Raw genomic sequence first — 71522 nt, 5'->3', positions numbered from 1 at the left:
GTTTTTCACTCTCTCCAAATCTGTGCAACTCTCTGCACCTTTTTTTTTATTGTATTCTGTATTCTGTAGTTTTATATATTGTTAGGCCTACTGAAAATGCCCAATATTTTACAGTTATTGTTTCTATCGTGGGTTAACCTACTGTGACATTTTTGCACTCTGCAGCTGACTATTGTATTCTGTTTGTTCGAATTTTATCTACTGTTATTTATCTACTGATATTTTACACTGTTAATGTTTATTGTGTGATACTGTGACATTTTTGCACTCACTGCAGCTGACTTAGTTATTGTATTCTGATTTTTTTTCCAAATTTTATATACTGTTACTGAAAATGCCCAATATTTTACACGGTTTATGTTTCTATTGTGTGACACTGACATTTTTGCACTCACTGCAGCTGACGTAGTTATTGTATTCTGTATTTATTTTTTTCTCAAATTGTATCTACTGTTACTGAAAAGGTCCAATATTTAAAACTATTCTGAAGAAACAGTCATTGCAGCTGGCTTTGTTTTAAATGTTTATTTATGAGAGTTTAACTATTCCATGAAAAACAAGTTGGGGTAGCATTACACACTTAAACATCTGTGTACAAGGTAAATCCACAGCATTGATGTCTAGACAGAGGGATGTTGTACCACCTAGTGGAATATTTAGCCTACAATGAATTCAGACCAAAATTCTTTTCAACATAGGCCTACACATGGGGTTATAATCAGTATTTCCAAATAGTTCAGACTCAGATAGGGCCTAATGGTTGATAATGGCTGTGATATCAGATTTAAAGTGAATAGAAAAAAAACCATGCAACACACAAAAAAATTTGTTGGTCCTAATGATGTTCATTCATTTTTGTGTTCCTCAGTATGGGTTTCCCTGGTTATTTACAATGCGTGCATCGCCATTTACTGGCTACTGGCGCCTCCCAGTGGAAGTCAAGGGAAACTTGGCTTTCTCAGAATTCTATAAAATGGCAATAACAAACGAACCATATTCATTGATCAAATACTGCAACTTAACATCCAAGATTTCTACATACTGTGTTTTCAAGCATGCTACATTTGATTTCAAATGGAGATGGCGTGTTAAAATTACAGTTCTTCTAATATGTATGATTTCTGTCGCATTCCCAAATGTGTGCACTTTGCGTTTGTGGAGTAACCAGAGACGGTCAAATAGGACTAAGAAAATCTTTGGAGTAACCATGGGTACGAGCGGACATGGCAGAAATTGATTATAAGCCTAAAATACTTAAAAAAAAAAAAAAAAGAGCCAAACGAGCCAGTTTTTTGAACAGCTCTTTGAAAGGAACAAGCCATAAAGAGCCGGATCCCCCAAAAGAGCCATAAATCCCATCTCTAGCGCAGTTCTCCGCACACCGGGGTATTGGGAAACAGGTGGATTCATTCATACGACAATCAGACTGGAGCACGAGAGGAAAGGCAAGTGACCTGAAACGAGAGGGAAGTTAATCTTTCAAAATAAAACAGGAAAAGACGAAACAATACATGAAACGAGACAAAAACCCAACTTAACCTCACCGCGGTGTGACATTACTTAGAAGATATCCTTTACTCTCTGGGAGTTCTAGGTTTACACTGCAGCAGGTGTTGAAAAGCACTGGAATAGTGTGTAAACGTACCAGTGGAGTACAATTGCACACTGTAAAGGTTCAAATAGAACTCTTTATTTGGAGTATATATTTTCCACTTTTGACGGTGTTCAGTGAACACCAAACTCTTGGACCTATATAGACACTGAAACTGGTGTTAAATGTACACTTAAAAAGTACAAAATACACTGGGATTTTTGCTGCGTAGATATTTACAAAAGGTTGAGTGATTGTTTTAAATTGCAGACATGTTTGTTCTTTATTGCGAAGACCAATTCCTACTGGTAATCTGATACTAACTCCACCTGTTTAACATGAATGTGAAAATACCCAAAGTTTGAAAACCAAGACTGGCTAACTGAGTTCATAGCCAGCTTTGTTGTACAGTTTGGGAAGATCCTCATAATTAGGGTGTAGTAAAGACGGACAATTCCCTGGCTATTCAATGAACCTAAATTCAATACAGTTCAATGATACTTAATTAATCACTGAAGGAAAACGATATTGCTGCAATATAAATATTGTTATAGACATGTTAATTTTATAGAAATAAAATTATAATAAAAATCGGTTAACAAACTTATGGAAAGTTGTGTGGCACACTGAGAGATACGATTGAAATTGCCATGAATGGATTGAGGTTTTGTTTTTGTAGCTTGGTAACAACTTACCTGTTGATATCACACATAGCATTAACATATGTTACGACCGGCTCAAAAGCCGCAACAAAAAGGGAGATGCCCACGCACTGATTAAAAATTTTATTAAATCAAATAGACCAGAATCTCGAAGAGATTTGAAAGTCGATGTTAATCAGGCTTACACTTCTCAATAGCTGAATACTATTCTAGCATACTGTGTTAGATATACAGTATATAAATATCACTGCAAATATTGAATATCATTTTTTTGGATGAATGTTATTTTAAATCATTCAACAAAACTTGGATTTAAATTCTTCTTTTTGTTTGACAGTCTACAGGTCTGGCCAGTCACTACTGATGTCTACAGAAAAACAACTAAAATGATGCATTCGTATCTCTCACACTCACACTATTGTGATCACAATATTCACCAGCAGGACATACGCATCCCCCTCTTTACATGAACAATCTGGGCAAAGTGAGGCTACACTTCTATAAACTGGAGATGCATTTAGCTGCCTTTGAATACTCTGACCTGGTGGTGGTAGCCTGGCTCCTTGTGTCTGCCCACACAGGTTGGGAGCTGCCAGGGCTGCTGGTTTTATGGCTGGGCTCTGTCTGGGCCTGATCTGGGTCTGACTTGTGCTTCTTTACAAAGAGGTCTTTTCATTGTTATCTGTCCCAACACAAAATAAGACAGCCTGGTTAAACCTCAATATTGTGTTATTCTTAAACCATTTGTCTCCTTTATTGTGCTTTAACTTACTTTAAAACCAACTCCAAGCCTAGCTGTTATAAAATTAAACCAGATCATGTAGGTTAGTCAGGTGAAGTAGCTTGGCTAAAGTTATACTTTTAGACCTTTATAATAACAAACAAGCTTCATGGACATTGTAACAAATGCCCAAAGATTATATTAGTTTCATCTAACATTACAGTTATGAAATTCTTATGAACTGTGTTGATTACACACTTACTGAAAACCAACAAGTGCACAAATGCAAGCCCAAAACACGAGATGCGGGATGCTGGCCGGATTCACTCACCAAGCCAACTCGCTGCGGTGTTTCTGAAGCTTCATAACAAGTAACTTAAATATACGGAGCCCCTAAAGGGACATGGAGGGATTTTTTTTTTTGCGAGATCTTGCAAAAGTATTAAAGCCCCCTCGCCCTGAGTATTCTTTTCAGATGTCTCTCACTTATGTCAAAGCCATGTCTACGTGCAAGAACGGATTTGATGTCTTTATATGTTAGGCCAATACTTAAATAAAAATCAATAAACTTCTCCCACGGATGATGGGTAGGCTCCTCCATCGCTGTGTCTGTTTTGCTTCCGGTTCACTGACGTGGGAAAAAAACTTTTGCGAGATCTCGCAAAAAAAAAAATCCCTCCATGTCCCTTTAGGGGCTCAGTAAATTTCTGCTCGTAAACCAAAGCAAAAATTAAAAAAAATAATAATTAAAAGAAAATAGACAGAATAACGGCTCTTAAAAATACTCGTATGTCGGGACAATATTAACTCAAGGTGATGAGTGCGAAAGTGCGAAAGTGCTACATAGCTTCATGCTAACGTGACATTAGCCTTTCATAACTTTAGCCTACTCGTTTAGCCTAACAATTGGCAACAAAATCTCTTCTCTAAATTTGCAGTCTTTAAAAACAATGACTCATTTGGAAATCACATTAAAACTTAACTCAAAATGATGTATTCCACGAAAGTAGATTCACTCTGACAGTACAACAGGACACTCTCTATGCCAACAAATATGGAGTGAAAGTCACAGCCAAGAGTTAATCTCTCTATCTGCAGTCTTTGTCTGCTTGTGGACTGTACAGTGTAAAGTCTTAGGTGCCATTTATACTAATCTGTTTCTATATCGTTTCTATCGCGGATGCACTGTCCATTTACATTAAAATACTGGAATACGACTTCATAGGTGGAAGGATTCAAAGACGCCGGAGCCCACGTAAGCATTCGCATACGATGCTGATTTTAGCAGTTGTAAACGGTGAGAAACGAGGATCCGCAGTGCTGAGCTCTAGCTACTCGTCCTGGTTGGACAACATCACTATGACGTACTCCTCCCTGATTCGCTAGGCTGGTATCGTTGGTCATGTGACTTGAGTGCTGGGAAACTAAAAACAAACAGGCGTGCTTCACTTCAGTTACACACTTCCTTTCTATTCGTGTCATCGAGAAGTTTGTACCAACTCCCAGTCTATGCACTGTGCCGCAACCGAAGTTTTATAGTCCATGGTTGTGTTTAAAAGAAGTTGCACCTCGTCATCTGTCCACGAGAACACACATTTTACAATGGAAGAACTAATGTTTGCCATTCCTCTTGACGCTCGTGACGTGCTACAGGTAGCAACACAATGCAGGTAGTGGGATTCTTCCTGTAGGTCGTGTTTTCTAAGCAGTTGCGCATGCTCCAGATGCAAGGGCGATCATGTGATGTGATGGCTGATTAGTCATGTGACTAGCGAATCAGCCGATCCCCGTTTCAGAGTAAACAGTTAGGCTTTTATTGAGAGGACAGCAACTTTGTGTGTAAATGTAAATAGTTTGCAAGACGCCGACACGAAGAAATGGTGAAATGAATTAATGTAAACAGAGCCTTAGTGCCAGGTCGAGCGCTCTGACCTTCCCACAACTATGACTTCCCATCCCAAAGAGGCTGTAGTTTCTTTATGCAGCTGGCCTGGGTTTGATTCCTGACCTGGGTCCCTATGATGCAGTTGTCTATCCCCACTCTATCTCCCCACTGTTTTCAGTCAGTTTGCTAAAAGATATAAATGAATGTAAATAAACCAACAGCAGCGTAATAACCAAGAGTAGGAGAAGGGTGGTGGCCTTGATGCTTGTCAAATTGGTAGACAGGAAAGAGAGTGCCCCAAAAAAAACTTTAAGAATGCCAGAGTATGTTGAACTTGCATCGAACCTGCATCACAGTTCCAATCAGATACTTTTCTATCAGTCATGTTACTTAAAACCTCAAAATTTAAAGAGGATGTATCTTTAATTTATCTTTAATTTGACTGTATGTACCAACGTCAACACACTAATGTGTGTTTTGGTCATAATAGAGAACGTCTAGCTGTTTCTGTTATCTGCCAGCCCAAGTTTTGGTCTAAAAGCTCCTCAATGGTAAACTTTTTCACCAGCTGGTCTCTTTTAAAGTGGTCTTATTAGGAGCTTTTTTTCTCTAAAAACAACTGTAAATTAATTCCCATTAGTGACACCTAAACATGGTGGTGTAGTGGTTAGCATCATCACCTCACAGCAAGAGGGTTCCAGGTTCAACTCCCAGCTGGGGTGGTTCTATGGGGTTCTCTCTGGGTAGTCCAAAACATGGTGTCTCTAAAAAATTGTCCTTAGGAGTGTGTGTGGTTGTGTGGCCCTCTGATGGACTGGCAACCTGTCCAGAGTGTACCTCACCTCTCACCCAATGACTGCTGGGATAAGCTCTAGCTCCCCCTTGACCCAACCGGTCATAAGCAGGTATAGAAAATGGATGGATGCAAGTTTACAGGTTCTTTAAGGTTTAATTTTTTGTTTAGTGCATCATATTCATTCACAGCTTGGAGGTGGGTCTTGCTTAAGAATATGAATTTATGTAAATAAACTAACATTGCAGCATAATTTACAGAAACCAAGAGAAGGAGAAAGGTTGTGGCTTCAAATCATGGTATGCCCTAACATAATTCACTTTATAAGTCTATTTATTAACCCTAAGCCCAGCAATCAAGCCTAAGCTGGTCCAAAGCCTAGCCTTTTTTCCACCTGTCACAAGAACATGGTAATGTAATATCTCCACAATACTGCCACCTTGAAATTCAGTATTATCCCGAGAATTTTCATAGTCTTGGCAAGCGCCATTTTGCCGTTGTCAGCTTTGAATGTAAAAAACAGCTTGTTTCTGCAATTTATATTTGAATGTTTGCTCTGTGATATTTACATTTTAAACATATTATAAACATTAGTACAGCTTTGGTAGTAGTTTTTTTTTTGTGTAGTTTTTATTTTTCTTGTTTATTATTCTTATCTGCTCAGGTTGTAATTCAACCAACATCAACAATGTTTCTCATTTCTCAACGTGCTTTCAACTGTGATCCTGCTTAGAATTAGTTTTGGAGAAAATCTATAATATTACAGCATGATTATTGATTTTGGAGTGATATTTGGCATTTACAAAAGACTATTTTTGTCCTTGGGCAAGACACTGAACCCACGCTGCCTACCGATCCATCCAATCCATCGGTGTATGTGTGAATGATTAGAAAGCACGTAGTGTGTATAGACGTAGACATGCTGTATGAGTGTGTGTGAATGTGGCATGTAGTGTTAGAAGCGCTTTGACTGGTCAGCTAGACTAGAAAAGCGCTATACAAGTACAGCCCATTTACCATTTACCCAGTGAAACTCAATATGCAAACCGGCAGTATTTTCAATCAGTACCCTGTTATTTTGTCCACCTTCCATATGTCTAATTCCGCTGGGCTTAAGAAGTGGTTTGGTGTTTTTTTCAATGTTGTGGTGCAGTAACTGGAAGCACAATTGTTTTTAAACACAGGTTTTGTTCTAATAATGACCATAAATAAACAGTTTTGTGTTTTGTGATGACATGGTTGATTGAAAAAAAAGTGAAAACATGAATGTTTTTCAGTTTTAACATGAGAGTTTTAGCATGCAAATTCCAACATTATTAATTATCATCAATCACGATCATAACAGTAGGCTGTATCTTTAATGACTGACATTCTTCCTTCACGATGAAGCTATGATGAACATTGTATTCTTGCGAAGATGAGGTCAATATGATGGCCAACAAATGTTTATATGCCCATCTTGCGGCAAACTACCTCCCTGATGCATACATACATGTGAAAATTAGGCACAACATTGAAATTATAGATGCCTCTCGGTTGCAGCACAGCTCAAGCCACAGCTGAGGTATGTGGATAATCTAATCTGTTAACAAAGGTGTGTAAATGACCTCACTCCCAGAGTGTGGCCAGCTTTATCTGTCTTGCGCATTTTCCTCTCTCAGCAGCTGCTGCAGCCCCAGCTCCTGGCCGTGTTTTCTCCATCACATCTTCCCCCAATCAGGGCAATGGTGCCCCCTGATCCCTTTGGAGGCTGACTGAGCACCAGGGGCTTCTGAGACTTAAGCTTGTGTGCCACTGTCATAAAAATTGCCTCAACGTGGTCACTGTTCCGGTAGTTTCCTTGGCTGTTTGGATTCTTTGCAGATGTCTCAAACAGTGGCATGGAGTGGGTATCTGCAAACTGCTGTGCCACGTCTGTGCCCACTTGAATGGAGTTTTGCAGGTCACACTTGTTTCCAACTAAGATCCTGGGTACCTCTGTGCCCAGAGCATTCTGCTTACACTCCTCTATCCAGGCAGGAAGGCTTCTGAAGCTTGCAGCATTGGTCATGTCATAGACGAACACAACAGCGTGCACATTGCGGTAGTAATGCTGTACCATTGACTTCCTAAAGCGCTCCTGGCCTGCAGTATCCCACAGCTGGATCTGTAGGAGACAGTGTAAAAGTGGTTCAGTCAAGGAACAAAAAGATCAAAAAATTGAAAAGATACAAACGAATATTGTGTGCGAGTTCTACAAAACGTTTCACATGTTACTCCCCAATGCCACTGAGCTTTACTGTTACAGGAAAAGTATTGTAACAAAACAATGACCTACTATTTCACTGGGTGACAAACACTTTGGATTTATTTACAATGACAAAAATGTAGAAACTTTAAATGAAACTCAATCATAGCTATGCACCACCTGATTTCTCACCACCAGCCTGTTTGTTACCACTGTCTTGTGGTAATGAAAGACCACCCGCTAATTAGTATAATGAAGGAGAAATGCATAGAGGAATGTAAAATTGGAGACAGGGAAATGTAAAACGAAAGCATGGCAATAAATTAACTTTGGGAAATAAATTGGGGGAGAAAATGTAGAGAGGAAATAAAGTAAATACACCTTGAAATTCAATAAATTTAAAAAAAAATTTACAAACAATTGTATGGTGAAATCAAAATAAAATAAATATTTTTTAGGGAATAAATAGATCAATACGACATAAAGGAAAATAATACAGAAATAAATACAGGGATAACCACTTAAGAAAGAAAGAAATTAAATAGATTCAAATTAAGATAAATAAAATTGAAAATGAGTGACAAAGTAAATAAATAACAATAAAACAATATTAAATTAATGTTATTTAAAATCAAAGTAGGAAAATTGATTTATTTCACATTCAATTACATTTTTGAATTAATTATTTTGTTAGATAGTTATAGTTCGCCTCTTTTGACATGAAGCTGTATGACATCCAATACTAGCAATATCATTCATTAAATTTGACTTACCCCCTGCTGCGTCCTGTGAGCCGAGTTCCAGCCGAGTTTTGGCGTTGACAAAAGTAGTCCGGCTAGTTGACTGGGGCCACAAAAATAAAGAGTTTTGCTTCTTAAAATAATATGCGTTCAAAAGAGTAATATATTTGCATCACAAAACTGTTCATCCAGAAAAAGTCAGACCTAACAATCGCTTGGCGCTATTTACTCTCTACCTTCGTATCACGGGCTGTGTAGACCGTGCAGACCAAGCAGTCCCCTGCTTCCGAGCAGTAAACACCGTAATAGGTGCAGCTATCGTCAGGTGGCTGCACGCATTGATATGAAGGTAGAGAGCAAATAGCACCAAGCGATTGTGAGGTCTGACTTTTTCTGGATGAACGATTTTGTAATGCAAATGTATTACTCTTTTGAACGCATATTATTTTAAGAAGCAAAACTCTTTATTTTTGTGGCCCCAGCCAACTAGCCGGACTACGAGGCTGGAACTCGGCTCACAGGATGCAGCAGGGGGTAAGTCAAATTTAATACATGATATTGCTAATATGGGATGTCATACAGCTTCATGTCAAAAGAGGCGAACTATCCCTTTAAGTCTAATTGCATGTATCACATTAACCTATATATTTAGCCATTTATATATTTTTGTATTAATTTTGAATTATGACAGTTTCAGTCGTCCATACACCCAACCTAAACCTATTTCTGTCATTATTTGGTGACATATGCCTATAGCGCACACCTTAATGCCCTCGCCGTCGATCTCAACCAGCCTCTCCCTAAAGTCCACCCCGATTGTGGCCTCAGTCTTTTCGGGGAACTTTCCGGCGCAAAAGCGGTAAGTAAGACAGGTTTTCCCAACACCCGAGTCCCCGATCACAATGATTTTGAAGATGCGGGACCTCGGCGGCGGAAAAGTCGAACGCGTCAGAGAGTGGGGGATTTGATCCGACGTGCTATTCTCCGCCATGTCAAAATGACAGGCAGGGCGATCCGCAGGGAGAGAAATGTTTTCTGTAGCAGCTCCTTGACCAGGCTTTACAAGTACTGTAGCTGATGACAATGAAGAGTCAATAAAAGAGGCGCATCAAAGTCGGCTGCCTCTCTAATTCGCACTCATACATACATAGTATGTAAAGAACAGTTGATACTTAATAAACGTACTAATATTGTCAATATATACAACATCTTCTTCCTATCCAAAGAAGTAATTCACCGTTTACCTCCCACTCTATGACTCACTTGTGAAGCCACGAATTATCCTCTCGCGAGATAAGATTATATGTATAGTTCATAGTCCCATCAGAAACGTTGTAAAATTGAGCTCCATCTGTAGACTGGTCTATAAGTCTTCGATGGAGATTTTATTCAATTCTAGCGATCTAGACTGATCAATCCTTCTCTTTTATTAGATGTTGATTTAAAAAAAAAAATGAGATTGATCAAATGCTATTGGAATTTTTTTTTTAAATCACCAAATAAGATAAAACTGGTTTGAAAGAACAACATTTCAGAATCAAGTTTATTGTCAAGTAGGTTTGCACTTACAAGGAATTTGACTTGGTGTAGTTGGTGCAGAGTATTAAGTATAGACAATATGGATATATATACAGAAACTTAAAAAAATAAGGAGCTGTAGTGCAAGCTGAATGCTATAAATACTATAAATAGTATTGAATATGATGAATAGTCTGTTAATTTATTTACTCATTACATAATAAAGTAGTTCTATTCTATTCTATTCTATACTTATTCAGCAGTATTGTAAAGATATCACTCCAAAACAATACCCCATTATCTTTAATGCAATCCTATCGAAAGTGTTTCGGTGCACAAAATCTCTGTAAAATCTGAGATTTCTATAAGGAATTAACATATTAATTGTCTATATTGAAAAGTTCTGGTCTTAACCACTGAAATTGTTCTTGGTCAGTTACTGTAAGTTATTCTAAAAGATACTGTTAAAATTCTACAGGGTTAAATTGCTTTTGGTAAGATATAATAGTAACCTTTATGAAAACCACACTTTCTGTGTTCCCTCACTGAGACATTAATTGATCTTATCTGGAAGGGTGCGTACACTCATTAACTTTGGCATGATATCTGTAAACCTGTTTTGGGCAAAATTATATCTAATTTCAGCTCCATCTGGAAAACTCATGATAAATAAAATGTATATTAAAGCACACCGAAGAAGCCATGAACCAATATTCTCAATACTGCCTACTGCTGTTTTTAGTTTGAGGAGGGAGTAAGACCTGGCATTGAAAATGAAACTCAGCTCTACTACTTTCTGTTCTATTTTCTAGAAAATATCTACGTTTTCTTTAAAACTTTACTTGTAAGACGTAAAAGTAAAAATTACTCAACCAATCAATGGCTTGCAGCAACTGATCTATAAAGATCAGTTTAGTTTAAATGATAACATTTAAAATAGTTATATCATCTGGGGCGGCTCAGGAGGAAGAGCAGTTGTCTGCCAATTGCAATGTTGGTGGTTTGATCTTCATCTTTCCTGCACTATGTTTCAAGTGTCCTTGGGCAAGATGCTATTCCCCATGTTGTCTGTGATGATGCGTACATTACTGTGTGAATGTGTTAAGATCAAGATCAGATTTATTGGTCATGCATACATGCATACACGTGACATTTGTCCTCTGCTTTTTGTGTCCTCCCATCCAGGTTGGCACCTGTTGACACACACATACACATGCACAGGGTGACACACTCATCGAGACAGATGCCCCCCTGGAGTGGTGGGCAGCCATTCACAGCGCCCGGGGAGCATGGGGGTACAGTGCCTTGCTCAAGGGCACCTCAGCCGTGACAAGGAGGTGGACTGACACACCTCCAGCTGTGAGTTCCACCAATCTTTTTGAGTGGCGAGAGTGGGAATCAAACCTTCCAGTTATTGGACGACTGACTGACTCTAACCACTGAGCCACAGCCGCCCGATGTGTGTGATAGAAGAAAAATTAACTGTATAGCTTGTATATAATGAAGGAGTGCTGTGTGTGTGAGAATGAGTGAATGTTGCTGCTCGTGTGATAGTATTATTTTGGGAGAGGACAGGCCTGATTGATGCTGCAGGACCTTGGAACAGTCAGTCTTGAGCTATATGGTACGAGGAGCTTTAGAGAAAACTTATGACATGTCAAGATGGAACCAAGATGTCTGAACCTTCCTGATAGAAATCATTTGAGGAAGATAACATCTAAAGACAGATGTCTTGTTTTGCACGTACTTTAGAGTGTAAATAGGATCTGGTTTCTTTGTTTGAGGTCTTACCTCTGATGCATGTGAGCTGTAGGACCTGGTGTACAGCGTATTAAAGAATATTCTCTACTAAAGACTCTTGCTTCCAGCCTAATCTACTTTGACTCTTGGTCCTTCTGACAAGAGAACGGCTGCCCAGGAAACCCTTCTTACATTGTGTAACAGGACTTTGAGTGGTCAACAAGAGCAGAAAAGTGCTTTATAAGTACAGTACGGTTACCATTTATTTGCTATAGCAAAAAATAATCCTTTGGATTTACTTGATTTTAATGTGTACATCGGTCCCACATGATAAGAATGTGGATGAGTGACAACATTTCCTTCTTTATCTCAATGAATTATTACCAAAATATTTCAATCATAATCAGGTATTTAAAATAATCTAGTTGAGTTCACTTTTTTTTAAGCTACTCCAACACTAATTAATTAAGTAGTATGGATGCGATTTGATCATGTTCGGGATACCCAATTCTCAAATATAATGAACTTTATTTGTTAATGCCAACATTATTTAAATATATTATGTAAATTAAAAGCAATTGTATTATTTCCTTACAACCCAGGTTAGGTCTCTATATTGATTTGTTAAAGCCAGCCTAATGCATTGTAGACACTTTTGTGTTGTGTGCAAATACAGAGATCAAAACCGATTGCATTGAAAAAAATTACTGTATTCTTCCATAAAACTTTGGAAATCACAAAGTTTTATCACACATATAGTCATTTTAGTATAGAAATACAAAGCTGTAATAGATTCAAAATACAAACCCCACTTATTGCAGTACAATGCAATACAAAAACTGTGAACAGTTAGTACTGCACAAGTGCATCCTCAACAGCAAATACAAAATAACAACAGTAATAAAAGATTTCTTTTTTCTTTTACTGTAAACCAGTAAACAAAATATGCCACAATCTGAACAGGGCAAGTAAGAGCTTCACACAGTGTTCACACATACAGTAACCTCAGCATAGAAATACAAAGCTGTAAACATTATTATACCAGTAGATTCAAAATACAAATAACGAAAATACAAACCACAAATCACTCATAGTACATTCAGAAACTGTGAACAGTTGGTACTGTACAGGTACATCCTCAACAGCAAATACAAAATAAATACAACAACAGTAATAAAAGTATTTTTTTACTATAAACCTGTAATATGCCAAAATCTGAGCTAGTGTCCATAAAAAAACATTTAACCATGACGGTTAACCCTGTGAACACCATTTTACATAGATGACAACTCAAAGTAGATATGCATACAAAAAGTAATAAACCCTGCATCGACTCGTCATGGAGAAATAACAAAAAAAACAAAAAAAAAAAAACAGGGTGCAGTGATATCAGTGTGACCAGTTCACTGAGAGAGCCTGTTTTTCAGAGTAAGTGCTTTGTTGGAAAGCTTACCTCCATCCATTTCCATCCAAATCTTTTGGATAACCTCGAAAGTGTAGCGGAGGTCAGGAGGGTATCTAAGGTTGTGCACATACATCAGTCCGAACAGCATAGCAACAGCTAATGCTACATTATCAAGATGTTGTAACACCTTGATGCCTTCAAGAACAATACCAATGTCCTCTACTTCATCACTTGAAGCATGTTATTTGACAACATAGATCCCAACAGTAATGTCTTCAATGGCCTCATTGATGGTGTTGTTATCCAGGCTCTGTACAAAACAGACAAAAGGTAAGTAAACCAAAGTTAGCCAAATCAAAACTATTCACCAAGCTCCATCAAAAAAGTGATAAACATAAAACAGTGACACTATAGATGTAGGTGAGGTGAAAGTTAGAATCAAGGCAAATATAAACATTTATTAAAAAGGAAGCATCATCTGTTCCATAAGAAACAACTTTTAATGCAGTCTGAGCCACTTTGTTGCACATTTACAGATCCATGGCTGTGTATGAACACAGGATTCTCTTTCAGCACATACACAGATGAGACAGCTGGCGGGCCATGAGATATTTGCTGAATTTGACAAAGTCTTGAGAACCATTCATTCTACCTCTAAGTTAATTTAGCATCAACCAGACACCGCATATATTTTTTGTATGAAACAGTAAGCCACTGATGATGAAAATTCTAATGAATATTATTTTAATTGATGAACAATTTCAGTACAAGTGATCAAGAATGAGAATAAGAGAAGAGTGGAAGAAGAGTTTAAGCACGATCATGATGTGTAAGAATACACAGTGTTTGGGTGACTGACTGTATTATCTGTTAAACTATCGTTCGAGTGAACACGACTCAAGTTGGAAAAGACTATGGTTCTCTCGGCGGAAAAAACACCCAAGTAACTGTGTCAAAAACACGTTTTATACTGGGTGCCCGCAGGTTCAAAGATAAAATAACAACCTTGACATGATAAATGATTCCATTTTGTTGTTTTACCGACAACTTGATCAGAAATGACGTACAGACTGTTGAATCTGTCTCTTCGCCTGTTGTGCGCGCTTCTGACACCGGGGGAACAGATTATTTCAGGGGAACAGATTTTCGCACAAGACCGGAAAGGGACGCACAAAGGGCCGTGTGTGGCCTCGGTGTGATCTCAACCAATGTAGCCCAGTCTCCCAAAAACATGTCAGGGGCCGTTTAGGCAAATTCAGAATTGTGGATTCAAATGCAGAAGCAGGCAGACAGTTTTGGTCTAAAAGCATTTACTCTTGAACAAGGTAATTGAAGCATTTTTTTGTAGGCACATGGGTGATTAGAGGGAGCAGGTCAGACCAGTTAGACTGAGTATTTCCTGTATGAAGGGTGAATAGTGATTTTCCAAGAGGAACGGAACGATAAAGAATCCTTGGCTTACTTGTTGAGGAGCTGGAAGTACTTTGGGTGGAGTCACTGGTTTTCTCCTTTGTAGATATAGAAGTCATTGGAGAGTGAGAAAGCAGGTAAAGTATCAAAGGGGTGTTCTAGAGAGGTTTTCCAGGAGGAGTGACCAGTGACACAGGTAAGTATTCAATTCTTCAGCCACAGAAGAGGGATAGCCTACCTGAGACAAGAAAACAAGTGTCAGGACAAGGAACTGGCAAGTCTAGCAAGAGACCATGAACAGACCTGATTACCACACTAGGGAGGCAGACAATCTGGTAGAGACTGAGTGCTGGAGCCGATCCTTAAATACTGGCAGGTGGTCTGGCTATTCTGGACTCCACCCAGGAGGTGGAGAAAAGCCTGCCCAACCTAACATGAACTCAGAATGTTAGTGTTTCACACAGCAAAACAAACCAGTGCAGATGATGAGAAAACAGTACAAAAGTTTAGTGGAAAATGCAGGGCTACTGCAACTTGCTGCCATTATGGTGCAAATAATTCTAGAGCATGTATTCTAGAAAATACGTAGGCAGGAGCACTGGGATCCTTAAGGGACCTGAAGACAATTGTCCATCCTTCGATCCATTTTCTATACCCATTTAATCCAATTCAGCGATATGTGGGGTACACCCTGGACAAGTCAAAAGAAAATTGTATGAAAAACATACTGGAGATGGGAGGAAAGTGGACTAGAGAAGAATGGAACGCAATATCAAAACTCATTGAGAATAGATAATACCAGCATTATTCATACAAGATGTGAGATAGGCAAACATCCGACTGGAGAAACTTCTTACTTAAATCTCCATCTTTGAGTTTCCATTAGCAGGTCTTCTAGGCAATACAGCTTGCAAATCATAAAGTTAAATTATTAAGTTTCTAAAAGCTACAAGTCTCGTTAAAAATATCTTTGTTGCCGGTTTCCTGTTCCAAACTCCAGTCCAATTGGCGGCGATAATGCACCCTTAAGCTGGTTTGACAACCGCCAACAAAGCTGAAAGAAAAAAAATGGGGAAGCCGCCTTTTCCGTTCACGTGACCGGTTAGATTGTTTGTGGCCGCGCGTCTTTCTGTGTTGGCGGTTTTATGTGTTTGTGAAGGCAGTCCCGAAGCAGCAGAGTCTCAGAAGAGCGCATAAAGTCGTCTTTAATGGAGAAATTGTGTGACAGAACCAAAGGCAGGTGGAGTGATATCCAGCACAGTGGACAGGACAGCAGGTTTGTTTGGACGTTAATTGATTTATTTTCTCGGCGCTTTGCTACGAGCTTTCGGTCTTTAATCACCGTGCGGAATCCACTGAGTTCGATCAGCTGAAATTTTGTCTTGAATTTTGAGGCGCAGTTTTGTTAAGGCTTCATTACTAGTTTTTTTTCCTTTTATCTAAATAAACGAAGAATGAACTATATCTGCATCTCTCTTCTGCGGCAGCTTGTATGGTTAACTTTACCCTCCGTTGTCGGTGGGTACGCGTTAATGTGTCGCTTCCTGTTAGGTTGTTAGCGTGTGCTAGCCCATGTTTCTGCTCTACTCTTTGTGTGTGCTGGTAGATGAAGGGTTATAACATCATGGTTGAAGTCTGAGTGAACTGAAAGGGCGAGAGGCCTCCACAGGAATAATGGGTGGATGGACAGACTGAGAAAACGATCGGAAGTAGGGGGCAGATGGCGGGAGAAGCTCGAAATCGAACTGTGTTCATAGACCCCGCTGACAGATCAGGGCTGCTTTAGGTTTATATAGCACACCACCTGTAGCTTATTTACTGTCGTTCATTTGGATCAAACCATCCACGCTTCATAATGTATTAACCGCAAAGTTAAAAAAAAAAAAAAAAAAAGCTGCTTTTGAATTTTAAGGCACTTCCAACCATCTCTTAGTGGGTGAGAACATGTCCGTCCTCCAGTTGGTCACACAGAGCTGCGGACTGGACACATTCAGCCTTCTCTGTGTCACATACACGTACAATATGTTGCTACAGCTTGGTCTTTATTAGCCGGTTTGACACAGCTGTTTGTTTTGGGGCCATGCTCACTTTTAACACACAATTCACCAAAACCCGTACTCAAATATTCGAGTCCTCATCTGATTATGACTTTATGACCACAGGAGCAGTGGCCCATCTCGGTGGTCCCACTGCAGGAAGAGGGGGAATGATGGCAGCCTGAGGACCAACAGTGATGCAGAGGAGCAAGGAGCAGACAGCAGACATTCCAGGTAAGGCTTTGGGTCTCTAAGTGAAGGTGACCCATCATTCCTTAAATCCTGCTCTCTACTGCAGTAACATTCAGTGGGGTTACATGGCACTGAAAGGATCGAATTATTGTCTAAATTACAATAAGACTGAGTTGCTCCTTATTTGGGCAAGGGTAATTATCCTTGGATATATGGCGGTGAATGAATCTAATCATAGGCACAAAGCCTGTCATACTCCGATACGATAGGTGGCGCTGTACCCATTTCAACTATTGCTAATAGAGGCACTTCCGGTTGACCCCTTCACCACCACCACCAACAACAACAACAACAAACTCAGGTATTTGAGAAAATGGCGAACGAAGTGCAAGATGAAGCTACTTCCCTCCACATTACGTTGTGATGAGCACGCTTATTGCACAAATGTGATGCACAACGGCGCATTCTCCATTGCGTTGTTTGTTTCTTTCTGAAGGCGGCGACTACAACAGTAATATCGTCTCTTCCGATTTCCGGTTCGCGACCCCGGGAAAAAAAATCGCAAACATGCGCAGAACCCAAAGTCCAATTCACCACGTGCTTCACGCGTCTAGAAGCACATTTAATTTGACCTTCAACCGAGTTATCTCGGGGTCTTAATCCGATCCAAGGACAAGACCATTTTTTTGACATTGGGCCCTTGATTTCACATTATAACATGATGTTCTATTCAGGTTCATGGGAATGTATGTGAGTGTGTACGTGTGTATCTCCGTCGCAAGTCTTTGCTCGCCACCGGTCTCGACCAGAATCTCGTCCTGATCCGGATTTGCACCGTCCTCTAGAAAAACCTGACCTACAAACAAGGTCATATTTATTACACTCTACTCTGTGATGCATCGTTTAAGGTTTAAATGTTTAAAATGCAGAATATTGCATCAAACCTCACATAAATCTTATCAAATCTTCAGTTTTAGTTGTCCAACATTCAATGTTCAAGTATATCAAATATGAGGACTAAACATTCAAGAACTCACGTTTAACTGTTCATGTGTACAGTGTTTCAATAACACTTGTGGAAGGTAACCATTATTATTCAAAATATAAATCATAAACCATGTGCAAATACAATAACAGTACACATTGAGTTTGTTCAGAGGTATCAAAGAAGTGTGCTTAATTACTCCTACAATAGCGGCCTACTAATGCGAGAGAAACTGCACCAAAAATTACCCTCTGAGCTGCTTTAAACTTACAGTTGAAATTAAATAAATTCCTTCAATTAGTTGAAATACTACAGAATAAAATATTCTTTTACATTCATCATGACATATCAAATTGCTTTCTTTTTCCCTTTAAATTGGCATTAGGAAAACAAAACAACTTCCCCTTAAATATATGTCTATATATATCGGCATAAAATAAAAGACTCAACAACCTCAGTTCACTCTCATAGACTTTTATATCACCACAACTTTCTTTAGCACACTGAGAAACAACAGAAAAATAGCCTCAGAGCAGCTAAAAAGACAAGTTTCTCACCCTTGCTCTCTGTATTTCAAAGTACGCCGATATCGGAGCTAGCAGCGGCTCTAGTACTACTTGTCTCCTTTGTGTAGCCACTCGGCTCCGGACTTCCAATCGGTATGTGCTCTGACTTTCTTTCAGTGCAACTCGGGATTTTTCTCCTTTTTCTGTCCTCTTCACAAGCAGCTGCGCTTTACTTCTCTGGTTAAGGTCAGAAAATAACGGCAAAATCGCGCGCCTGCAGTTCAGCTCCGAGCTGAGAGGCTGAACGTGGCCTGCGTAGCCCCTGATTGGCTGTTGAGGCACTCTCCACGTGGGGTCATACGAACTGTGCGGTGCATTCAAATGCAACAGGAACATTAAACTTTGCCGATGTAAACATAAAATAAATACTCTCCCGCTTCTTTTATTGGTCTCTAATATAATCTAATGTGTGTTTTCCCACCTGGGCTACACAATGGAACACAGCACAACAGAATGGGACAATAGCAACGTGTGTGGGTGGGCTTTAGAATCTTTGGCAACAATATTACCCAGACATCAGTAATAGTTAACTCATCGGACCGGACTTCTCGGGACTGCGGGGGGGTTCGTCCGAACCCCCCGAACCCCCCCTGCCTACGGGCATGAGGTCTTCATGGAAAAACATCATTGAGCAGTAAGTTGGAACAAACATGTGAGAAATGCTTTTCTCCTGCAGTTAGGCCCAGAACTCAGTGGGGGCTGATGTGTGTGTGTGTTGTTTAATTGTTTAAATAAATGATTTACATGTTATGTGAAAGAGTAGTTTCCTTTACATGAACTGGATCTGTTGGAAGGACTCGACTCTGCTGTGATTGGTCTTTCCTGTGTTTGGCTGGTTAGTTGTCACAAGTTTGAGTGAACGTTTGCTCATTGGATGTATTCTTATACTCTTGGTGTGCTGTTTTTATAATGGTAACTGTGTGTGTGTTTTGCTTTTTTGGCTCACTTTGGGTGACGCACGTTGCTGCGAGCTCTTGGTTTTCCACTAACGTGGCTGTGAACTTGAACTCTTAAGTGCCGTGTGGAGCTCCGGTGACTTTTGAAGCTGAAAGAAGGTTAAAAATAAAAGCTTCTTCACCGGTGAAGGAAATTTAGAGTTTCTCTGTCATCCGACCATCTTCACTAACCACCTGCTAGTATTAAACAAACCCAAGACTATAGCTTCCAGCAGTCAGCAGGAGTGTAGCCAGAAATCTCAAACAGTGAATTTTTGGTTTGTGACAACATTTGGTCATGTGTTATCACAGCATCTGTCTGCAGTGGCAACAAAGAGCAACATTCCCCTCGTGTGTTCATGCAGGTACTTATGCAGCTCTTGTGTGTGATCCATAGTTTCACGACTCCAGAGAGCTCAGGTCCAGTGTCCCGCTGTGGGCGGTCAGACTGGGGCAGCCAGATGGAGGAAGATGAAATGAGGAGGGACGTACACAGAGATATGCAACGGTAACACAGTATTTTACTCATTCTACCTCTGCTTCATTCGTTTTCATCTCTATGGTGAGTACTGACTGTGCGTGCTGTGTTCAGTTACAGGAGGAGGATACTGGCTGCAGACGTCACCCAGAGGGAGAGAAAGACGTCCTCTGGCTCCTCTGGGAGGTATCATTCTTTTAACCTTTTCTAAAATAAGATTCAGTTTTTGATGAGCATACACCATATATGTACTTTATATATGCAAGCATGTATGTGGTCACTACATTCGTTCATGAAAATCCAGCTGTGTGAGGTCAGTCAATAAATCTGTTAGAGATGAGTCAAAATGTTGTATGTGTATTATTACGATGTGCTGATAGCATAAACCTGATCAGAAAGACGGTAGTTCAAGTATTGTGTTTTTAGTGGGGTTACAGTACTTACTGTAACTCGCTGTTGGCAGATGGCAGTTAGTGAATCAGTCAGGAACTCTGACGAGGATCTAAGCTGGCAACAGAGTCTATAACAACTCAAAACTCATAAACATCGCTGTCCACTCTGACCCTTCACACAGCTTGTTCTCAACCAAACATTAATGTTGCTCATGTAGTGCACAGCTACCGGTCATACAGTGTGTTAACAGTGCAATGTGGATGTTCTTTGGGTTAGAGTGGTAAAAGCTGTAGTTGCATAGCAACTCCTGAGTTCAGTCAATCACTGGATTCTGCTGCTGTGCAGGTGACTTGGACAAGGGGAGTAGTCCAATTAACTTGAGGTTGAACTGTAGCTCAGCTCAGCTATGCATGGAACTGTCCTGAGTGTGTGCAGTCATGAGGGCTGGAGTCCTTCAGCTGCAGGCCGCTCCACCGTTGGATGGACAGTTTAAATGTGTGAACTGGGTAGTAAACTTGTTTGTCTGCTGTAGCTGTGACTCCAGAGATGGAGAAAACATGGAGACGGATGAAGCTGTGCTGCTGCGCCGACAGAAACAGATCAACTACGGCAAGAACACGCTGGCCTACGACCGATACATCAAAGAAGTTCCAAAGTAGGTTGACTCAAAAATTCAACGTTTCCTAATTAACACAGTCGGGAAACTTAATGCAGTGTGAAGACAAAAAATGAAGCTCTGTGTTCGTCTTTGTTCAGTACACAAGTAAAACGTGCTGTTTCCATTTTGTGGTCAGGCACATGCGTCAGCCGGGCGTTCACCCCAAGACCCCAAACAAGTTCAGAAAGTACAGCCGGCGCTCTTGGGACCAGCAGATCAAACTGTGGAGGGTCAGACTTCACGCCTGGGACCCCCCTGCTGGTGACTGCCATGAGAAGTCTCTCAATGATAACATGTAAGAAAATATGTGGCATTCTGCTATATCCAGATGTGCGCAGATCTGTGCAGCGTCATTGAGCAGATGTTTTGTCTTGTTCCGGCAGTGAGGAGCTGGATCTGGGTGATGTCATGGATATCGAGTTGGACTTCCCAACCCTAACGGACTCACTGAATGCTCCGCCTTCTCTTCCCATGCGTGGCCTCTCAGTAGAGGTGAGTTGAACAGAATTCTGAGCTCTGAAGCTCAAACCCAAACGTGTATAGTTTTGACTGTCTTTGTTATTGAACTTGGTTTACTCTGCTCTGTTGCCCAGGATCAAGACTTTGAGGGTACTCCAGTTAAAGTTCAAAAGACAGAAACCACAGTGGAGCCTGACATGGCGTAGCTCATGTTGTCGAAGAAAACGCGTGTTGAATTTTGTTCATCTGTTTGCCCCTATGCTGACTCGGCATGTTGCAGTCCAACATGGCAGTAGCCAGAGACGCTGCTCTGTGACTGTACCTCAGCAGGTAGTCTGCCATTACAGGGATTTGTTTTTCATTGTTCACTTGTTCTTATTCTGTAGGTTGAGACCTTCCATAAAATCATCTGCTCAGGGAGTCTTGTTTATGGCAACATTTTACAGTTTTAATCCAGCTTTGGGCTTTGGTGCTCAGAAAAACACTTATTGCACTGATCAGTGGCCTTTAGGAACAGAAATTCTGATTTGTTGATGTGTTCTAAAGGTGACATCTTTCATATTTTAAAAAGAAAGTGGCTGAAGTTAAAGGTTGATTTTGTTGTGAAGGGGGAGGACGTTTCCTTTTAATTAACCTTTATAGGCTCTCATATACAAGTTTGAACCAACCAAGAGTTTTACTTCAGTTACATTAAACTGGGATTTGTTTTTCTTTTTCTTTTAAATGTTTCATATAGATGTTTCTTTGATGTAGAAAAGTTTGAAATAAAATTAAAGCAAAAAAAAAAGACTTGAATGTTTTGGGGGGTTTTTTTCGACCGGATTGGACCCCCCTGTGTGGAACTTTGTGTGAGTGTCAGTAATCTGGATTTTGCAGTGGAAATGTTCCTGTTCCATGTGTGCTGCTGTATTGGCTTCATGATTTGTTTTATTGATGTTTGTGAATGTAGTGCGTTTGTGCCAATGTTGAAAATGCCCATAATACGTAAGTATCCAACTATAACCTCAGGTCATGTTAGCTGACCTGAGGTTATAGTTGGATACTTAATTGATCCTATGGGGGAAATTGCTCCATCACAACAGCAATTTAGGGGCGTTTAGGGGTCCAAACACTGGGTCATCCACCTCTGTCACAGCAACCACCTTCAGGTGGCTTGCAGCTCCATCTTCCAACATTTTTTGTTCAATATAGCCACTATCTCTCATAAGTACATGTCTTGCGTCTTCTGACTTTCATTCCTCTTCTTTCCAGTGCATGCGTCCACCTGCTCCTCATTTCCACTACCGTGAAACAAGCAAACAGAAACAAGCTTAGAGCTTATTCCATTCCCACTTAGAACTTAACTGTAACTCCAACTTTGCACATCTCATCAGTGTGTCACTGTCCTCATACATGTCCCGCACCAGCTTCACATTCTGTTCTGTCACCCTATGACCTTGCGCTCTTTTAAAGAAATACCTGGCTCAACAGAGCTCAAACTTCATCAGTCTAGCTACAGTGCTGAAAAGAAACCTGGAATTGCTCTTAGTAAAGTTTAGGCAGCTGTAATATTTGCACATGGCAGTGAAGAAAAGGATGACGGAATTAATTTAAATCTGGTTACAACATTCTCTGATGGACACCTGTAAATAAAATTTCGTATCAGAAGCTGTGTAGTCAAGTAACATAAACTCGAAAGTTATCAAGAAATGCCACGCCTCCTCTGCCTGTGGTTCGAGGAATGTGAACATTGAAATACTGAGTTGATTCTTTGATGCTAACATGATCCTACTGCTACAGCCAGGTTTCCATCCACAGAGACTTGGAAAGGAGAGATCTACAAAAAATACCATAAGTTTACAGGACCATATTGATCATTTGTTTAATCTTCTACAATAGTTGTGTCCTGCTTTCCTGGGTTTTGCTAGATTAGAACTGTTTTTGTTAGAAAGTTTCAACCTGTTTTTTCCTGTAATACTAATAGCGAGTGACGAGACTGACAAACTGCTAAGTGGACTGTATTCATACTTGAGTCTGTAGACCAAATTGCCCCTTTGGGGACATTGAAGTTTTGCCTTACCTTAATAAAATGATCAACCTGATTGCATGATGGAGCATGTTTTTTTTATATATATATATATATATATCTCCACTGTGCACAGTCTTGCAGTTTGACAGTAAAGGCTGAAAAATGGTCCAAATACTACCTTTTCATTACTCTGTTACCGACAAAGACTTACTGCAGCTTAAGCAGCAGTGTGGTCCAGTACAACACCTGACTCTGCCATTCACTGGCTAGTGATAGTTGCCTTAATTGAATGGGTTGATCAGGTTGGTGCACGAGAGTCAAGCAACAGAAGACATGGAATATGCTCATACTACTGGCCTGTTTTTGGGTTTTCACTGCATGTCATTATTTATAACAGGGAGTTTATCTTTTGCAGGATGGGCCCTTAAAAAAACAGCCAGGAATGAAGAGTGTATCCAGCTCTCCAGTTACTGCTACACTGCAGTTTCAGTTTGTCAGCACATCAATGTTTTGTGTCCACAGCTGTTATTGTGCGACTGTACTCCACTTTCCATGTCTCACTTGTGATTACTTGGCCACAAGCATTTCAAGGAAATGATGACAGGAGCTGCTAAACAATGTGCCTTTATGATGCTGAATACTTATCTATAAGAATTTACTGGATTGAGACTCATCCCTCGTCACTGTTCTTTTCTTCTTTCCTCTGAATAAGAAGTCTTTCATTTTCTACTGCGCTCTCACCTGTGAATGCTGAGGGTAAGAAATAATCTATATGGTCTGTATTACAAAATACATGGCTAGCCCGTTACCCAAATCCACATTGTTACACTATTCATTTTATACTCATACACCTTGATTAACAGTCTAAGTCCCTCCTTAGAGAAATTGTTCAGATCAGGTGATGACTTCAATTCCTCAGTAACACATAAAAATGGACACCATCAATCTCAGGGGTCATAGGAATAAAGGCTTGTGGGCAGATGGGAAAAGTTCTCTGTATGGTGACATTTTGGTGAGGCACATCAAATATATTCTCATAAGATTCATGATTTCAAACCAGTCTCAAATCAGGAGATGCTCTGTCTGAGACTAATCCCGACAGCTGTGATCAGCTCAGCCATGATAACAGAAAGTGACCCTTTTGATCCTTCACTTCTTTGGGATCTGTCCCCTAACGGACACAGAAAGATTTATATACACATATTTATTGCTTCCCACATATTCCCAACAGACCTGAGCAAAGTCTGTAGTCAAGGTTCTCTGCCATGACTATTTTACCTGAGAGATTCACAACAAATAGAATCGTGTGTCAGTCCATAAGATTGTGAGGCTGTTCCTGTGTCTTATTGAGGTAGTAGAAGATAGGCTACAGTTTTCTGCAGTCTCATCTAATATGGATGTTACACAGCTTATGATTTGAAACTTGTTTAACACTTGAAACAGTTAACAAGAAGTTAACTGTATACATAAATGTATGATCCATATCCAGATTTCCTATTCAATATCTGTCACTTGAATGTCGCTGCTTCCTATACACTGATGTAATTGAAGGATTATGTCATGTTTCCTACTGCTTAAATTTGCTTTACCCCAGTCCAAATGTAGTTACGTTTCTGCTCCAGACGCCAGTCCAGTGGGTGGCGGTATAGCCCCTCCGAGCTGGTTTACCAACCACAAATACAGCCAAAAAAAAAAAAATAGTAAGAAGGAAACTGGCCGATGTTACTTTGGGTCGGCTTGGTCGCAACCACAAGAAGCAGGAGGGAAGAAATCTAACTGCAACAGTGCATGTTGAGCTCGTTCTGGATTGAGAAGACGTAAGTGAGGATCATGCTTCGAGTGTGTCTGAGAGGAGCCAAGGCCACAGCCCTGGTAAGACTTCCTGCCCCCCTCTTTCAGCCATGTTGGTGTTAGCTTGCTGTCATTCAGTGACCCGCAGATCGGCTCAAGGTGCCATAGCGGACTGTTTGCAAAGAATTAGATGGCAACATTCAAAAAGATGACGGACGCTATAGTTTGCACCTAATCGAAGCACTCATGGTAAATGCGTTTTGTCAGCGCCAACGAAAGCAGCGCAGAGTGTGTTCGGTTAGTGATGTCCAGTTTTAACGGAGAGGTCACGTCAGACATGTTTGCGGCTCCGTTGCTTCATGGCTTCCGGTGAGCTGAGTCTCAGTTGGCCGCAGATTCTTCTCTGTAGTGCGCTTACTTTACTTCATCTGTGTCTGTTAACTGTGGCCAGGTATCAAGGACAGGCCTAGAAATCCGCACTCACTTAAAATGCTGGCTCATTTAAAAAAAAGAAAAGCTCTGAGGGGTTATGATACGATGTGAACCAGAACCAGCCACAGTTCACAGGGCCTCCATCCAGCACGTCACCAGTATACAGTAATGTAGAAAAAGAAACGACAAACTCTTTAAATCCCAGGCTTTTAGGCATCATAACATAATAAATCTGCTGTTCCTCACTGATGTGAGAGACTGATACAAGAAACCATTACTTCAAGTTATTGCCCCTAACTGTGGTTCTATAAGCTGTTGGATTGTGGGTTAGTTGCCAAAAAGTTCAAGGATTTATGAAGGCACATGCGTGTTCAGGTGGAGAACAAAAAGCCACCCTTTGGAGTAGTGTGCCAAGCTTTGCCTCTTCCAGACTTTGCAGGGCAGTAACAGACCCGATGATCAGATTGATAATAGCAGGATTCAAACTTCCTTCTCCGAGTATTCTCTGGTGATGATAGCTTATCTAAGTGGACACATGCCTGGGGGGTGTGTGGGTTTGGAGGAGTTTGGCAGTTAGGCAAAATTATGATTAATGCTGTAAGTGTGAAGTAGAAATGGTAATTGTCCAGCATCGTGTTGTGTGTATACATGTTTGATAACTCATTCAGTTAAAGTTTTGGAGGTCCTGAGTTGCCGGTGTGGTTCAGTAACTAAACCAAATGACTAAATCCCCCCCCCCCCCTTTTTTTTTCTTCCTATATTGCTTCTGTTACTGCTGCCTTTTCTTTAGAAGAGCTGTGGAAGAACTCCTCTACCTAATCTGCAACACTACAGGCACTACACCACAGGAGAGAGCAGGTAACCCATTCACTGACGCACAGTACAGAGAGGATATTTAGTAAAGCATTTTCATGATATCAAGAAATTCCCATGTTGCATAGTAACGTGACAGACTGCTGTCTATCTTGTCTTCTTCCGTTACAGTGGAGCTGCTAAAGTTGTGGCTGCTAGCTTGTTGACAGTAAGCGGTGGCATTGGAGGCACTATAATATATGCCAAATGGGACCCCAAGTTCAGAGGAACAGTGGAAAAGAATATTCCATATTCACAGTTGCTGTTGGATCTGGCTCTGGGACCTGCTCCTCAGAATGATGGCCCCCCATTCAAGAAACAGGTTAGGATGTGAGGTTGTGAAAGTGCAAAAAAGAGCCCAACGTGGCCGTATATTTTCCTTTTTCACATTGTGAGGAAATGGATGAAAAAACAGCAACTGGTGTGAACACTTTTGTAAGGCTACGTTTGTTATATTTTCATACTCTTATCTGTTCAGATGGAGTTGGTGCAGCCACCTTCTATGATGGAAAAACAAGTGAAAGCGTCCAAAGTCGAGTCAGAGAAGAAAAAGAAGGCCAAAGAAGAGTCCAGCCCTGTTCCAGGACAGCCTCCCCAGAGCATAGAGGGTAAGTCTTTGAACTGTTTGCAATCAGAACTTATGAACTGGCACCTTTTGGACTTATGAACTGTTGATGTGATGGGAATTCACTTTATTGTCCCACTGGATACATCAGAGAGCAATTTTCATCTTAATACAATCAGTATAATTTCTATTATGGTGATAGAATCTCAAATAGACGATTAAATCATTATTTTCTTGTTCCAGTAATTGATTTTCTTGATATAAGTGCATGTCTCTGTCCTGGGGTCACACCGGGGTCCCACAGCGGTGCAACAACATGAAGCAAACCGCAACATCTACCCTCTTCTCAGAAGAGATAACCTGATCAGTGCCTCTCATCTGCATGAGTCTGACTGCTAACCTAGAAACTGTTTTTGTGTTTTGATTCCAATAAACACCTTCCAGAGGGTGAAGAAAACCGAGAGCGAGAAGAATCAATTTTTATGAAAGGAAATGAATGCATATATGTACATTGATCTTGTGGCCATGGACTTTTATCCATTCTTATTTTTTATATTTGCATTATTCTTTCAGTAAATAGTAGATCTTTCACTAATAACTGCATCTGTTGCTTTGGGGCTTAAATGACTGGTTCAACAACTGTATTTTTCAAAAACTATGAATCCACAAAAGGGCAAAGTCACTCATTCTAAAAGTCAGCCTCATGTATCCAGTTTCTAAATCCCAAAATATGGACGTCAGATTATTTATTCCTTAACCTCACATGGCCATAAAATCATCCAGATGTAAAGTCCTAATATTTCCCACAGAGGCTGTCACCTCATGCTATGGTTCTTTACGTCTTAAGCTTAGTTTTTCTTAGTGCGAAAGGGGGCTGCACGGTGGTGTGGTGCTTTGCGCCGTTACCTCACAGCAAGAGGGGTCAAATCCCAGATGGGCTCTTTCTGTGTGGAGTTTGCATGTTCTCCCCGTGTATGCGTGGGTTCTCTCCGGGTGCTACGGCTTCCTCTCACCATCCTAAACATACATGTTAGGTTAATTGATGACTCTAAATGGTCTCTAGGAGTGAGTGTGAGCGTGCATGGTTGTGTGTCTCGTTTGTCTCTGTGTGACCCTGTCATGGACTGGCGACCTGTCCCGGATGTACCCTGCCTCTCGCCCAATGACAACTGGGATAGTCTCCAGCCCCCCTGCAACCCTGAATTGGACTAAGCGGGTATAGAAAATGGATGGAAGAGTGTGAAAGGTGCTTTAAGAATGCTAAAAAGTTTCTTTAGTGCTTTAAACTTTTGGAGAAGGATAATGGGTAATCATACTTATAAACATCTTTTTAGAGTCTTTTTAAGTTCCTGGTTCAGAAACAAAGGTTTTCTGATATGTGGCAAACTCTCTGAAGGCACTGTTCAGTGATTGGCTTATAGAGCGTGTAGGTGCATTAATGCTAACTCAAACCTGCTGTCATGGGACTTTATCTATTGTACTAACCTGATTGTTGGCATCTAAGGATTCACATGCACATAAACTTCCTTTTTATGAACTGACCTCTCTGTGACATGTATATCAGGCCTTAACTGACTCAATTGTCTAACCATCTGTTGTCAAAATTTTAGTGAGCATCTAATCATTTCTCTTTTTATTGATATAACCTGCATGACCCAATCTAACCGTGTAATGTGTTCCAGCCTCTGTCCCTGATACAGCTGCTGTCACACTTGCCTGTTACTGTAGGTTTACAGTATGTTAAAGTTCTGGTAAAAGTGTCAGATTGTAAAGTATCATTAGTCTTGTGGATGTTTACTTGTTGGGTCCAGTGAAGCTGACATGAAGCCACCATGATGCTGATATTGATTATTATAACCAAGAAGCAGCATTCAGAAATATTGTTTCCAAAAGCCCTTATTAACACTCAGTAATGAATGAAATGGTGTTAGAGTTTAGATATTTCTTTATTTAGTTCACAAGAAAGTTACAAAGACAAAGTAGAATCTTGATCAACAACAATCAACTTTTTTTTTTTTTTTTTTTTTTTTAATTTAATTTATTTGATTTTGGAATTGGTGTTTTTCTTTTCTTTATTGTCTTTAGATGCACCTGAATCAAAATGTTAAACTTTACTGTCTTTATGAGGATCTCCTCACCCTTTATCATCAAGCATGTTTTTCATGTGAAGTCTTTGTATGTGAGTGTTATCACATTTTCTGTCATGCTGCACGTACAGCGACACAAACCACCTGCGGCATTTGTTTTTGTCTTAACCAGAGGCTTCAGCTGAGGCAACTCAGATCATCTCTGCCATCAGTGAAGTCCCATCAGTTCCTGCTCCCTGTGACACAGAGGCAGCTGCAGCCAAAGGTAAACCCTCTCCATTGTCGTCCTTTGAACTTGCACAGGAGCTGAATCCTCGTGTCACACTTGGACTTTGTGGTGGTAAAAGGAAGTTTGAATGGGGACTGCAGTTTCTAACTATAGTTATTTGATGGAAGCACAGTGACAAGTTTTTAGGACAACACAGAGTGGGTATTTGTTGCGATGTGTGTATTTTCACTGCAGGAAATGAAACTACTCGCTTTAAAGACAACAGCAACGTCTTGGAATTCTATACAGTACAGCATCACTAACCTTAGATCTTTACATTGTAATTCAGGCAACTCTTTGGCAGATCAGTCATGTAGTTGTACATTGTATGTTACCCAGCTGTGATCCACCAGGCCCTTCAGGAGAATGGCTGCCAATCCAGTCCCTATATAATGAAAAAATGGTGACCAAATCTTATAGAAAACCTTAATCTTACATTTTAGACCTGGGTGTCAAATAACGCCATCTGTATTATGTCAAAAATAATCATATGCCACCCAGCTAATTTTGGAAGAATATAGTCTATCCATTTTAGCAGTATATTTCTTCTTGCACAAGCAGTAAGGATTCGTACAAGTCTTTTAGAAGGTGCATTTTTAAGTTTTTAAGCAGTCCAAACTGAAGATAGACAAGGTTCTCTCTCAATTTAATGTCAAGAATAACATGTAGTCTGTCTGCTATATTTTCTCAGTATTAATCAATATATTTCCATGTCCAAACAATAATGAATAGAATTTCCCGACCTCAGCATGACACTTTGTTCATAGTTCAGATTTGTTGTAATCTATTCAAAATCTAAGATTCCTTCTATGTAGCTTATTGTTAGCTTTGATGTTAGCTGTAATGTTATATCAACAACGACAAGCCTTGGTTCACAGCGAAGCTCAGACAGCTAAGGTTGGTAAAGGAGGAGGCGTTCAGGAGTGGAGACAGAGGCAGATTTAGGTGCTGTTTACACATACCCGGGTATTTTGATAAACAAAGACCTTTCCCTTCGTTTATACACAAACGGAGTTTTTTCCTACGAAAACGAAGCTAAAAAAAAACTCCGGCAAAAGTGGAGATTTTTTAAAAACTCTGTTTAGCGTTTGTGTGTAAACTGGTTGAAAGAGACAAAAACGGAGTTTTGGGAATGGAATGAGGAGTTGTCGTCATAGTACAGAGCCCCGCCCCTATCCGCCATGTTGGCAGGATGCTAGCGTGAAAACACCATTCTCTCCGTCCATTGTTTATCTGGCAAGCATGGAGGTACTAGCAGCATTTCTGTTGTTGAGAGCTATACTCGCTTGTGTGATTTTGAAAATTACAGTCATACAATGTATTGAACAACAAAGACATTTTTCACGGCTTTAGCAGTTTTATAGTCCAGCGCAACGTGTAAAAGTAGCTCAGTCTCGCTATCAGTCCACACACATGAGCCTGGCGCCATATTTTCTTCTTGAAAAAGATCCGGAAGTTCTTCCTGTCAGCGGTTCTCTATTAGGCTTCTGATTGGCTTGTGTGGAATTCTCATTGTTCTAACACTGCCACCGTCAGGCTTGGCGTAATTTAACAGCTCTTGATAGCGTATTTATGCGGATCAATGTAGACGTGTTTTTTTTTTTTAAAAACGGGACTGTGTGCACCTAGTTTTTTTTGCAAACGAAGGTTAGAAAATATGCGTTTATCAAAATACCCGGGTATGTGTAAACAGCACCTTAAAGAGGCCAAGTACAGGTTTAGCAAGGGGGTGAGAGAAGCTAAACGACTGTACTCTGAGAAATTTCAAAAACAGTTCTCAGCCAACGACTCTGCCTCTGTCTGGAGAGGACTCAGGCATCTGACCAACTACAAGCCGAAAACCCCCCACTCCCTGGACAATCTTGACCTTGCCAACAGCCTGAACGAGTTTTACTGTCGTTTCGAGAGACAATGGGACAGCCCTGACACCATCCCCCGTGACACCATATCCCAACCCCAGCCCACCAGCCCCTCCACCCCCACCACAGTAACGACTCTCTCCATCCTGGAGAGAGACGTCAACAAGCTCTTTGAAGGCGGTAGCATGGTTACCGCGTCTGTCACGGCGGTGTCGCACCGTGACGTCAAAATGACGTTTCAGGCCTGGCGCTTTCCTTGAAAAGACGGCACAGCGCGTTGTCGTGCACCAGTCGATTTTTGTAACTTGGCGGCGCCGAGAACAACGAACCGGATGGACCGTTGTGAGACCAGGCTCAGTGAGGAGGTGCGTTTGTACAGGCAGCTGTACGAAACTGCAGTGAAACAGCACAGGGAGCACGTAAACTCCCAAAACTGGTGCAGAGAGATTGGCAGAACTTTGGGGAAAGAGGGAGAGTTCTGTAAGAATGTGTGGAGGAAGCTACGGGACAGATACGTGAAGGCAAAGAAGAGGGCAGAGACTCTGTTGATGCCGGGGGCTTCAAACCTTCACCTCTTTTAACTGAATTAAAACATTAAAATGATCCGAAAACTGCAGCAGTATCATTAATTACAGTATTCCTGCTCTTGACAGCGGCATTGTTTTCTTCTCCACTTTCGTGGTTGTAGAGTAGAGGTAACCTTCACGTAGCAGCGCCACCTCTGTGATGGAGAAAATTGCAACTACTGGCGCGCAACGACTTGCGCCACTATATAGGGTCCTATGGCGGGCACAAACTCGTGACGTCATCAACACCGCTCGCGCGAGCAGACGCGGCAACCATGCTAGAGCCTTAACACTAGAACTACCAGGATTTTTCTGCCTACCTAGAAGTACCAGAGAGGGGTAATTTGACCCGGCGGCTTTTACCGAATACACTAATCACTCATTTTGTTATGGTAATGAGGCTGTTAGGGGCCGTGTGTGGGGTGAGGGGTGAGGGGGTCACACCTTACAGTGGTAACAGCCAAGACAAACAGGGACAGACAGCTTCTTCCCAAGGGCTGTCAGCCTCCAAAATCACCACAGGTAAATAGCAACTTGCATGAAGATATCAGCAGCAAAGACAGATAGCACAGTTTGGCGGACAGTGTGTTACAGTTTTTCTCCATTGGTTTGGCTCATTTCTTGAAACTGAGATGTCATTCTCAAAACATGGACAAATCCCAAAACTAATTTGCAGTTCCTCACAACAGAATGGCATTTATCATTGCTTTCATCAAATTTCAAATGCTTTTGTACATGTCTCAATCATTTAGTACATCCTTGCAAATGGCTATGTACAAGTATCCTACAGTTAACACAATCAGCTTACATTTAGTACAATTTTCCAATGAATGTACCTTGCTGATCTATCCCAATTGGTTATCTATCGCAATTGTTAGATGGATAAATACCAGTGCATGTGGACTACTGCTTCATTTCCCTCAAGAATTTTGTGGTGAAAGAAGCTCCTCTCCAAGGAACGAAGATGCAGAGATACAGCACTCAACCCACATTTCCACAACAAAAGGAGTGTCCGCAGGGGGTCCAAAGGGTCAAATGACCCTCTTGTGGGTCTTTTAGGTTAAAAAGGTCAACTGACCCCTCCGTGGTAGTTCTAGTGTTAAGAGGCAGAACCCCCGCAAAGCAGCCGGGCCAGACTCTGGCTACGGCTACACGAAAACGTTTTTCACTGTAAACGATACTTTTTCTTATCGTTTGGCTGTCGCGGCCACACGGAGCCGGCGTTCCCACTACCCCAAAACGATAGTTTTTGAGAACGGGTTCCAGAGTGGGAAGATTTGGAAACGGTGTCGTTTCGTTTCCATTGTTACAGCGAAAACGGATTTGTTTACATCTGCGTCAGCCACATGGCTAACGCAGTGACGTATACACATACGTCAGTGACCAGAACAAAAAGCGGCTTCCATTCAAAATCCGGAAGAAGAAGACAACACGGACAGACAGCGATCATCATGGACCCCACAACATTGATAGCAGCACTGCTGCAGACACTGCTAACTACAGCGGCGTTGTTGAAGGAACAACGTGAGCTTCGCGCTGGTAGAAGTGGGGGCGTACACGCATGCGCATTGCTTCTTCTATTGTTCTGGTATAACCGGTGGGGGTGGCTTACAGCGCACCTAGAGGTGTTTCGTGTGTACTGCATCGTTTCATCGTTTTTGTCTGGACCTGAGTCTTTACAGCAGCGTTGCCGTATGGCCGCAATAATTTTCGTACCCGTTTTCAAAATAACCCTCGTTTCGTTTTCGTGTAGCCGTAGCCTCAGTCTCTCCCTCCACCCTGAAGAACTGCGCTGATCAACTGTCCCCGGTGTTCACAGGCATCTTCAACACCTCACTGGAGACATGCCACGTACCAGCCTGCCTCAAGACCTCCACCATTATCCCAGTCCCAAAAAAGCCAAGGATCACAGGACTTAATGACTACAAACCCGTCGCCCTGACCTCTGTGGTGATGAAGTCATTTGAGCGCCTTGTGCTTTCACACCTGAAAGCCATCACAGACCCTCTCCTGGACCCCCTGCAGTTCGCCTACAGAGCCAACAGGTCTGTAGACGACGCAGTCAACATGGCCCTCCACTTCATCCTCCAGCACCTGGACTCCTCAGGAACCTATGCCAGGATCCTGTTTGTGGATTTCAGCTCTGCCTTCAACACAATCATCCTGGCTCTGCTACAGGACAAGCTCTCCCAGCTGAACGTGCCTGACTCCACCTGCAGGTGGATCACAGACTTCCTGTCTGACAGGAGGCAGCACGTGAGGCTGGGAAAACAGGTCTCAGACTCCCTGACCATCAGCACCAGTTCCCCTCAAGGCTGTGTTCTTTCCCCTCTGCTCTTCTCCCTGTACACGAACAGGTGCTCCTCCAGTCACCAGTCTGTCAAACTCCTGAAGTTCGCGGACGACACCACCCTCATTGGACTCATCTCTGGTGGGGATGAGTCTGCCTACAGGTGGGAGATTGACCATCTGGTGACCTGGTGTGGACTGAACAACCTGGAGCTCAACGCTGTGAAGACAGTGGAGATGGTGGTGGACTACAGGAAGAGCCCAGCCCCACTCACCCCCATCACCGTGACAGACTCCCCAGTCCACACTGTGGAGTCCTTCCGCTTCCTGGGCAGCATCATTTCCCAGGACCTCAAGTGGGAGCTGAACATCAGCTCCCTGACCAAGAAAGCACAACAGAGGATGTACTTCCTGCAGCAGTTGAAGAAACTCAACCTGCCAAAGACGATGATGGTGCACTTCTACACCTCCATCATCGAGTCCATCCTCACCTCATCTATCACCATCTGATACGCTGCTGCCACCGCCAAGGACAAGGGCAGGCTGCAGCGTGTCATCCACTCTGCGGAGAGGGTGATCGGCTGCAATCTGCCATCTCTCCAGGACCTGTACGCCTCCAGGACGCTGAGGCGTGCAGGCAAGATTGTGGCCGACCCCTCCCACCCCGGACACAAACTCTTTGAGGCACTCCCCTCTGGCAGGAGGCTGCGGTCCATCAGGACCAAAACCTCCCGCCACAAGAACAGCTTCTTCCCCTCTGCAGTTGGCCTCACCAACAAGGCCCGCTGTACCCCACTGACATGACCCCTTATCCCCACTGACACTTTATATATTAACGTTATATTAACGTTCTGTCTTTCTGTCAGTACAGAGTGCGTTACATTAACGCACTCTTCTTAAAAATACTTTGCACATATTTTTAAAATTTTTTACATTTATTATTACTTTATTCTATTATTATTATTATATGTTTTGTCTTGTTCTTATGGCACCAAACAGACCAGGCCAAATTCCTTGTGATGTACAAATTACTTGGCAATAAAACCTTTTCTGATTCTGATTCTGATATCCATAGGTGGAGTTTGAGATTCTTGCCAGGGAGGGCAAAAAAGAGACCCGTCTAATAGACAGTCACGAAATCTGAGCCAACAACACTGTATGAAGCATATATAGCAGTGCATTGCAACTCATATATAGCGTAACATCATGGTGCAGATATTTTTTTTTTGCGAACCTCACCCCCGCCCAGCCAGCCACAGTTCTCTCGGGTGGCTGTGCACTGCTATTGTCACCAAAAAGTTTTGAGGGGACAAAGCAGGCTGCTTGGGAGAAGCTTGTTTTTCTCCGAGATCATTTGTATGACTGCGGTACAGTCAAATGGAGCTGCTTGAGAGCTGCTCGAAGTTAGCTGAGAGCTAGCTGCTGCTGCTGCCTCTGTTACCCCATCATCATGAGTGCTTGTTGTTGCAGTAGTTGAGCTAGTTTTCTCACTTACTGTATCCGTTGGAGCATCCGGACGTGCTCCCTTTACTGTCCCACAGATGAAAGCCTCTGTCTATGGTACCAGGAAGAAAATCCATATCGCCCCCCATCGATGTGAGGAGAGACAACCGTCCCTCCAGTCTTTTTATATCCTGCCAAGCTTTGATAGTTAGTGTTAATAATACTACCAGTGAAAGCTTTAATCTTCTTTTTCTCAAGAGTAAGCAAGAGACCATGTACGCACTGATTCACCTGTGAGTTTTCGAAGTCGAGCTATACAAGCCAAATTCACAAGGCTTTTTCCCATTTCAGATAAAAGTACTAAACCAACTATTTATGTCCTTTAATTACTTTCTTAAAAAAAGTAAAATTAGCTCTGTATGATAGGTGAAGCGAATGAGGTCATCTCTGTTCCCGAATACGTGAAGCCCTGTGATGACCATATAAATGAACAAGATGAGGGGGGACAAACATCTCTGGTGTCTCGGATCTCTACTGGTTAAGACCGTCAGTGCAGACAGTTCAGTTGATTGAATGAAACAAGTCAGCTGTGCTGCTGCAGGGTTGGAACAAAAACCTGCAGCCACACCAGCCCTTTCAAGGATCAGTTTGACACCCCTGAGCTAGGGCATGTTTTATTATCAGAGAGGTTCACACCAATGTTTAGGCATGTTCTATATATATGCCGGTTTTCATGCATGTCGGGAAAAGTAGTCAGAGGGGCTGCGTTTTGGGTGGTGATGTAGAGCCGTTTTATTTCACCCATTTCAGAGTTAAAATAGTTAAAATACCAACATTTTCAACACTTTTGTGCAAAATGTCATCAGTTTTTAAATATGTTCAGGCACCCAAAAAGGAACTTAATTTTCTAGGAAAAAAAACGAATAATATTAACAAATAATAAACACAGCAGATACAATAGGCCTACCACCACCTTCGGGCCTAAAAATAATAACCTTTTAAATGAATTATTCTCCTTAACTCTAAACAGATCAGGGGAGTGTATGTAAAAAAAAAATACAAGAAAGGGAGAGAAAGTCAAGGTCAAAGACATTATGATGACGTATGACAACAATATACTTGTGGAGATCAGAGTGGGTGTTGGATCTATAAAAGATGGAACTATTTAACCCTCTGGGGGCTGAGCCGTAATGACGTCATGCAATCTGATCATGCTGGCGTGATCATAGACCTCCGAGGGTTAAAGTGTCAGTAACCAAAACCCAGTGTGCTGCAGAACTGATCCTTCCTCTAAAGCACAGACTGGATGCCTCAGGTTTGTATTTATGTCAATTATGTGGTGTCATACAAGTTTTATGGAGAAAGTTGTAATGGGTCAGTCTCTGTCTGGGATGGATAGTTGCAGTTAGACTTCTTGTTCTGAATCAGTTGTCACATGTCTGCCCGGATTATAATTTCATGTTTGTATGGATATGATTGGATAAACACGTCGTTATATTTGAATTACACTCGTGCAGACGGGACGGTTAGTTTTCAGTAGCTGTAATAGAAAATGACACATGCTCTGGTAGTATGTTTTTATCGGCCATTTTATCATCATGCTATTTTATTTGAACATTTAGATCATCTCAACCTGCCAGGGACCACAGATGGAAATGAGTCTATGTGGCTGAATCTAGGACTTTTACATTTAGTACTCATGTTAATCAATGTCCATTTTACATAAACACAAACATAAATGTGCTCAGATGGGATATCCATGCCGTTTACTGCCCACAGATTTGTTGGAAAAAGAAAAAAAAAGCTTAAGCGCTCCTGCTGAGGCATCGACACTCCCTCAAGTGAGGAGTTTCTTTTTTCATGTCACCGTTTCATATTGGCTGGGCTTACTATGAACCTCTTCTCAGGAAAGTTTTGGATAAAACTTCCCTGCACTGGGATCGTGGTTTTAGAGCTAATTTTTCTGAGCTGCAGCAACTAGCTGCTCTTTTTGCCTTTTGCCTTCAAGAGACTTACCAATCTCCAAATAATACTATGTCCTTAACTCATTGGCTGCCAGCCATTTTCAGTTCAGAGAGACCCATACTGCCAAGTGTTTTACAGTATTTTGACTGATTTTCCAAGACCCACAGAAAAGTGTGTCTTATGACTATGTACACACTGAAATTACCAAAAGAAAGAGTAGACTCTTCTTTCATCAGGAAAAAAAAGTTTGTTTCTACCATTTTCAGTCATTTAGTAATAGACAGTAGAACGTAGGTTGGTTTCACCAAAAACAGCTGTTTGACCCAAAAAACGGAGAAAACACGCTTCTTCTTTTTTTGTGCAAAGTGGCACTGCTACCACCTTGCGGGTAATTTTGCCAGTATATTCTCTGTTTAGTGTTTACAAGCCTAAGATTTAGTGACAAACTCCGCTAGATTGTCCCCCAGCCCGCTCCGTTAAAAAACGCAATTGACGTCTATAGACGTCTTTGGCAGTCAGCGTTTTTTTTTTTTTAAATTGACGTCAATGGCACAGAAAGAGTTAATGAATTACTTAATTTTTAATACTTATGGCCCAAATGTTCAGCGCCCTTCTGGTGGAGCAGCTGTATTAATACGAAATGACATAATTCATAGTCATCTTCCAGTCACTACCCATCTACAAGTGGTAGCAGTCTGTCCATGGTTCAACAATGACTGTAAAAAGGCCATTGATGCCAGGAGAAAGGCAGAGAGGATGTTCAACAAGCATCCAACAACTGCAAATATTACAAGATTGAAAATTTCAAGAGCCCAAGCACGCAGGACTATTAATGGTGCCAAAGCACAAAGTTGGAGAGAGTATGTTTCGAGCCTTACAAGGGATGCATCCTCAAAAATGGTCTGGAATTTCATTAGAAAGATGAAGACTAAAGGAGGAACTGTAAGAGTCCAGCACCTAAAATGCCCTCAAGGTCTTTTGACGTCTAAGCAAGATATAGTTGATAAACTTGCAGAAACATTTGAAAAGAATTCCTCTGTGGAAAATGGTCATCTTGAGTTTCAAGCCTTGCGCAGAAAAGAGGAAGCAAAGGCCATGAATTTCTTATCAGACAACTTGGAACCATACAACCAGCCATTTTCAATGGATGAGCTCCTCTGCGCTATTAGAAACTCTGATGATACTGCAGTGGGACCTGACATGATCCATTATCAATTTTTGAAACACCTACCATCCAGTGTGCTATCTCATCTCCTGACAATATTTAATGTGATCTGGGAATCAGGAAAAGTACCTACCTCCTGAAAGAAAGCCTTTATCATTCCCATTCCAAAACCTGGTAAAGACCATACAGATCCCACCAACTATCGTCCAATAGCCTTAACCAGCTGCCTGTGTAAGACTATGGAAAGAATGGTGAAAAAGACTTGTGTGGATGCTTGAATCAGATAGACATTTGAGTAAATATCAATGTGGCTTTTTTTTTACCTTGAAAAGGCGTATGATACCACTTGGAAATATGGTATTTTAAAGGACTTGCACTACATGGGGTTCAGAGGACATCTGCCCATTTTTATCTCCAATTTTCTATCCAATAGAGTTTTTCAAGTTCAGTTAGGTACAACTTTTTCAACACAGCACCTGCAAGAACAAGGAGTCCCTCAAGGAAATCTAAATCCAAAACTGTTTGCACTCATTTTTGCCAACTGGGAACTTTGCATCATGAGCCACTGCTGTATATGGATGGTGCAGCAATCCAAGTTGTGAAAGAGTTTAAATTCCTTGGTCTTACACTTGATAATAAATTATCTTTTATTCCACACATGAAAAATCTTAAGAAGAGATGTTTTAAAACTCTGGACATTTTGAAGGTCCTGGCAAAGACAAAGTGGGGGGCAGAGTGGACTGTACTGCTACGCCTGTATAGAGCACTTGTGAGATCCCGTTTGGACTATGGATGTATTGTCTATGGATCAGCAAGAAAATCTTACATTCAGATGTTGGATACTGTTCATCACCAAGGTTTAAGACTGGCCCTAGGGGCTTTTAGAACCTCACCAGTACAGAGTCTTTATGTAGAAGCCAGAGAATCATCCCTTCAACTGCAATGCTTGAAACTTGCTCTACAATATGCAGTCAAAATCAAAGGGAACAGAGATAACCCTGCCTACTCTACTGTTTTTCAACCACAGTATTTGAACTTTTATGAGGCTATACCCAGGTCTATCAGACCTTTTGGATTAAGGATTAAACCTTTACTTGAAGATTTGAATGTTGACCTTGGTGGACTAACATCTACTCACCTTTGTTCCATTCCCCCTTGGACCCTGAGACAACCAGTAATTGTGCAGGACCTGAGTCACAGAAAGAAATCAAGCACACACCTAAACGAGTTCCAAAGTTGCTTCCTTGATGTTAGACATCGCTTCCCTTTGCACACTCCAATCTATACTGATGGCTCAAATACTGATACCTGTGTGTCCTCAGTAATGGTAGTCTCTTCTAATCAGTGTGGAATACGCATCCCAAACCTATGCTCTATTTTTACAGCTGAAGCCCAAGCCTTGCTCTTAAGTCTTGAATACATTGAACAGTACAACCAACAAAAATCCTTGATTTGCACAGACTCTAGGTCATTCCTTCAGGCTTTGGAATTTTTAAAGACTGACCACCCGTTGATCACCAAAATACTTGGAAAAGTGTATCACCTAACTAAACTCAACCTGGACATTGTTTTTTTTGTTGGGTCCCTGGTCACATGGGCCTGAGCGGTAATGAAAAGGCTGACAGTGCTGCTAAAGGAGCCCTGAATGAAAATATTACTGAATGCCAAATCCCTGTCTCTGATATCAAACCTGTACTTTCTTCCTACATAATGGATAAATGGCAAGCCGAATGGGACAACTATGCTGGAAATAAGCTGCATGAAATATGTAATACTGTGAAACAAATGACAACTCTGTCATTTTCATGTAGACATGATCAAGTTGTCTATACAAGGTGTAGAATTGGACATTCTAGACTCACTCATGGTTTTTTGTTAACTGGAGGTGAACCTCCCCTATGTGATCTTTGTGGTAATCCCTTATCAATTAAGCATATTCTATCTTGCTCTGCCCTTAGAATAAAAAGGCAGCAGTTTTTTAAAGAAGGTACTATAGTAGGTATTTTCAATAAGGTCCCACCTTTAAAGGTTTTAAACTTTTTAAAGTGCATTGATGTGAACAAACTTATTTAATGTATTTCTTTATTAATTTCATTGTTGGTATTTAGTGTCAAGTGCAATGTATTAGCCATGAAATAGCCACAGCTGCTTAACTGGCTTTAAATGAAAACAAACAAACAAACAAACAAACAAATCCCTGCACTGGGAAACTTTTCATCCTGTATTGGCCACTGCAGCCTCGTGTTGGTAACACTGTGGAGCTGGTACAGACAAACATCTGTGGAGTGGACAGGATGCACTTTCAGATTCAGATATATGTTATCAGGAGAGGAATTGCTTTTTTACAGCGTTATATTAGATATACAATTGTACTTACAGGAATATTAATGATATAAAGAGAAAAAAAACAAATGGATGTATATTATAGATACAGCAATAAATGGAAAATAGACAATTGAAACTGTAAATTACAACATAATAGCTGCTCTGTAGTGTGTACTGAATGATTATTGGACTTTGCATTGTACTTGCAGTTTATGTAGAAACAAGTCCAGGTGTCAGTCTGCTGAATGTGTGTTAGAAGAAGGAGTTGTACAGTTTGATGGCCACAGGCAGGATTTCCTGTCTTGTTCAGCTGTGCATTGTGGTGGGAAGAGCCTGCTCCTGTGACTGAACTTTATGTCATGGAGCAGGTGTTGGGTATTTTCCAGGACCTGTCCTTAACTTGGACAGCATCTTACTCTATGACTCCATCATCACAGACTCCTGTTCCACCACCAGAGGTTACTGATCTAACCCCAGCATGCAACAAGAGAGGTTAACGCTGCTCGCCACAGAATCGTAAAACATCCCGAGTGTCGTCTGACAGATGATGAATGATCCTCATCCACCTCAGAAAATAGAGATCTCTATGGCCTTCCTTGTAGTTGGCATCAGGGTACTTGGCCCAGTCCAACATGTCAACGTGCACCAAAAGTTTGCTTAGTTTCTTTTAGTAAGGGTGCATCATGTATCTGTGTATGCATTTTTTCTTCAGAGGAATGCAAGGAGTGCCATGATGTAAACCCAGAGACGGCAAAGATTCATGACACAGAGTCACCTGCGACAATAGAACCACTGGAAGAGCGTCCAGTTGAAGAAGTGGCAGCTAGACTTGCTCTACAAGACCAGAACGAACGGGACACTCTCGCATGTAAGTTTCACAACAGAGATCATCTCAGTGCACTTCATATTGAAAGCAAACAAGTTCAATTCAAGTTGAATTATTAAGACATTTTCAAATCAACCCAGTATATGTCACACTGTTGCTGCTCAGTGCCTTCAACTTCTACATACTATTGCTGTCTACCTACACAGATGGTTAACTGTCTCTTTCAGCTCGTGGCTTTTTCCATTACATTACGGTCATTTTGCAGACGCTTTTATCCAAAGCAACTTACAATAAGTGTGTTCCACATCGGTAGACAAAAGAACTTCAGGTCACAAGAAATCATAAGTGCATTTCCTTCCAAAACCAAACGGCTAAGAGCATAACTAGTGCTAGAGTAAATGCGGTAAGTTAGGTACCTAGACAAATGGGAAGACAATTTAGGAAACAAATAAGTGCGTAAGGAGCTAGGACGAAAACAGGTGATGTCCTAAGAGGGCGGATCAGGGTAGTGTTTCCTGAAGAGATGGGTTTTCAGCCTGCGGCGAAAGATGGGCAGCGACTCAGCTGTCCTGACATCAGTCGGGAGACCATTCCACCATCGGGGTGCCAGAACAGAGAAAAGCCGTGACCGTGTCGATTGTGCACAGGGACCGCTGAGTGACGGGACAGCCAGCCGCCTGGAGGCCACAGAGCGAAGTGGTCGGGCGGGGGTGTAGGGCTTGACCATAGCCTGGAGATATGAAGGAGCTGTTCCTTCCACTGCCCTGTAGGCTAGCACCAGAGTCTTAAACTGGATGTGAGCAGCTACAGGGAGCCAGTGTAGAGAGGGGAAGAAGGGGAGTCGTGTGGGAGAACTTGGGGAGGTTGAACACCAGATGAGCAGCAGCTTTCTGAACAAGCTCCAGAGGTCTGATGGCAGAAGCCGGGGCGCCAGCAAGGAGCGAGTTGCAGTAGTCCAGGCGGGAGATGACGAGCCTGGATGAGCACTTGCTCTGCCTTGTCGGTGAGGAAGGGGCGAATCCTCCGGCTGTTGTGGAGGAGGGATCGGCAGGAACGGGTCACAGGTTTTCCCTCCACCTGACACATTTATATCGTGTTTAAGTAATTTTGAGAGCTCAAAGTACTTTTGCACGACAAGCCAAATCATTAACCCACACACTTGCAGCACTTCTTAGTTGCTACAGTCTTGCAGGCTTTTTTCCTCTTTCATACACTGGTATACAGATGAACACCTCAGAGGGAAAGTAGGTTTCAGTGTCTTGGTCTGGGGAAGCTGGGGATGAAACCACTGACCTTATGCCTCAGTGACTCCATCACTGCAGACGCTCATGCTCTGCCTAGGTGTCCGTGTTGGTAATCGTGTGAACCATATGGGCGGAAGCATATGCAGCTTGCAGACGCAACACTTGCTCCATGAAGAAGGTGACTGGGTCACTGAACAGAAGGGTCACAAATTGGTACAGACCATACAGAATGGAGAAGGCTGTTTTTCCCTGTACTCTGGAGACAAAGTCTGCTTGTTACAAGCCAGTCCTGCAGCTCATTGACCCGGGGTGTTAGATTCTCATAGTCCAAACAGAACTGTGTATCTCCATCCTTCTTGGTAACAAGAAATTAAATGGAAATATTTTTTTATTTATCCTAAAGGGAAATGATGTGAAGTGACTTGGGCATCTGGTTAGGATGCCTCCTGGATGCCTCCCTGGTGAAGTGTTCTGGGCATGTCCCACTGGGAGGAGACCCCGGGGAAGACCCAGGACACATTGGAGAGACTATAGCCACATTTGGACTGTAGAAACCTTTGGCAGTTCTTATAACCTTTTAATCCACGGGGCCGTTTTCTCCCGCATTTGGACATAAAGGAACTCAGGACCATCGCCCTGAGTTCCTATAACCATTTTAGCTCCTTCTCCGAGGCTGGGTCTTTTCTGGGTTCCATAGGAACACATCTGACGGAGGTGTTTGGTGGTCGGTAGCTACGCCCCATGTCATGTTGTCACGGCTGAAATGTTACCTCATACAACACAGACACAACTGGCGCGTGTTTAAGTTGAACTTACACTTCGTCTCCTTTGTCTGCGGCGCTCTGCTCTCCTTCCTTCATGAAACGAAGAAGTATCGCCTGCGCTCGATCCTTCGTCTCCTGACTCTCTCCGTGTGCTCTTCCAGCCTCGATGTTAGACGCCCGATGTGATCGTCCATGATTAATATCAATATCATGCTGACCATGAACACGGTGGCCTCCCTGCTCTCCATGTTAGCTTCTTGGTGGTGTTTTTTTCTTCTCTCCTTACTTTTCGCAGGTTTTGTTTTGTTCTGTTTTGTTGTTGAATGTGGCGCTAAAGTAACACGTCACTGCCGCAGACAGTTGGCCGCATCAGTCCCGACCTGGTCCCGACTCATGTGCGAATGCAGACTGAAACAGTTCCGCTGGGGAAGGACAGTTATCAGAACGGAATTCGAGCAGGACCGTTCTTAGAACGGCTCTGTCCGAAAGCGGCTTATGTCTCTCGGCTGGCCTGGGAACGCCTTGGGTCCCCCCCCAGAAGAGCAGGAGGAAGTGGGCCGGGGACAGGGACGTCTGGGTTTCCCTGCTAAAGCTGCTGCCCCCACGACCCGATCCCCAGAGAAGCGGTAGATAATGGATGGATGGAAATGTGTCAATATATAGAACAATGGGACTACAGCAGGCACTGTGGGACTGTGCGTCGCAGCAGGGAGGTGGAGGGTTCAGTCATTCATACCAATTGGTTCTTCGTTGTGAGTTAATTTACGAACCATAGACTTCAGTGTCTTATTCAGTCACTCCACCTGTTTGCATGAAGTAGACACTAATCTCAATATATTTGATCCCTAAAAATTCAAGTTCTTTGAGTGTGCGAGACGTTAACAATGTTCCCTTGAGGATTGAGACTCGGGACATAGCCTGAAACAGTGCCTGAGCGGAAATGCTGTGCAGAGGAGCTTCTTTGGGGTATCATATTGCGTAATCTACTAGAACTAATGCAAGCTATCTCACCATGTGCTCCAGTGAAATGGGCAAAGTAAATCCATTCATTACTATTGTGCTTAAACAGCACCTCTAGTAATGGGAGGGGCCACTGAGACTCTTGGAACAGCCTGTCGATTGACCACGTAACATTCTGCCAGAATGCCCAGCCAACTGAATTGGGCCTTGATTGGCACAGTTTTTCTTCATAGCCCATGTGACGATGGGAACTAAAGTGAGCTGACTGGAAAACCAATTCCTAACAGCCTTTTCGCACCAACCATTGGGTGACCTGTTTTCAGAACAGTCTTTCATACAGACTCTCTCTTCTAATGGAACCCATATGTATGCGCCGTGTCTAGGCGCGCCCCGTCACCATCAGTTTTCTTTACTTGCGCAGTGTAGACCAGGGGTGGGCAATTAATTTTTACAAGGGGCCACATGAGAAATCTGAATTGTGTCAGAGGGCCACACCAACGATAACTTCAACTTGATTCTGCTCAACTTTCTCCCACAGTAAATGTACAAAATTATATATTTTGAATAGCTAATACTCATAATCACAAGAATAAAATTAGTCTGTAAATATTTGTAGAAATAGGCTGTGTGAAATTGTGGTGTATAGATCAAATAGGAAAATACTACTATAGAAGTAATAAACAAAAACAAACATCAGTGCAATTTATTTTTAACTTGGTAATGTTCACAAACAAAAATAAAAAAAAACAAAAAAAACAAAAAACTATCATTTTTAATGTTTTTCATTCATTCACTTCAGTGAGAATAATCCAGTCTATCTTGGTCTTGGACAAGGGTATTAAAATCTGGCTGAATGTCAGAGGTGGCTATGTGAAGGACGGCTGAGAGGTGCTCATCAGTGATACAGGATCTGTGTTTGGATGTGTTGAACTTCATCACTGAGAATGTCTGTTCACATACATGCGTAGATCCAAAGAGGACAAGAATCTTCTGAGCATGCCTCCTCAGGTGAGGAAAGTTCTCCTCTTTGAGGGAAAAGTAAAAATCCAGCAGTGAGACTGACCTGAAGTGCTCTGCCAGAAGTGTGCCAGACTGCAGGTCAATGAGTTCCATTTGAGCATCACTCGGAGCATTATCCACACCGCAGTTGAAGGGAGAAGAAACCATTTGCATTTCACTCTCAACTGTTTTGAAATCGCCTTGAAATCTCTTCATGCAGAGCTTCTAACATGGATGAGTACTTGTGGAGGTGATCAGCTGATTTTCTTCTGCAGGGTGTAATCCAAGAACAAATGGAACCTTCAGTGAAGGCCCGGCTGGTTTGTCCACTACCCCAATAGTCTCGGACAACTTTGCATTACCACATAAATTTCCATGTCATAAACGCACCCCAACAAGTACTCAGAATCAGGGGGAACATAATGTGGAAGCTTACGTCAGCCTTAGTTCAATACTTTTTGACTTTGTTCAGAATTTCCACTCGCACGGTAGGATATGTGTTAACTTCACTATGCACACTTAATCTCCATGCAAAAGGTCTCCAACAGAGCTCTGGGCCGAACCAAGTTCTGGTGTATCAGGCACTACGTGTGGTGTGTCGTGGATTAAGTTGATCCTTAATCCACTATTGACTGGTGTGTACTCCCTTGCGACCTCATCAGAATGCAGTCTCTCCTGGACCAGAGCAGGGAGCTGGCAGGTGAACCTCTTTCCTGTGTCTGTTCAGCTCTTTAATGCTTCCTGTGTGTGCATCTGTTTGTTTTGCAGCCGTATCAACCAGCATTGAGGACTTTCTGGCGAGCTCAGCTAAGGCTACATTACAGGCTATTGGAGCGCAGGAGGCAGCCCTACAGGCAATCGTCCAGCACACACACAAACTGAAGGAGGCTATGGAAGCAGAGGTACACAATTCACTGACAACAAATATGTAGTGTGCATATAACGGTGCTGGTACCGATGATTAAAAATGTTCTATGAATTGGTGTGTTATAGTGCTGGAAAGGTCAGTCAGTTTTTATCATCAAGTGAATATAAAAGATGTGTTTAAGGAGTTCTGCAAGCCAAAATTCAGCTTCCTTCTCTCAGTCAATCTGAAATGTGCAGGCCTGGACATTAAGCTTATTGAGCCTCATGCTTTAACTGATCTCCAAAATTATTTTTGAAAAAAGAAAGAAAATTGTTACAGGTCATTTCAGGCGAAACATAAGCCCCTTTCACACTGCGACCCGCTACCTTAGCGGGTCCAAATTGCACCTTCAACCCGTGTCGAGCAATGTGAACGCTTGGCGTGTTAGGTGACCTGTGTCGCCTGAAGCCGAGTTCAGGGGGCGTTGCCTAGTGGCAGAGCGTCACACGAAACGCATAAAATGCTGGGCGTGTAGAATGACGTAGGCACAAGCCATACGTCAGAGGTAGGGTTAAATACACCTTGAGGACTCGTTTTTGCAATTGTATATGCAGTTCATGGAGATGTTATTTTACGGGGTGTGGATGGTTACAACGTGGGATGCCGCCGAAGAACATATGCGGAGAATACAAGAGCACTATAGTCCCCAAAATGTGGCGGTAAATAACGTCCTCTGCTCTGAGGCTGAGGAGCTCGCGGACCTCCTTGTCTCGCCAGTTGGCCATCTTCAAAAATGTCTCGAACTAGTCTTTTTAAAAAGACTAGGGTCCGACGCGGGTCGAAAGGCGAGTCGAGTTGACGCGGCAGCCCGGGTCGTCAGTGTGAATGCAACAGCGGACACGCTAAATTTGCGGATTAAACGCGGGTTATTCCTCAGTGTGAAAGGGGCTATATATGTGCATGTATCCACATGCACATCTACAGGATCTACAGGATCTATCTGGGCATTTATTTTACAGTTACAAATGTTTACCTGAAACTGATTGTTTTTTTTTGACAACGTAGCAACATTTTTACATTAATTTCTTCTTTGATTTACACCAACAAAAATGAAAACATGGTGATTTGGGTCAGTGTGCACAGCATCAACTTTGTTCCAGCTTAAAGGGGAACTCCGGGGCATTTGAAGCGTGTTTCCATTGCTAGAGGTTGTCAAATAATGATAGTAGGACACAGAGAGGTCCAGATCTGTGCTCCCTGTGTGGAGATCGCTCTGTCCGCACAGCATGTCATGCGAGACAATACATACCCAGTAATATTCTTGTAATGTTTTAAATACTTGAACGTAGTTTTTCTAGAGAATATAATTGTTTTGTATATGGGATTATTCTCCATCGACTCTTTTGGGCTTTCACATGCGCGAGCCTACAACCAGCCGGTGAGTTACATGCTGTTTATAAAGTTGTTTTGTAACGTTCCCATGCCAGTAATGTGAGAACCATGCATATGGTTTTGATGGTAAGGCTTGTGACTTTATTGTCGGATGGGTTATAAAGTGGTGTGAGTGGTGTGACGTTTCTGCAGTGTGCAAGTTGTTGTTTTACGTGGAAGGGTTAGCGCTTGCCCCTTAGCCACCACGTATTAGCCTCGCATGACATGCTGTGCGGACAGAGCGATCTCCACACAGGGAGCACAGATCTGGACCTCTCTGTGTCCTACTATCATTATTTGACAACCTCTAGCAATGGAAACACGCTTCAAATGCCCCGGAGTTCCCCTTTAATGGAGAGGATTTCCACTGATTTGAAACTTCATTGAAGTCATTAATCTTCTCTGCTTGTTAGAAAGCTGGTTGGAAAAACTGTGGTAGCCTACCTAATGTTAATTCTACCACATGAAATTGTCGGCACTGATGAATTGTTTAGTGACGCTGACTTGTTCTATGTTGATGCCATGAGAGATTCTAGTCAAGCACACCTTTTTGTAACGCTGCCCCGCAATCAAAATGTAAACAGTCGTCATTCTACTTGTTGGCCTTAAAAATGAGTGAATAACTGAGCTTCATTTCAGAATGCATGTCAGGGTGCTGAGTAGCTCAGCAGGTTCAGCAGATAAAACGTTTTGCCATTTGTTTGTAGATGTTACACCCAACTAAATATTTAGCCAGTACTGTTTTATGGCAACACTTTTATTGTAGAGAAAATTTGTTTTGTTGTTGAATGATTCCATTATTTATCAAATCCAGGCTCCATCTGAGGAGAAGTCAGCCCAGTGGAAGGATCTAGAAGCTGCTCTCAAGGGTAGAACATGTGCTGTGAATGACGCCACAACTGCTCTGTTGAAAGCCAAGTAATGCGCACACACGCACACACACACACACACACACACACACACAGTTATGATTTTATATTTGATTGCTGTTTGCCTATTGGGCTCAATCACAATTTACACAGCTAATCGTGTTATTAATATAGTTATTAGATGTACGAATGTCCATTTTCCCTTATGACGGTTGCAAAGAAAAGTTTGAGCTTATTGCAGTCACCAGGATTTCTGCAAATCTTATCATCATTGGTACATCTAATAACTGAATACTAAGTTAAACTGCATATCACACCGATTGATGCACTGACGATGCTGTTGCTTTGCACATCTGGGTGGGAAGAACACCTAAAGCTCAGTATTTTTCCCGGACAAACTCATCATCAAAGTACAGGGCTTAGCAACTTAGGAAAGACTCATCTGTACTACTGAATTTTGGACACAGGTGGTCAGCATAGGCAACCCCACCTCCTCTTCACTGACTCTGAGCACAGGGGGCCCACAAGGATGTTTGTTTAGTACCCTGCTGCACACGACTGTGCTACCAGAAAAGGATCAACTATCATTTGTTCTGTTCTGGGCCTCATCACTGATGAAGATGAGACTGAGAGGTGCTCAGTGCCCTGTCATATCGACAACAACTTCTGCCGCAACATCTGCAAAACATAGGAAATGATCGCGGACTACAGGAAATTACGGGGAATGGGGGCACGATCCACTGTACTTCAGTGGAGCTGCTGTGGTGAGAGTCAGTAGCAACAAGCACCCGACATCCTTGCAAGCTTCTATAGGAGCAGCGTAGTGAACTGCTTCCTTGGTGACCGTAAGGCTCTCCAAAGAGTGGTGAGAACAGCAGAGCTCAAAATCATCGACAACAAACTTCCAGCCCTTCAGGACATCTTACCATTAACGGTGCCTGACAAAAGTAACCGCAATCCTTAAAGACCACAAGCACCCAGCACTCAAAAGTGTTCACCAGGCTGCTGTCCGGGAGGTGCTACCGCAGCATCATGGCCAGAACAAACATCTGCCTGCAGGCCATACAGATGTGCAACAAACAAACTTAATCTGCAGTCTACTTAACTTACTGCTCTAGCATGTTCACTTCAAGAAGTACTTACTTTACATACTTTACTTTATCCCATTGTGCTTCTACATACTACATTGTAAATATCTTCTGTCCGTTTCTGTGTTTTGATTCTATTTTAATCTAAATTTTTATGCTTCTTCTATATATTTAATTACATATGTTACCAGTGGATGCTATTGTGTTTTGTGTATTGGACTGTGATGTTTTTACTTCACTTTCCTGGCCCTCACCCTAGGCATTTCAGTGTACGTCTGTCTGCAAATAAAACAACTTGACCTTCCATCTTAGATTATCCTGTAGTAGTCGGTGATGTCATGTACAGCATGCATCCAGGAAAGGACTGATACATCCACATTACTACGCCTTTCAAAATGTCTTCTTCTGCCGCCTCCATTTGTTTCTTAATACAGGGAAGCTTTGGACAGTCTCAAGTCATTGATTGACGACTCTAAAGGGCTGAAGATCCCTGCTGCACGCCCACTGATTTTAGCAGCAGAAGAGAATCTCCATAAAATGATTGTGGACTTGGACAAAGTGGTTACTAAGGTAAGGCCATTGTTTTGGAATACGATCTAAAAACAGATGAAGGGTTTGGCAAAAAGCTATTAAGCATTTTGTCTTATTTGTTTCTTTATTGCATTCTGAATGAGCAGTGGATGTTTGGACTACGCCACTCTGTACCTTGGCTGGGCAGTTACCCTAAAGACATATTCAGAAACTGAGCCTGTGCTTGTCCAACAAGGGGCTCATCAAAGAGAAAAAAAGCTCAGTGATCAATAGAAGTAAAAAGACCACAATAAATAATTTAATTTGAAATAGTAAATGGACTGTACCTGTATTTCTACACACGTGTCTACTGGGATGATGTCATCGACGCGTGCCGCAGCATCTTTACACGGAATTTCTACTGCTGCTGGTAACATGCTTATTGCGTTTTTCCAAATTGCCATGTTGCACAAAACTAGCAGTAGCAAACTCTGTGTAAAGATAGCCGACCGTCACAGAGCATAGAGTAAATAAGCTGTGCTGCAGCGGTGCATGTTGACGACGTCATCCCTGTAGATGTGTGTGTAGAAAGCCCCTGATAACAACAACACGGCAGCTCTGAACTAACAGTGCAATAGTACGCGTTCATTCATTCATTCGTTTTAAAGTATTGGTGAAATAAAGACAGAGAATGCCTTATTTAGAGGCTGTATTGTCTATGCCCTGTTCACTCCTGTTATATGGATATACGCGGATCTCAAGTGATCTAAATAGCGCCCGAAGGATGCTGACTTTCACCCAACTGTTATCGGTGAGTAGATGAACGTATTTTATGCCAAAAATAAGGTCCAGGTTTTAAATTAATTAAATTAAAAAATTTTTTTAAAAACTTCTCCTTTAATGCAAAGATTGCACTGTGGGAGTTTACTTTACAGTTTGTGGAGAGTCTGTCCAAATTTCTTTATTTATCACTTTTCAAACAAAGTTCGTTCCTTTCAAACTTTTCTTTATTTATTGTTATTCAAAGTGACAGGCAAAAGTAGAAAGTAGGGACTTGTGAGTATAATGAAAGTAAGATAAAATACCATTCAAAGTTAAACGGGCAGTATCTTGCGATGACATTTGTTGTATTTGGTGCTATATAAATAAAACTGAATTGAATTGAAATAGTATAAACAGTAAGTAACATATTACACAGATACATTTAATGTAGTAAACGGGAACATGTCAAAATGAAGTCATAAGCAATAAAAACAAATAAAAAGCTAAAAATGACCTGACAGTACACTCAATGACGAGAACAAAACCAACTGAATAAAAGGATTTTAGATGGTGTTTGAAAGAGAATGATGAGGCTCATTGTTGACTGTCTTTGTGTTGATATCATGATTACCACACGAATCTGAATGGCTCCACAGTATCAACAAGTAAATGGAAATCAACAGAATGAAACAGCAGCCCTTACCAGAACTTACACTCGCAGTAAATGCTGTCAGATGAGGGCCTGCATCCACATCTTCCACTTACGTTACTATGGCACACTCACAAGGAAGTCTCAGACAGAGCCAGGCTCGGAGAGGATGAAGTGAGACGACAGCAAGATAGAACAGGCACAAACCACAAGAGAGAGTCATATCTTAGTCTCAGACCTGCGCTGCTTTCCAGTAAGCTGATGACAACGATCTGTTCTCTGTGTGGACCATTTATCACAACCTTAGCTTTGTAGACGGGTCTATCTGCCGTAAAGGATGGATAAAGAATACCAACCTTTTTCTTTTGTAGCTTTAAAATAGCCTTTATAGAGGGGAAATATAAACTCTTCAGAGTTGGTATAGGTGGTGGGATAGGATTGGGTGCAACAGAGCAGTGGAGTCAGTCACTGCATGTACAGCGATGAACCCAGAAACGGAGGAACAAGAGCCAGGGTCAGTGTTCAGCTGAGTCAGCATGGATGTTCAGACTGCATTCACTTTCTGACCAGAATCAATAGGTTTTCATCAAATGCTGATAAAACGTATCGCTTCAGATCAATTTCCCTTTGGGATTAAAATGTCTTTCTTTTTATTTTAATTAATTTCTATAATCACACACTTGGAAAATGGAAACGGAGCATCTCTTCTCTTCAAATAATATGTGAATTCACAGTAAAGGGCCATAAAGGACTCACTGTTTTCTGAAAATGGTGGTGGGCAGCTCCTAAAACTTCCTCACAGTTCGACTACCTGCTTGATGTGAAATCGGATCACACACATGTAATAAGAGGATCCCAGTAATGTTTAACTTTTCCACATCCCGCCAAAGCGAATGTAAATTTTTCCATCACATAAACGCATCATATTAACGCTTTCGGTGCCATTGACGTCTATAGACGTCAATTTAAAAAAAAAAAACGTTGACTGCCAAAGACGTCTATAGACGTCAATTGCGTTTTTTAACGGAGCGGGCTGGGGGACAATCTAGCGGAGTTTGTCACTAAATCTTAGGCTTGTAAACACTAAACAGAGAATGTACTGGCAAAATTACCCGCAAGGTGGCAGCAATGTCACTTTGCACAAAAAAAAAAGCTTGTTTTCTCCGTTTTTTTGGTCAAACAGCTGTTTTTGGTGAAACCAACCTATGTTCTACTGTCTATTACTAAAGGACTGAAAATGGTAGAAACAAACTTTTTTTTCCTGATGAAAGAAGAGAGTCTACTCTTTCGTTTGGTAATTTCGGTGTGTACATAGTCATAAGACACACTTTTCTGTGGGTCTTGGAAAATCAGTCAAAATACTGTAAAACACTTGGCAGCATGGGTCTCTCTGCACTGAAAATGGCTGGCAGCCAATGAGTTAATCCTCAAAACTCTTTCCAAAAATTCTTCCACCCAGTTTGGTTTTCCCATATCAAGTTTAAGCACATTTTTAAAGTGTTCTCTATCCACGGATTAGCTTCCTTCAGGGTATTACATTCTATAATAGCCTGTAGCGGAATATCACTTGATATTTGGCATTCTATCTCCCTCCATTGCGCAAATATCTACTAATATTTTAAGATGAAATAATTTTTGAGACATGACAGGGAAAAAACACCTTTCTCTTTAGCCAGCTGTAGAGTCTTATCTGTCCTGGTCCTGAAATAAGTCTTTGGGAGGCTCAGCTGGGATTGCCTGGAAAAGAATATTCATTTTAACAGCTTCCCCTCTTTAACCTATACTTAGAAGGGTAGCATATTCCACCTTGATGGGTCTCATTTTATTGTTGCAATTAGGGGATCATAATTTAGAAATACAATTTTGTTGAGTTGTTTTAGGATTTGAGCCCTCAGGTGCATCATAAATTCAGAGTCACAGTTAACCTTCACCAGTACACATTTGTCTGGGTTATAATTAAATGTTAGGAGATTTGTGCATATTCGATTTATATCCGGACAGCTGATCGTAATCCTCTGACCAGTTCTGGGAAGAGAACCCAGGGCATATGTCGTCCGCAAAAAAGTGTTAATTTGTGTTCTCTCCACTCCAGTTCAAGACTTAAGGGTATCCCCAGTATAGAGGACATTGTTAATTGTTCTGAGGAGAAGGGGAGATGAGTGTCGCTTTAACGTTTTGGAACCACTCAGGCGTATATCCATCTTTCCCTGGAGATTTATTAGCTTTGAGTTTCATGATTGCTATTTCTAGTTCCTTTGGTTGTGTTTTATTTGGATAAACTGAGATTTGAGGTAGATTTAGTGTATTTAAAAGAGCATCTAAAGCTTAATTTATATGCTAAAAGTCTTACTGATTTGTTGCCAATTTCAGAATAATTTTGATTGAACAATGCTAGTTTTTTCTGAGTTTCCATGTGGTCGAAGTCATTCATCTGAACATTTCTACAGTGAATTCTGTTTTGGTTCTTGCTTTCTCATTTCTTAAGTTTTGATTCCAGTGTGTTTAATTTTTTTGGTCTCTTCCTCTTAGGGCCATCTTAGCAATAATCTTTCACTCACAGCTGCCTTACAGGCATCCCAGACCTTTAACGGAGATTGTTCCCTGTTATTTTCTTCCAAGTACTGAATATCTGCCTCTAGTTCAGCCTTTAATTGCCCTTCAGTCTATTCAAATTCAATCTCCAAGAAAAATAATTGTGTTTGTTATTTTGAATATCTAGATCTATGCAGATTAGACGGTGGTCGGAGAGATCCGTCAGCCCCATTTTACATGCTCCAATTCTTCCAATGTCTTTATTAAACATGAAAAGTAATCTCTTGCGCTGAGAGAAATTAGTTATCCTTAAAGCAATACAATGTAACTTCTCAAAAAGCCCATTATGGAGCTCCCCCTACAGGTTGTTCCGAGAACAACTCTAGTTCGGTCTCTTGCTTTGTCGGCCTCTCTCTTTCTCTTCCTTGCTTCATCAGTCAACGTCTTCTTCTGTTTCTTCGGTGCCTCTTCCATGATGATCGTACTGACAATGTTGCGCTAGCTTAGCCTTATACCTGGGAGCATGAGAGGGGTCTATTTGTTTTTGCGGTAGGTGTGCCAGAAAGCAAGTCGAAGTACTTCCGCTCAGCTCCCGGGCCGCTCCCGGGCCGCTCCCGGGCCGCTCCCGGGCCGCTCCCGGGCCGCTCCAGCAAAGTTACATAGCGCAGTTTTTCCAACTCAGACCCCCGAAGGGCATAGGAGACAGGCCAATTGTAATACAGTGGAAACCGCCTATAGTGGTCACGGATATAGTAATCAACCGCTTATATGGATCAAAAGGCTTGGGACGGAATCATTTCTATACAAATGCTGTTTAAATAATTCGTTTATAGTGATCAAGAAATCCGCTTATAATGTTCATTTTTGGCCATTTTATGAATGTAAACATGTGCAAAAATAATTTTAAAACTACGTGTAGCTATTTTATTTTTTACTCCCTTGATTCCTTTCTGGACGTCTGCTTCTGCCTCGCTAGCCAACGTAACGAGTTGACACCGGGCAGCAAGCGCGCGAATCATGGCTGGAAAAAGGAAGTCATGGAGGAGCATGTGTCCGAGGATGGGTGCTGGAGAGCGGATTGAATGCGCGTGTGACCGCTGGAAGCTCCAGGCTGGTTCTTGTAAGATGGGAGGCCGGTGTTCATTCGATTTCTCCTACTTGTCGAGAATTGCTACTTTGTGGTTTTGCGCATGCGCCAAGCCGATTTTCTAAGTTTCGTTTTCACACCAAGTAGCACAAATCGACAGAACACCGGCACGGAGGAGCGTAGATCCGAGCAGGGGTGCTGAAAGGCGGATTGAATTCAAACTTTATTTTCTGACTTGTAAGAAAAAAAATGCACCGGCGGCACAGCAGAGAATAAGTAATGTACTGTATTTGAGTTAGCCTACAATATGTCTGCGCACTGCGCAGTACTGTAATTAAATTTGCATGATAATAAAATTCAGTAAATGCTGAAGCTATCCGTTTTTATTTAATTTTTCTCATTGAAAAACGATACAAATGGCATTTAGATGATATTCTCCATAAAAAATAAGTGAAATACCTGTACTGTAATACAACTTCGGTTTTAGTAATCAACCGCTTATAGTGTTCAAATTGGCTCTGGACCAACGTGATCACTATAAGCGGTTTCCACTGTATTAAAACTCATTCTAGCCGCACAATTTTTTTCAAGCTGTTATTTTAAGGTAGAAATGTTACATAGTATTGCTTTAACTTCAGGATTGAGTTCCCGCCATATGCCACAGATTCACTTTTCCCTTAACAATAACCTCAGTTTTTAAAAGCATTATTTTGATGAGTTGGGGTACCTGATGCATTCCAGTGAGGATTTAGTCCGAGATTGAAATCACTGCCACATATCACAAGACCATGAGCCTTGGTTATCATTAAATCAAACACGTTCCTGGAGTCGCATTTACATTTAACAGGGTGATATCCACTCCTTCCACTCCACCAATAACCATACTAAATCTCCCTTCCTTATTGTTATATTCTGCAAGTTTTTCAGAAACAACTCTGTTTGAAATCAGGGTTGCTACCCCGTCCTTCTCCCTGATTTATGATGTTGAGGAAAACAGCTTGACCACCTGCTTACCCACTTTTGCATCCTCTAATTATGTTAACTGAGTTTCCTGCAAAAATTTATCCCTGCTTTTTTCTTTTTCATCTTCCCCCGAATGTTTGTTCTCTTTACTGGGTTATGGATCCCTTTCACGTTATAGGATATTAATTTAAACAAAGTTTGTCTCTCCATTGTAACATATTCAGAAGTATCCCCTCCCCCCTGCTACTCTAGGCAAGGCAAGTTTATTTGTATAGCACAATTCAACAAGGTGATTCAAAGTGCTTTACAGATACATTAAAACAGTAGAAATAAAAAGCATGATTTACATTTTAAATAAAAATCAGTAGTTAAAGAAAATGTAGCTCACAGATAAGTCGGCAAGATTGAAGACTTTTGGGGTGGTCTGTGGCGTAGTGGGTACAGCAGATGCCCCATGTACAAGAGGCTATAGTCCTCGCTGCAGCTGGCCCCGGTTAGAATCCCACATCGGACGGCCCTTTGCTGCGTGTTATTCCCCCTCTCTCTGCCCCCTGCTCCCTGTCTCTCTCCCCTGTCCTATACAATAAAGGTATAAAAAGGCCAAAAAAAAAAAAAAAAAGATTGACTTTGAAGACTTTTTCCCTCCAGGAACAGCTGTAGTGGACTGGAGGACCATAGTATAAATTCACACTGAACTGAAATTAAATTAATGCTCACAGATAAGTCGGCAAGATTGAAGACTTTTGCCTGGAGGACCATAGTAGTCCCAGTTAGGTAGGGATGAAAAACACTTTTAATCTGCCAAAACCAGAACACGAGACTGAAGTGGGACTATCGAGACTAGACTTCGGATGAGTGGAACATTCTTTGACAGAAGAATCAAAGTTGGATAGCTTTGGTTCTTCTTAATATTTGTTATCACACTGATGAAAGCATGATTCTTCATGCAGCTGTTATGAAATTTTGATTAATTAAACACTGATGAATTTAGAAAGAATTTTATTAATAAAAGTCCAGATTATTGAAGACAGACAACATAAACAAACAGTAAATAAGAAATCCAAGGCGTGCCCCGTCTGTATGTGAGGAAGCAGTGTTGGAGGCGCACTCTGTGATGAACATGTGACAAAACACAGAAATGCACCAATGACATTCAGAGAAAGAGAATGGGCGTGATGTCACTAAGGAGATTAACTTTTGAGGTTAGGAAGTGTGAAGTCACACATTTAACGTCATAAATCAAAGATTAAATTAAACTTGTCAATTCTTACACCAACGGTAGTCTCTGAGGTTTGTGGAGGCAATGACGCCTTCCTGTGAAGTTCAGCTGAAGCGAGTACAGCTTGACTGGTGTGAGATGAGAAAGAGTAGGTAGGTGAGACACAGAAGAGAGACGGAAAGCAAGAGAGCGACGAACGGCAGTGTTCAGCTATAAATACCTCGGTGGAAGCTGAACATAAACGTTGTCACTGATTTGTGCCCAAATATTCCTCAGCTGGAACCACTGGATGGCAGCGTGCTTCCATCATCTGTCCTGGTCGGTCAGTTTGCTCTGGGAATTCTTTTGGCCCTGATTGTTGCTATTATTTATATTATTATCATTCTAATTATTGTTTTCACCATTATCATCATATTGTTATTATCAATGTTATTACTGTCATTGATTTGATTTTTGTTGATGTAAATTTATATTATTTACATCATTCTTATGAATATTATTACACATCTATTCAGACAAAAGTTCTAACACTCTCCTAAAAATCCAATATTGTTCTACACTTTGCACTTTTTGGGGATTTTCATTTCACTTTTGCACTGTTTCTATATGATGTCAATTTGTGCAATAAGATGAAAGGTAGGAAAAAAGTTGTGTAGACACATTTTTTTCATGGAAAAATAGAAATGTAATTTTATGAACCAAGATGGATTTTTAAGGTATCGTTTACCTCTTTGCATCTGTTACTGTATGTCCTTGAAGGTTCAGTCGGCAGAATCTGAAGCAAGGATCGTCTCCCAGTATAGTGAGCTGGTTAACGAAGCAAAGCAGCAGTTTCAGAGGGAAGTAAGCAGTCTTACTCCAGAGATCCAGGCCAACTGGAAAGGTCTCAGTGAGTATACACACACAATTGTGTTGCCATCCTTATTAGAACATTAACTTCCATTTATTGTGGACAACTGAACACCAAACCCTAACTCATTATCAGTTAATTCCTAACCTTCCACCCTTAACCTAACCTCAGTTCACATCGTAACCCTAACCAGGACCACAGAAAGTACACTTTGCTTTATTAGGAAATTATTGACATAATTCATTCTCTTGGTCTCCACTCTAACCTAACTGTCACACCTAATTCTAATATCTTCTTGAGTTCTAGACATTGTGACCAGCCTAATCTGCAACCAATTTGAACCACAACCAATTGATCAGCTGACATTTGGACTGTATTGAAATTCAAATGTTAGAGTCAATAGCACAGTTTGAGGAAGAGGATGATTCCATAGTAATCTTTTTAGTGTGCCTGTATTCACTGAACCACTTAACTTTTGTCCTGACGAGAGGTCCTGGCAGAAAGTCTTCTTTAAACAAAGCCTTGGGTATAAATGGGTTTCCATGGGAGATGTCATTACTTTTACCTACAAGTACTTGTTGAGTGGGTGCTCCGGTAACCTGGAGGTGAAATGGGATATTATAAAGTGCAGCATCTCTGATTCTTTTGTTAGCCACGTTTCATTCCAGAGTTCCTTCTTTTTATCAACTGAAACGTCATCAAACTGATGATGTCTTCTACACCTTCCGTCAGAATGAGAATTTATAAATTGATGTGTTTTGGAATTAAGCTACTAGTTGTGTGTAATGTCTCATGAAGAAATATACTTGCAAACTAAACTAAAAGTACTTTTGTGTCTTTGTATGTGAGCTGGTAAACTATCAACGGATGACCTGAATGCTCTGATTGCCCATGCACACCGGCGTATTGACCAGTTGAATAGAGAGCTGGCTGAGCAGAGAGTAAGAGAGCAGATCCACATCGATGCAGCTCTGGGTCAGCAGAAACTGGAGGACCAGAAAGCCCTGGAAAATGCTGTTAACACTCAACTGCAGCATGTCAAAGAGGAGGCCCGGCTGGAGCAGGAAAGAAAGGTACAAAACTTGTTTTAGACTTCACATAGAATGCATTGTCACGGAGATCCACTGTAGTAGCTGCGGAGGCTAAGTAATAATTTAGATGAATCTGTGTATACTATGACAGGTGAGAAATTTAAGGAAAAACATAAAGCACATTTGCACAAATATTGTAGTCAACTGATTTGAGTTACCATTGGTGGGATGTCTTGAGTCTACTTTTGCCCTTCCCATGAAACTACCCTCACTGTGGGGGTCTGGGTTCAGAATTTTCTTTAAATTTGGCACCTGTTCTTATCCAAGCAGTGCCTGTAATAAATGTTTCTGTGTGTTTGTAGATGGCTGAGTTGAGGGAAGTAATGGAGGCAGAGATGAGGACTCAGCTCCGGCGTCAGGCAGCTGCTCACACAGACCATGTCCAAGATGTCCTTAAAGTTCAGGAGCAGGAGTTGAGAGCTGAATCTGAGCAGGTCTTCAAAATCATACATACATAAATACATCATTAAAGTTCAGTCATTCCATTCCTAATCTTGGATACCTACTTCTAGGTTAGCTTTGCACATTTTTTGTAATCGCAAAGAGGGAGAGCTTTCTCTCAGGGGAAGCTTCCTCCTGGGAATGAGAGGATCTGGCTGAAGTGTTTTCTGATTGGTCGAATTACTCAAGGTTTGACGAGGGGGTGGGGAAGGGGAGTACGGTGACTCAGAAACACGCACCATTCAGTTGCCAGATAGGAGGCACATAAACAAGAAAACACATTGAGAAACATGCTACATTTTCAAGCATGACGAAACGAAATCCAGCCATGCGTGTTGCGGCTCAAATCTGATCCGAACATCAAAGTGAGCAGCACAACAAACTATTCCAATGCAGATTACAGCAGGACATCTGTTTGGTAACTCTGTGTTTCTGAACTGTACTTGTATAGCACTTTTCTAGTCTAGCTGTCGACTCCTAGGACTTTTACACTACATGCCACATTCACCCATTCACTCACACACTTATACAGTACGTCTTAGTCCATATACAGGTAACACAGTGCTTCCTTCTACACGTTCACATACAATCATACACAGATGGACGTGTCGGTAGGCAACGTGGGGTTCAGTGTCTTGCCCAAGCACACTTCATGTGATTCATGACGTGGCCTTGGGACGCTGGGAGTCGTACCACCAGCCTTTTGATTGGCAGGACACTACAGCTGCCCCAAGTGGTTGTAGAAGCAACAAATGTATGCCTTGTGTATAAATGTATTAACCCAAAGTACTGTTCACCACCTTAGCTGCCTTTTCACTGAGTGTAACCATGATATTTGTATTAATATGCTTTCATACATCTAATGCCAACACAACACAGACATTAGAAACAGTTTTGTCACCGTTTGAGGTTCAGACTTGTGTCCTCCTAGTGTTGGAACGGCCTCGACTTTCAGCTTCAGTCTCTCTGCAAAGTCAGTGTTGTACTGGTTCCTGTTCACAAAGCTGTGAATGTAGTGAATAAATCCAAACCTTTTCCTGGATGTGTTGCTGGCAGGAAAAAAAAACTGCATCCTCTGATCTAACATTGCTGGGTCTTTGGGGAAGCTGAAAAGGATCAACGTGTCCTCACAACCAAAACTAGTTCTTACTTGAAGACATCTCAGAAGAAAAGTACCCTGCTCTGAGAAGTAGTAGCTGATCAATCGTTTACAGCAAAGTGATGACTTCCACTTCCTAAATGCTCACGGTGGATAATGTGCACACTCTAGCTCCCATGGGAGAACAACTGCCTCTCACTCAGAGAGTCTGAGACTACTGGATAAAAGGTGGTCCTTCAGCATTAAATATTAAAAGATGTGTAAATCTCTTCTTTCTTTTTTTATTTCTTTTTTTATAGCTTTGGTCGACATTTAAAGTGATGCATCATTTAATCACTGCAGATAAGACGGAAAACAAGGAAAAGCATACCAAACTGTTAAAACATAGAGGCCGGGGCGGTCGGTGGTGTAGTGGGTTAAGCAGCCGCCCCATGTACAGAGGCTATAGTCCTCGCTGCAGCTGGCCCCGGTTCGAGTCCCGCACCGGACGGCCCTGTGCTGCATGTCTTCCCCCTCTCTCTGCCCCCTGCTTCCTGTCTACTCCAACTGTCCTATCATTATCATCTTAAGGCCTCGGTATGCTACTCCGTAGCTATCGGCCAATCCGACTCCATGGTCACGCAGAGGCTATTAATCCTTTCGAAGTTCTCCGTCGGGATGTCGGATACGCAAGGCAATTCACCTCCCGATCAGTAGGCATCGCTAAGCTAGACGACCTAATCTCGTGACGTCTATCGTGAAAGTCATCGATTGATTGTTCACCTTCCGGCTCCGTTCCACTCCTCACAGTAAACGATGGCGACCGAGAGAGAAAGACTGTTTTTGGAGTTGGAGCTTATTGATATTGAAATGCAAATAATTTTGACCAAATGTTAACCGGCACACGGTAAACTCTTTCAAGAATGGCAGTGTTGTTGTTATGAAAGGAAGGCGCTAAACCGGAAAAGTGATTCTGTAAATGTTGTTAGCCGACCAATCACAACCCTTGCGGTATCCGCGAGTCTCCGTCTAATCGACGGATAGTTAGGAATTTTGGCCGACGCACGCAAACAACGGAGAACGTCTCCGGGAGGGTTTCCGACGGCGGAGAGAGCTCTCCGTGGCTCTCCGTAGCTTTTCCCGGACGACTGTAAATCAGGCTTCAGCGAAAATCACATATTCTAAAATACACCATCAGTTTGGTATTTCTTTAGACCGAACTGCCTGTTCATTCCCAAAACATTTATCAGTAATGATGCTGATTTGAAATAAATATGCGTCAGTGGTATGAATCCTGGCTTCCTCAGACCACATGTCGAAGTGTCCTTGGGCAAGACACTGAACCCCACGATGCATCCATGGTGGATGCAGTCATACCCAGTAGGGCTGTCAAAATTGCTCAAAAATGACATTCTGTAACTGTAGCTTACATAGCATATGACTTTGTCTCGAGGCTCCACAATTTTTCAATCCACCGACCAAAATCCGAAGTGTTTCCAGACAGGGTTTTTCCTATTTTTGGGGGTTAAAATAACTTTCTCTGCGCCTGTGGCTGAGTTGGGCTCTGAACTTTCTGCAGCGACGCTGTGCCAGACAGTGCGACTACTGTGACCTGTCCCTAACCCTGTCATGCAGTGCGTCCACTCACAAAGCAGACAGCCGTGCCGCGCCTGCGCAGATGTGTTTTTCCGCATTTAGAATATTTTTTGACAGCCCTAATACACGGATGCGTTCATATACAGATGGGAGCATCACTGTCAATGGCTGTGATGGAGAAAAAGCACCATGTAGCCTGTAACACTGTATAACCTAAGATGTGTGTGTGTGTGTGTGTGTGTGTGTGTGTGTGAAAGTGCTTTGAGTGGTCAACTGGACTAGAAAATTCTATATAAGTACAGTCCATTTATCGTTTTGTACAAGACAAATGGTAAAGGAATGGGAGCACTTTTTTATAATACCATATATTTGTGGCTTGTAGCAATTTTTTTATTTCTTCCCTTTGAATATTTTTCCATTGTCTGTAACATTTAGAAATTTCCTGCTTGTAATTATTGATATATTTCAGGTCTTGAGCAGTAAGATGCTGGAACAGGAGACGCACTATCGTCAGCTGACTCAGGAGCAGCTGGACAACTTCACTCTGGATATGAACACGGCTTACGCAAGACTGAAAGGGATGGAGGAGGCCATTGATAGTAAGATGCACATAAATACCAATACTGAATAATATTTTATTTATCATTGAAGGAAAATTATATCATCGCTGGATAAATAATTGAGAAAAAAAATTCTAGATAAATAAAGGAATGAAATTTAGAAAATATAAAATTGGTTGAGACACTGTTGCGAAATTGAAATGAAGCGGAGCAAAGGGGTGATTGGAACCTCGAGAGATTTTGTCATGCAAACATTTCCCTTTCTTTTGACTGCAGGCCATTTGGTGGCAGAGGAGGAGGCCCGTAAGGCTCATGAGCTGTGGCTTTCTGTGGAAGCTCTCAGTTACACCTTAAAGACTGCCAGCGCTGATTTGCCCACCCTGCCTCTAGAGAGTGCTGCTCAGGCTGTGCGGGATAGCTGCAGCAGTAATGACTTTGCATTGGCCCTGGCATCAGCTCTCCCTGAAGAATCCCTGCAGCGTGGTGTGTACAGCGAGGCCTCTCTCCGTGCACGCTTCAACTCCCTGCGATCGTTGGCCCGCAGGGTTGCTCTCATCGATGAATCCCATAATTCTTTGTACCAATATTTCTTATCCTACCTTCAAGCTGCACTGCTGTTTGAAAATCAACAGGAAGCCCCGCCTAACCAGCTGAGCAGTGAGGATTTAGACCCGTTCAAAATTCTCTCGTATGCTAGCTACTGTTTAGAGCATGGGGATCTGGAGTTGGCAGCTAAACTGGTGAACCAGTTGAGAGGAGAGGCCAGAAGAGTGGCAGAAGGCTGGCTGACTGAAGCCAGACTCACTTTGGAAACCAGGCAGGTTGTAAGTTTGCTTTCAGCTTATGCAAATGCTGTGGGCTTAGGTACCACTCAGGCTCCATAACCAGCTACTTTAATTAGGAAACCTTAAAGGCAACAGTCTAGTGAAAGTTTCTCTTTTGAGTGTCAGGTTAGTTGCTCTCTGAAAAAAATACCTTGCATCTTTGTGGTATGGATTAACAGCAAGAGGGGTTAGGAGGGAGTCGGTGTGATACTTCAGAGGAGATTTTCAGTGGGGCATTCCTTTAAGTTAACCTTGTCATGGATGTTAAGATATACCATACAGTTTAAAAGTTGGTTAAAAATTACATACTCAAATGATGTATCATTTCACCTTTAGCTCTCAGATATTATTTTATTCTTTGCCTACATGTCATGGTCACTTCATCTAAACATTAAATTATATGTCATGCTTCACTGTTGTGAATATTGCACATTAAATAAATTAAAAAGATAGTGCTGTGTGTTTAATCTGTTTGATCCTTTTCAGTTAAAATGAGAGAGAATTTCTTGGATATTCTATTTCCTACATTATTTACATCAACTGCTTAGAGGACCAGGTCTGTAATAGGATTAGAATTTTTATTCTAATTATTGTTGTTATTGGTATGACTTTTCATATTTTTCTACAATGCCTTATTTTATTGTCTCATAATACAATCTGGAACTGTGCACATACATTTTTGCCCCTTGTTTTCAAATGCCTATGTCTATGCAGGTCAGCTGGAAGTCCATTTATTCCGGTGGTAATCTCTGCAATCTGGTGGTTGAGTGAAATGCTGCCATTTTTTTCCTCTTGGATTTTCCTCGAGTTTGTTAAAAAAGTTAGTCTATTGCAGAGACCGGACTGTGTACAAACTACAATTTTGACAGGCACACTTCGCTCTCCCTGCAATTTATTATAAATCCCTGCTGAGTTCAATGGGAAGGAACCGTCTTGTTGTCAGCAGGGCTTGTATTGTGATGCAAAGAGGATTAGATGGCTAGCCTGGAAAACCAGCGCCAACTGCTGGACGGCAAAATGTTTTGCCTGCGGTTGGGTCTGGCCTCGAACCACTTTTCATTTTGAAAATACTGCCCTGAATCTGGCAGATGGCAACTAAACCAATCACAACGCAGAGATGTGTTTTGAATCAACGCGGGCGGGGCAGAGGTTTTTTTTTTTTTTTTTTTTTTTTTTTTATTGTAACAACACATCAAAAACAAACATTGTAAAGGCGGGGTACAGTGCAACAACTAATCAAAAGAGGAAAAAAAATTATAAGTTGCCATTAAATCAATAGTCCTTTCGGCATTTCGGCTGTTCAGTCCTTCTAAAGAGTTCAAATAAAATTTGAGTTCGTTTTTGAAAGCAACAAAAGATGGTTTCCTTCCTCCCCATTTACATTTATGAATATGGTATTTTCCCAAGATTATAAAAAGATTTAAAATAAAGATATACGGTACACAAAAATCATCTCTTTCAAAGAAAAGTAAAATATCTTTCATACTTAAAGAAACATGACAAGACCATACCTCACAACACAGACGCTCAACCTCAATCCAAAAAAATCTTGAGTAAAAACATTCGTAAAATAAATGACAAATAGATTCAGACGTAATACCACAGAAAACACATAAATCTGGCAGATCAATTTTGAATCTTTGTAAAAGTGTGTTTGTGGGGTAAATTAAATGTAATATTTTAAATGAAACTTCCTTGACTTTATTATTTAGTACATATTTATTATGGCCAGGCCAAATTTTATCCCAATCAACATAGGCAAACAAGCCATTCCAATAACTTTTACACCTTGGAGTAACAGGTATTTGTATCATCTGTCTTAACCATTTATTATTACATTTTCTATCTCTAATGTTTATACCATTAAGAAATAGATTACTGTAAATGTGTGGATTAGCGGGGCAGAGGGTTCTGGTGCGGGGTTTTGAGGGAGTGACGACAGAGCAGTGCGACGTTGGGCAGTGGAAGCGAACATAGACATCATATAGAACACTAGACTGAGCATTGGCTGCTGAGACGCGAGAAAAACGGCCGCCATCTTGGAGTGGTGAACGTCAAGCTCACGATAACGTTTGTCATTGAATTTGCAACTAGAGACTTGTCAAGATGCCTGGCTGGTGTTCAGCATACAACTGCTCAAACGAGCGAACCAAGGAAAACAGAAGTCGTGGGATTACTTTTCACAAGTAAGATTTAACATTACCGTACTATTGAATCTATTTGTTTTACCAGAGTGTTGTAGTATAAATAGATGCTCCTGAGGCCGTGGCTAGCTAGATTAGCTCACAAGATGAATATGAATGGCTTGATGATATGATAATGAAATTAATGAAAATGAAAACATGACATAGGCTACTTGAACAACAAAGTAATAGCGGAGGGCAACGGCAGAGTAATATTGGCGTATTAACACTAGGCGACCACATCGTAAATGAATGACCGATCAGCTAACAGCTGACAGATGACAGCTGAGAGCTGACAGCTCGGCATCAACCATAGCATCCTATTATATAAATGGCTTGAAATTAAGGAAATGAAAACATGACATACTTTAACAACAAAGTTTAAAATAAAGATAAACAATAAAAAACTGTACAGCATTTTATGAACTTCATTTTAGGCGAACGTATTGTTAACCTTTCCTGATAGTATCCGGACCGTGGTCAGGAGATCAGGGGAAATTGCCGTTTTCCAGGGCCGAAGAACGTGCTTAACTTCGGGGTTAACTTCCCTACTCTCGTAGTCTTTAAACAACAAGAGGACAGCTCCACGGGGCTTCGTGTAATCCTTTTATTCCAACAACAGTAGAAGAACAACTGCTCCGGTAGCCGCCTGACTGCACACACACATCTTCTCCGTCTCGTCTCTCCTTTTCTCTTTCCTCACGCCCCGCCCACACATGCACACCTCGCGACTTATAGCATATCTCGCAACACTACCCCCACTATGGATAGCAAGTCCTCATAATTCTAATCCATTACGGCAGCACAACATTTCTATATTACTTCATAAAAAAAATAAAGCAATACTATTCCTGGCAAAATGTCATGAGAGGGCAAAGTCCTTGCAGGGTATTACAGTTACATCCATTAGAGTAATTAAGTGCATGAGCGTCGGCCTATAGCAACAATACACAGTTCCCAATACTACCTAGGCAACCGGAGCATAAAACATCAGTGAACAGTGAAAGTCGTCAACAGTAAACATTTCTCTCTTTTTTTTTTCAGTCTTTTTTTTTTCTTGTTCTTCATGTAGCTTTCTACTCTAGGGGTCGGGGTGGACTACCCGGGTCCCCAAGCCGTGTAGGGTTTATTCTGCCCTGGGTAACAACGGCTTCCTAGCTAAACTACCCATTCTCCAAACCTGACTGGAGATCTCCGTTGACGCCTCCGCCTTTGAGAGTGCTGATCGGGCAGTGGCGGCGTTGCCTCACCCCCACTATCCGCAACGTTGTCCTCTGGTGAACCGGTAGAAGGGTGTGAACCGGCTGCAGCAGAGTCGTCTCCCCCCGTATCCAGGACCAATTCCTGGCCTGCGCTGGAGAACAGGCTAGCGAGATCTGGTACCACAGACTCTGTGGCCACAGCTGGAGGGGGAACCTCCGCTGGCGTCCATGCCTGGGCCTGCTCCATGACCCAGGCATCATCCAGGGGATCACGACTTCGGTAGGGCTTTAGCTGGTCGTGGTGAACTACCTTGACTTTGGTCTTTGGATTTTTCTGGATGCGATACACCAGATCATCAAGCTGTCCCAAAACGAAGTAAGGTCCCTCATAGGACGGAAGGAACTTCTTGACTTTGTTCTTGACTCTCTTCGTGCCCTTGATGAGGTACCACACGGCATCTCCAATGCAATATTGAGTGCGGCAGCAATTTTTGTCATATTGTCTCTTTGCGCGTTCTACCGACTCCCCAAGTGCATCCCTAGCTATCTGGTGTGCCAGCTCTAGTCGCTCACGGAGACGCTGGACATACTCTGGGGCAGTAGGAGCGTCTTCTGGGTCAGGAGGAAGGCCGGTCACCAGGTCCGCCGGCTCACACACTTCCCGGCCAAACATCATGAGATTTGGGGTAAGTCCGGTTGCACTGTGCCGAGTGGATCTGTAGGCCATGACCGCGTATGGAATCATAAGATCCCAATCCCAGTGGCAACGCTCAGCAGTCGTGGCCAGGATCTTTTGTAGGGTAGAGTTGAAGCGCTCCACCTGGCCATCCGACTGTGGTCGGAACGGGGTAGTTCGTGTCTTCTCGATTCCAAACAGAGCGCACATCTTCTGGAAAACTTCAGACTCGAAGTTTCTACCTTGGTCACTGTGTATGGTATGTGGGGCACCAAACCGGCACACCCACTCAGAGGCAAGTACTTCGGCCACTGTCTCGGCTCTTTCGTTGGGCAGAGGGAAAGCCTCCACCCATTTTGTAAAATAGTCCTGGATCACGAGCACATAGGAGTTTCTGCGCTCGGTTTCATTCAGTGGTCCCATGATGTCTAGAGCTACCCGCTCCATTGGGGCTCCGACTCTGACAGTTCCCATTGGAGCCTGGGGTGTTTTACGGGGCCTGGCTTTGGATGCACAGCTGCTGCAAGTGTGACACCAGAGACTGACATCTTCCCGCATCCGATACCAGTAGTATCGTGTCTGAAGCCGCGACACCATACGTTCTGTTCCGAAGTGCCCACCAACAGGACCTTCATGCATCTGTCTCATGACATTCGACCGAAAAACTTGTGGTAATATCACTTGAGGGTAGAACTGGGCACCATCCAAGCAGTAAAACCGCCTGAACAAGATGCCCTCTCGGACGAAGAGGCGCCTCCACTGGCTCCAGTAAGCTTTGGTGGCTGGGCTATGTGATGAGACAGTAGTCCATGAAGGCCGCACTCCACCAGCCTCCAGCCATTCCCTGATAGGAGAAATGTCTGGGTCAACCTCCTGCGCCTCTTGTAACTCTTGGGTGGACCAACCACTGAACTGTGGGATGTCAGGAGATCTGGCGTCTACCCCCACTGAACTCGCTCTTATGGTTAAATGTTCGTCCACCCCCACTGGAGTTTGCACTGTCTGGATTTGGACGGGATCCAAGTTGCATTGTACGGCCTGATGGCGGACATTCTGTGGATAAGGAGATGGACCAGGCAGTTGACATGGGCATGACTGCCTACAGGGCTGGCGGGAGAGGCTGTCTGCATTACCATGCAGCCGGCCTGGACGATGGACGATGTTGAGGTCATACTCGCCGAGTCTCTCGAGCCACCTGGCCAGCTGACCCTCAGGCTCCCTCATCTTTGTCAGCCAACGGAGACTGCTGTGGTCGGTGCGGACCGTGAATGACCGTCCCAGGAGGTACTGGCGGAAATGTGATGTGAACTCGACAACTGCTAGCAACTCTCGGCGTGTTGTGCAATAGTTCTGTTCAGTTTTAGACAGACGGCGACTCCCATAGGCCAGCACACGTTCTCTGCCTAGCTGCACTTGAGAAAGTACAGCACCAATGCCAACATCACTTGCGTCTGTGTCCAGTACCATGTTCCCTTGGTCTAACGGGTAGCCCAAGACTGGAGCGGTGGTCAGTAGACATTTCAGTCGGTCGAACGCTTGCTGACACTCCACAGTCCACTGGAACCGAGCATATTTCCTGGTTAATGCATGGAGGGGTCCAGCCACTGTTGCGAAGTCCTTGACAAATCTTCGGTAGTACGACGCCAACCCGATGAACTGGCGAACTTCTTGAACCGAAGTGGGTGTAGGCCATTCCTGTACCTTCTGTATCTTGGCGGGGTCCGAAGCCACCCCTTCTTCGGAGACAACGTGCCCCAGGTAAGCTACCTGTCGCCGGAAAAGGCAACATTTCGCCGGCTTCAGTTTCAAGTTCGCTTGCAGTAGCCTATCGAAGACTTGACTGAGATGGTGCAACATCTCGGGCACGTCGCGGCCTAGCACTATTATGTCGTCCAAATAGACAAGACAGGTCTCCCACTGCATGCCAGCCAACACCCGGTCCATTAAACGTTGGAATGTTGCCGGGGCGTTGCATAACCCAAATGGCATGACATTCCATTCGAACAGTCCGTTTCTGGTGCAGAAAGCGGCAGCTCGGCGGGCTCGTGGTGTCAGTTCCACCTGCCAGTATCCAGACGCGAGATCTAGTGTGCTGAACCACTTGGCAGTGGAGAGGGTGTCAAGGGTGTCCTGGATACGGGGCAGCGGGTAAGCGTCCTTAATAGTGCAGTCATTCAGTGCCCGATAGTCGACGCAGAGGCGGTAAGTTCCATCTTTCTTACGTACCATCACGAGTGGCGAGGCCCAGCTGCTGTTGCTGCGACGTGCCACGCCGGCCTCCAGACCCTGTTCTATCTGCTGGTCAGCATCCCGTTGTTTCTCCCAGGCCATGCGACGTGGATGCTGCTTCACAGCAGCACCTGGCCGGACCATGATGTCATGTTGCACTAGGCTTGTGCGGCCGAGGTCGGTAGGCCCCGTTGAGAACACCGTGCTGTACTTGCATAGAAGCTGGGCGAGCTGGGGCTGCTGTTCCCGTTCAAGCTCAGCGGCACTCTGGTTGTAAAGCTCCCGAAGATGCTGGGGAACGTCACTGTGCTCTGGCAGTTCGCCCATGGCCGTGGTGGTGCTGGGTGGTAGAGCGTGTGCGGGCTCGAGGACGCCAACGATAGCACCCTTCTTGATGGTGACGGAAGTATTGCCAGGGTTAAATACACGGAGAGGCACTCCTTTAGCATGTTGGGCTTCAAGCAACACACGAGCAACTAGCACTTTGTGTCTCCCTACGAAACCCCTGGTAGGAGTGAGCATCACCTCCCCTTCCAACCGCCTTTTAAACGGAATTTTGCCTCTTACGACATACTCCACCCCGGCCTCTACCACCACCGTCCGAGAAACTCTTACAGCCTGGATCTTTGGCTGGCTCACAGCGTGAAAATATGGCACTTCCTCGCCAAACAGGATGATGCGGTTGGTGCCAAAGTCAAGGCGCGCCTGGGCTTGAGTGAGGAATGGATGGCCTAGGAGGGCCTCTTCGCCAGCGATATCGGCCACAAGGAAGTTCACGCTCACCTGCCGGTTGTTAAGCTGGACAAGGAGCTGAACCTCCCCGATCACTGGAACATCTCCTGGCCCGACCCCCAGCAGCGTCTTCACAGTGGATGGCTGAAGTGCAGGCCTAACATCCGGGTGAATGGCATTGTAACAGCGCAGGGGAAGCACGCTCCTCCGTGCCCCACTGTCCAGGACAGCACAGATATCCAATTCATACACCATCAGATGGATGTTCATTTCTTGACCATGGGTTTTGAAATGGAGGACA

At 42.3% G+C, this 71522-nt stretch overlaps 3 protein-coding genes across 5 annotated transcripts; 2 read left to right on the top strand and 1 right to left on the bottom strand.

Moving 5' to 3' along the window:
* Positions 1–6982: 6982 nt before the first annotated feature.
* Positions 6983–9887, bottom strand: rab33ba (RAB33B, member RAS oncogene family a). Its single transcript, XM_075480473.1, has 2 exons — positions 9383–9887; positions 6983–7798 (listed from the first exon to the last, which is right to left on the bottom strand). The coding sequence occupies exons 1-2, from the start codon at positions 9608–9610 to the stop codon at positions 7310–7312; spliced, it is 717 nt and encodes a 238-aa protein (XP_075336588.1). The 5' UTR covers positions 9611–9887; the 3' UTR covers positions 6983–7309.
* Positions 9888–15776: 5889 nt separating this feature from the next.
* Positions 15777–22194, top strand: slbp (stem-loop histone mRNA binding protein). Of its 2 annotated transcripts, none has more exons than XM_075480472.1 (8): positions 15777–15968; positions 16855–16962; positions 19804–19914; positions 20005–20070; positions 20810–20932; positions 21072–21230; positions 21319–21427; positions 21529–22194. In XM_075480472.1, the coding sequence occupies exons 1-8, from the start codon at positions 15901–15903 to the stop codon at positions 21598–21600; spliced, it is 816 nt and encodes a 271-aa protein (XP_075336587.1). In that variant the 5' UTR covers positions 15777–15900; the 3' UTR covers positions 21601–22194. The 2 variants fall into 2 exon arrangements, with proteins under 2 accessions (XP_075336587.1, XP_075336586.1); XM_075480471.1 differs by having other exon boundaries at positions 19999–20070; positions 21529–22192.
* A 2887-nt stretch (positions 22195–25081) lies between these two features.
* Positions 25082–64651, top strand: immt (inner membrane protein, mitochondrial (mitofilin)). Of its 2 annotated transcripts, none has more exons than XM_075480840.1 (14): positions 25082–25274; positions 26419–26483; positions 26610–26799; positions 26956–27085; positions 29302–29394; positions 41722–41877; positions 46571–46704; positions 48895–48998; positions 50472–50607; positions 58519–58648; positions 59459–59682; positions 60003–60134; positions 63285–63414; positions 63652–64651. In XM_075480840.1, exons 1-14 carry the CDS (start codon positions 25233–25235, stop codon positions 64257–64259), a joined length of 2274 nt encoding a protein of 757 aa, XP_075336955.1. In that variant the 5' UTR covers positions 25082–25232; the 3' UTR covers positions 64260–64651. The 2 variants fall into 2 exon arrangements, with proteins under 2 accessions (XP_075336955.1, XP_075336954.1); XM_075480839.1 differs by having other exon boundaries at positions 26416–26483.
* Positions 64652–71522: the final 6871 nt, after the last annotated feature.

Source organism: Odontesthes bonariensis, chromosome 13, assembly GCF_027942865.1.
Source record: "Odontesthes bonariensis isolate fOdoBon6 chromosome 13, fOdoBon6.hap1, whole genome shotgun sequence".
Lineage (NCBI taxonomy): Eukaryota > Metazoa > Chordata > Actinopteri > Atheriniformes > Atherinopsidae > Odontesthes > Odontesthes bonariensis.
The sequence above is the reverse complement of the archived record's forward strand: the minus strand, read 5'-3'. Positions and strand labels throughout refer to the sequence as shown.

What these genes read in the sequence shown, in the direction of transcription:
- rab33ba (XM_075480473.1), bottom strand. Translation starts at nt 9,610, where the DNA reads ATGGCGGAGAATAGCACGTCGGATCAAATCCCCCACTCTCTGACGCGT. An exon ending in TCGACGGCGAGGGCATTAAG is followed by an intron (nt 7,799 to 9,382) that starts GTGTGCGCTATA and finishes TGTCTCCTACAG; the next exon opens with ATCCAGCTGTGGGATACTGC.
- slbp (XM_075480471.1), top strand. Translation starts at nt 15,901, where the DNA reads ATGGAGAAATTGTGTGACAGAACCAAAGGCAGGTGGAGTGATATCCAG. An exon ending in TCCTCTGGCTCCTCTGGGAG is followed by an intron (nt 20,071 to 20,809) that starts GTATCATTCTTT and finishes TGTCTGCTGTAG; the next exon opens with CTGTGACTCCAGAGATGGAG. An exon ending in TACATCAAAGAAGTTCCAAA is followed by an intron (nt 20,933 to 21,071) that starts GTAGGTTGACTC and finishes TTTTGTGGTCAG; the next exon opens with GCACATGCGTCAGCCGGGCG.
- immt (XM_075480839.1), top strand. Translation starts at nt 25,233, where the DNA reads ATGCTTCGAGTGTGTCTGAGAGGAGCCAAGGCCACAGCCCTG. An exon ending in GCCTCCCCAGAGCATAGAGG is followed by an intron (nt 27,086 to 29,301) that starts GTAAGTCTTTGA and finishes TGTCTTAACCAG; the next exon opens with AGGCTTCAGCTGAGGCAACT. An exon ending in ACTGCTCTGTTGAAAGCCAA is followed by an intron (nt 48,999 to 50,471) that starts GTAATGCGCACA and finishes TTCTTAATACAG; the next exon opens with GGAAGCTTTGGACAGTCTCA.